Source organism: Mangifera indica, chromosome 20 (genome assembly GCF_011075055.1).
Source record: "Mangifera indica cultivar Alphonso chromosome 20, CATAS_Mindica_2.1, whole genome shotgun sequence".
Taxonomy (NCBI): domain Eukaryota; kingdom Viridiplantae; phylum Streptophyta; class Magnoliopsida; order Sapindales; family Anacardiaceae; genus Mangifera; species Mangifera indica.
This window is the reverse complement of record NC_058156.1, coordinates 6,195,564-6,267,652: the sequence shown is the minus strand read 5'-3', so window position 1 is coordinate 6,267,652 and position 72,089 is coordinate 6,195,564. Positions and strand designations below refer to the sequence as shown.

The 72,089-nt window shown below is 32.5% G+C and overlaps 3 protein-coding genes across 5 annotated transcripts; 2 read left to right on the top strand and 1 right to left on the bottom strand.

Moving 5' to 3' along the window:
* The first annotated feature begins 18,011 nt into the window (after positions 1-18,011).
* On the top strand, positions 18,012-44,423 carry LOC123204445. Of its 3 annotated transcripts, XM_044621100.1 has the most exons (35): positions 18,015-18,290; positions 18,383-18,476; positions 19,856-19,950; positions 20,066-20,583; positions 20,709-20,919; positions 21,064-21,375; positions 21,570-21,720; positions 21,875-22,012; positions 22,570-22,651; positions 23,309-23,592; positions 23,702-23,815; positions 23,957-24,216; positions 25,493-25,741; positions 25,845-26,000; positions 26,408-26,545; positions 26,673-26,906; positions 27,224-27,342; positions 27,725-27,848; positions 31,777-31,938; positions 32,044-32,191; positions 32,288-32,388; positions 33,902-34,063; positions 34,424-34,471; positions 34,785-34,892; positions 35,721-35,795; positions 36,304-36,354; positions 40,203-40,346; positions 40,465-40,592; positions 40,891-40,978; positions 41,969-42,028; positions 42,155-42,407; positions 42,579-42,730; positions 43,096-43,166; positions 43,753-43,909; positions 44,064-44,423. In XM_044621100.1, the coding sequence occupies exons 1-35, from the start codon at positions 18,138-18,140 to the stop codon at positions 44,226-44,228; spliced, it is 5,505 nt and encodes a 1,834-aa protein (XP_044477035.1). In that variant the 5' UTR covers positions 18,015-18,137; the 3' UTR covers positions 44,229-44,423. The 3 variants fall into 3 exon arrangements, 2 of the variants coding, with proteins under 2 accessions (XP_044477035.1, XP_044477036.1); XM_044621101.1 differs by lacking the exon at positions 18,015-18,290 and having other exon boundaries at positions 19,822-19,950; XR_006499562.1 differs by lacking the exons at positions 42,579-42,730; positions 43,096-43,166; positions 43,753-43,909; positions 44,064-44,423 and having other exon boundaries at positions 18,012-18,290; positions 40,465-40,521; positions 42,155-42,230.
* Positions 44,424-65,077: 20,654 nt separating this feature from the next.
* Positions 65,078-65,770, bottom strand: LOC123204817. Its single transcript, XM_044621620.1, has one exon. The coding sequence runs from the start codon at positions 65,768-65,770 to the stop codon at positions 65,078-65,080; it is 693 nt and encodes a 230-aa protein (XP_044477555.1).
* Positions 65,771-68,933: 3,163 nt separating this feature from the next.
* On the top strand, positions 68,934-70,339 carry LOC123204077 (expansin-like B1). Its single transcript, XM_044620624.1, has 4 exons — positions 68,934-69,189; positions 69,334-69,440; positions 69,565-69,879; positions 69,969-70,339. The coding sequence occupies exons 1-4, from the start codon at positions 69,054-69,056 to the stop codon at positions 70,164-70,166; spliced, it is 756 nt and encodes a 251-aa protein (XP_044476559.1). The 5' UTR covers positions 68,934-69,053; the 3' UTR covers positions 70,167-70,339.
* Positions 70,340-72,089: the final 1,750 nt, after the last annotated feature.

Below are 72,089 nucleotides of genomic sequence, written 5' to 3'. Positions count from 1 at the left end.
TTTAAGGGCTTTTAAATGAGATTCCTTGGGACATGATTGGAATCAAGCACACACTAAACATAATATCGAGTCTACTAGCAGTTAAATATAAAAGAGAGTCAATCATACCTCTATACATTTTAACATCAACATTTGGCCCACTTTCATTTTTGGTGAGCTTGATAGTTGAACTCATTGGTGTGCTTGAAGCTTTTAGTCCTTCCATGCCAAACTTCTTTAATAAGTCATTGATGTATGAAGATTGGTTGATGAAGATACCCTCTTTGCTTTGCTTGATATTAAGTCCGAGAAAATACTTGAGTTCTCCCATCATGCTCATTTCAAATTCTTTGCTCATGAGGTTAGAAAATTCTTCCCACAAAGAGACATTAGTAGATCCAAAGATGATATCATCAACATAAATTTGAACCAAAAGTATATCATTTTCTTTTCTCTTAATAAACAATGTAGTATTTACTTTTCCAATGCAAAAGTCTTTTTCAAGCAAGAATTTACTCAAATGTTCATACCATACTCGAGGTGCTTGTTTTAAACCATAAAGAGCTTTTTGAAGTTTAAAAACATGGTTTGGGAAATCATGACTTTTAAACCTGGGAGGTTGTTCAACATAAACTTCCTCCATGATAAATCCATTTAAGAAAGCACTTTTGACATCCATTTGATATAAAATAAATTTTTTTGAACATGCAAATGCCAAAAGCATTCTAATGGATTCTAGTCTAGCTACCAATGCAAAAGTTTCTTCAAAATTTATTCGCTCTTCTTGGTTGTAGCCTTGAGCCATTAATCTAGCTTTATTTCTAACAAGCACTCCAGACTCATTCATTTTGCTTCTAAAAACCCATTTTGTGTCAATAACGAATTGATGATCCGGTCAAGGGACTAGTTCCCAAACATTATTTCTTTCGAATTGATTTAGTTCCTCTTGCATGGCTAAAATCCAAAATTCATCATTCAATGCATCATGAAATGTTTTTGGTTCAAATTGTGAAAGAAATGCTAAATTATTGCAAAGATTAAAGGATGATCTAGTTTTAACACCTTGATTTTCCTCACCAATAATTAATTCTTTAGGATGAGCATTTGGATACCTCCAAGCCTTAGGAAGATCTTTTTCTTTATCTTCCTCATGTTTTAGTTATTGTTTTGCTTCATCCTTATCATCATTTGGTGAATCATGAATTTCCATTTGGTCTCCATTTTTAACCTGATCATCATCAATATCAACTTGCACACTAGTTGAAAGATTAGATTCATCAAAAATAACATGCATGGATTCCTTAACTACTAGTGTCCTTTTGTTAAACACCCTATATGCTTTGCTAGATGATGAATATCCAAGAAAAATGCCAATGTCCGATTTTGAATCAAATTTTCCCAAATTTTCTTTTGTGTTCAAAATAAAGCATTTGCATCCAAAAACTTTAAAATAACCAATATTTGTTTTTTTGTTTTTCCAAAGTTCATATGGAGTTTTATCTAAAGATGGTCTTATTAAAACACGATTTAGAATATAACATGCGGTGTTTACGGCTTCCGCCCAAAAATATTGAAGTAAAGTTTTTTCATTTAACATAGTTCTAGCCATCTCTTGAATTGTCCTATTCTTTCTTTCAACAACACCATTTTGTTGGGGAGTTCTAGGACAAGAGAATTGATGTTCAATACCATGCTCATCACAAAAGTTTTCGAATAAATAATTTTCAAATTCTCCCCTATGATCACTTCTAATACAAGAAATATGCATTTCTTTTTCTTTTTGTATTTTCTTGACAAATTTTGAAAATGAATGGAGGGCTTCATCTTTTGATGCAAGAAAAAGTACCCAAGTGAATCTTGAAAAATCATCAACAATAACAAAAGCATAATGTTTTCCACTTAGGCTTGCGGTTCTTGAAGGACCAAAAAGATCAATATGAAGAATTTGTAAAGGTCTAGATGTAGAAATATGAGTTTTACTTTTAAAATAATTTTTTATTTGTTTACCAAATTGACATGCATCACAAATTTTATCATTAACAAAATCTATTTTCGGAAGACCTTTTACAAGCTCTTTCTTAGAGATTTTTGAAATCAAGTCTATGCTAGCATGACCTAATCTTCTATGCCACAACCAACTATTTTCATGCAATGCGGAGAAACATAGATTTTCATGAGATGCATTTTCTACATCTATAGTGTAAACATTTCCATCTCTATTTCCTACACAACTTGTTTTTCCATCATTCATATTTTCTATAATACAACTATTTGGCTCAAAAATGACTTTAAATCCTTTATCACATAGTTGACTAATGCTAAGGAGATTTTGCTTAAGACTATCTACCAAAAGAAAATTTTCAATGATAATATGAGAATTGTTACCAATATCTTCAATGCCAATAATTTTATCCTTCGCATTGTCTCCAAAGGTGACATGTCCTCCATCTTTCTTGCTTATTGTCGAGAAAAGTTAAATATCTCCGATCATGTGTCTTGAGCAAGCACTATCGAGGAACCATTTGCTTTTCTTCCTTTTGTTTTTCGGTTCCTAAACACAATGGGAGATTCAAAAATTTGTCTTAGGTACCCAAATCATGTTGGGTCCTTGGTGGTTAGTTTTTGTTCCTTTAGGAACCCACACTTTCTTAGTGCCCGTATGATGTTTCTTTTGAATTGGGCAAGATGATGAGATATGACCTTTATTTCCACAATAATTGCAAGTTATATTTGATTCACTTGAAGTTGATGTTTTAACAAAATAATTTTTTAAGTATTTTGCCTTGATAAAAAGTTTATAACCAAGTCCTCTTTTGTTTAAGACTCTCCTTTGTACACCAAGCATTTTATCAAGAATATCTTTTCCATTTTTAAATTTTAAAACTATTTCACTTAAATCCTTTGCTCCCATTTTTAAGACTTCAATTTCATTTTCTACAATTTCCATAGGTCTTACGACACATAAAGACATGTAATACCTTATTTTGACTCCTGAAAATACATATTGGTGTTTCGAAATACATGTTTCTACTTTATACAAGTTTGTTAACTAAAGACCATCACATTGCATGTTGAGACTATTTATAATATATTGAATTCTTTTAATTGGAAAAAAGATAATATATAGTCTAATAATATTCATGCATAAATATGTGCCTCGTAATCAATTATCTTATTTGGGACAAAATTTGAAACCTTTGGGACTTAGTGGATTCATTACCACTTAATGTATGAGAGAATACCCACTACTTTGATGTTATTCCCAAAATTAACCGAAATCAAGGTATTTAACCTATCACAAATTTCATAGAGATTTTATCATGGATAAAATGACTCAGAGATCAATACGAGTTAATGAAATAGTCCTAGTCAAAATAGATTATGCATTTATTGTATCATATATTTGTTAAATGTAGGAATTCTATTGGTAAAATTTAATGAAATTCTCATCTAGAATTAATATTGGTGCAATTAGATTAAAGTTTAAAATATTAAGTATATGTGTCATGGAAGATGATTGGGAACATAGTAAACTTTTGATTTTGTGTCTTATGTGAGATATTTTAAATTTTAATGCATAATTGCGACAACTAATATGTATTTGATTTTGTTGATAACATTGTGTCTAATATATATATCTCTGTGATCTAGTTAACCATAACATCCTAGGAAATGATGGCTAATTTGAATGAAAATGATACTGAATAAGGATAATTCCAATGTGTGGCATTTAAAATACATAATATCTAGATGAGCAAAAGGTTTTGGAGGCCGTAAATCAGGTTAAGATAAAGTTGTGGCTAACTAAGGGATAAAAACCTAAATAAGTGCCTTACACAAACGTGATATAGACATACATCACGCATGTAAGAAGTAAGACTCACTTAATGTGATATCTTGTTTAGTTTCATGAATAACGATTTAGTATATGAGTATTAGTAATGTTCAACTGCATATGTCATAAGTATAGTTTTGATTGAAGAGTTTGGAGGAATTGCAATCTCCAAATAAAGACAGTTGATTGTTGAATTTGATTGAATGTCAAATCTGATTATAGAACTAAAGTCAGCTAGGCGTAACCTGACATATGAACTATAGGATCATTTTGAAAAGTAATCTCTTCTCGATAGTGGGAGCATATGAAGGTACATATGACTCATAATGAGAATGGAAAGACTTTTGTTAATTGTTCTTGCCACATAGAACTAAAGGACATGCACTCTTAAGGTAGCTAAACTTGGTACTCGTGCATGCATTACAGAATCGAGTTTCAAAAGTAAGTGGCCTAAATCTGAGTAGGGGAAGGAGATAGTATAAAGCTCAAAAAACAAGAACAAGGAATTGAAATAAGAGAGTGGCAAAAGTATTGGAAAAAAAGACGGAAACAAGATAAATAGTTACAATAGACACAACAAGAGATATATTGTTTGTGAATGAACGATGTTGAAAATGATAGTCTTATTCTATATAAAGTGATGAAACTTTATTTTCTAATACTATGATTTTAACTACACATTATCCTACGTGGATTATGGACTTAAAAGCAACTGACCAAATAGTTGATGATAAAAGATAAATAGTAGATTTCTGTTAAATTCTGAATAAAGTGAATTGGATATATGTAGACAATAACACAAGAGTTATAGTGAGAAGAATAGACACGAACAAATGAGTTTTGTGAGGTGGTCAAATCCTATATCTATATGAAATCCAATATACTTCAAAAATTCAACGAATCTTAGTCAAAGTATTTGTTCTTCTTAAACTAAGATATAATTTGAATTTTTCTGCGTGCTTTATCAAAATGTTATAGAATTGATTTCTATAGATTTGGTTTGTTGGTTGAATGGTTATATGGTGTTTGTCATCTTACATTTTGGTAATTTTAAGTTTTTCATTATTTGTTTCTCTTATATGTATAAATTTGACTACAAATATATAACATGCTAGATTATGACACGTTGGACAAGATAGGTTGAATAAATTGGCCTATGAAATTTCATTAAGAATTTTCACATAAATATAGCTGCTCACGTATGAGCATTGCCTAGTTGGAAAAGCTTCTAAAATATCATTCAACAAAGCTGTACAAGTTTGACTTCCTTTGCAATTTATATACTTAGGTATATGTTTTCTTATGAATGTAAAGTTTGAGAAGGTATCTCATATTTCATTACTTATGTTAATGACAATGGTCAATTCGATCTTATCTATTTAATCTCCTATGAGTCAGAAGCAATAAACTGCTTTAGACACTATATATATATAAAATTGAGGTTGAGAATCAATCAGACAAAATGGATAAAAGTTTTAAGAATTGATCGAGGTCTTGAGCATTTGTCCAAAAAGTTTAAGGAAGTGAGTAATGAAAAAGAAATAATATGGCAAATAATAATTTCAAGAACTTCGCAACAAACTAGTGTATTGGAGAAGAGTAATTGAACTCTATTGGAAATGGTTAGGTAAATGAAGGCATAAACAACAACATTATGTCACTTTGTGATAATATGACATTAATTGTTGTTTATGTACTTAACTGAGTGCTTATTAAACCAGTTGCTTTCACTTCCTAGGCGCTATGATTAGGTAGAAAACCTGAGTTAATATATTGCAATCTTAGCGGTTAGCAATGTCTATCCATAGCTTTTCCTATAAGTTTGAACAACCGGGACTGAAAAAAATGAATGTAGCTTTATTAGATATGTTGAACATTCCAAAGGGTATCTGTTCATTACAGAGGATTTCACTGAAAGATTAACTGAAATTGTATTATGAGATACTACATTCATAGAAGATAATTTTTTTAATAAGGATGATGTTGATAAAAGGTTTCATCTAAATGAGATGAGAGAAGAAAGAGGATAGGTATATTTTAGCGACCATTAGTTGAGTCCTAAGAAATAAGACTTATACTTGTTCTAGATAGTGGGAGAAAATGCAATTGAGCTCTAACCTATTTCAGATAGTAGGAGTAATGATCTTCAATTGCTTACTTCATTCATCTCAACCTAGTGAAAGCATTGAGATTACGCTTCAATCTATTTTGGATAGTGGGAGCATTAATTCTCAATTACATAGGAGTAAATGTTCGAAAGTATTTTAAGTGACATCTTATAATGAAAACGAGGTTTTCATAACCACTCTCTAAAATGATGAAGAAAATAAAATTATAAAAAAAGTTGTCTCATCCCTTGATAAGAAAATTTTGAGATGCATTGGAAGAAAAGATAGAATATGTAGAAAACAAACCAATTCTAGGTTTTGGTTGACTTACCATCAAATCAAAAATTCATTGAAAATGAATAGGTTTCCTGAATTAGTCGTAAGATGGATCACTAAATAAATAGATATAATTTTGTTTTATAACCAAAAGTTATACCCAATTAAAGGTGTAGATTGTGAAGAATGATGTTTTCATTATTTATAAGATTTACTTCAATATGTTTAATTCTAGTTAAAGTGACAAATTTGAATTTAGAATTACATCAGAAGAATGTCAAGAAAACTTTCCTTAATGAAAAACTTGACAAATAAATCTATGTAAAACAAGATATAGACCTCATTGTTATAGGTCTGAAGTGCAGAGTGTGCTAGCTTCAAGAAAGTTGAATGACTTAAATCTGTCGTCCAGATACAGGTACTTGAAATTTCATAAGAGCTAATACCTTATTATTTTAAATTGATTAATCAAGACCACTATGTTTATATGACAAAGTCAATGATAAATTTGTAATTCTATCAATGTGTGTAATGATGTGCAGAAAGCTAGAAATGATTTGAAGTAAGTGATGATCATCAAAGGATGGTTGTTTATACTTTTGACTTGTAGGATATATGACAATAGATTACATATTGTAAATTAAAATTCAGAGGAATTATTCAAAAAAACTTTTGACTATATTATAAGAGCATAATATTTAAAAGATTTTAAAACAATCCAATATGGTAAGTTGTGAACCTGTTGATATTCCTATGTTAAAATGATAAATTATTGAGTCAAGAGAGATGTGTCCCAAAACTTAAGATAAAAGCAAAGAAATGTCAATAGTTACCTATTTAAATGTCATCAGATATATTATGTATGTTATGGTGTGTGTATGCCCAAACTTTTATTTTTGTTGTTGGGTTGGTTAGTCGATATAAGTAAATATTGAAAAAAACACTGAAAGTTATTGGTAGAATATTGATAATTTAAAAGATCATGTGGATTATTAATTATGTGATTAAGGATTGAATTTACGTTTGATTGACTATTAAGATGTCAGTTTGGAAAATATTTAGACCAATGTAAATTAAATTAAGGCTATGTCTTGTTACTCCAAAAAGGCCTATATCATAGAGTGATAAGAAACAAAGATGCGTAGCCTTATCCACATCAGAAGTCGAGTATATAGTTTGTTCAATAAATATGCAAGAAACCATTTGGTTAAGACGATTCTCTGTGAATCTAAGTAAACAGGATGATATTGTCGAAGCAATAATTGTTTGTCGAAATAAAAGATCTTGAATTTTTATAGGATAACTAAACATATCGATGCTAGACACAATGTTATAAGAGATTTCATTTCTAAAGGGAAATGACCATACAATGTAATTCTACACATTACATGGTCATTGATCCTTTGACCGAGATTGTCTAAGAAAAGTATATCTTACACATATTGAATTTCTTGGATTTCATAGACGGTGATTGATAAGTTATTGAGCTTATATATTGTATTAGTGACACAACATTGGAAACCATAGATTCAAGTTCATTTTGTATTTGAACTTGCATCCCAAAATTATTGGGTTTTCACTACATATATATTGTTTTGAGCTCAACAAGATTACAATGTCACACAAGTTACAGATTGGCTCACTCACATAAACAATTGCCTTTGATGTTGAGAGAGCGAGCAAAGATAAGACATTATTCTTTAGAAATGTGATGCAAAGAGAGCATACCAATGAGAGACAAATTTCTCGAGAAAAGATTTATCGAAGTTAAAATATCACTTTAATAATCGATCAAGATGAGGTCATGATAGATACATTTGAAAATGATAAATTTGGATTTTCCACGTCCAAATAACTTGTGAATGCTAGAGGTAAGTTCTTAATATGGATAAATACTTGCAAGTGTGAAAATGATTAAAAACTCAAGTTAGGCGCTAGGTGTAACAACTAACCTAAGATTTGTATAGTGTTGTGAATGACATTTGAAAAAATACACACTGTAACACATGATTCATACAATATGTGCATAAGTAGAATGACCAATTAAAGTAGTGAGAGGATGAATCTCTACTCCCTCACTGTATGAGACTTTATGAGGATTACCTTATATTGGTACCTTTCAACTCTTTATTATTATTTGATGTTTACTCTTAGTGTTGTTATCTTAGCTTGGAACCTATGGTCATGCACGATTCGATCTATGGAACATGACTAGAAGAATTTCGAGTAAAAGAGGAAGACTTATATATATTACGTATGTCTGATCATATTATTCATAAAGGAGAATGGACTTGATCACAGATATATAGGAAAATAACACAATGATAATAAGGGATCAAAGGAAACTAGTATTATCGAGTAAGTCTGAGGTGTTGTAAGTCTAACGCTTTATTTTATTTTATTCGGATTGAAATACCTATATTATTCCTAACAAACGCATAATATTTAACCTCTAAGTGTAAGTTGCTTATGAGATCACTTGACTCATTTGCAAGTATAAAACGTACTGCTATATGAGATTTCTATGGCTAAGTATTTGGTTTGGGTCTTCCATCATGTGTAAGTAAGAGATTTTGGGTCCAGGTCGACCTGACCCAGTTTAATTTAACTGCCAAAGATAGTTATTACAGGAGTTGGAGGGCAGTTGGACACTTATAACTTGTCCAAACACTGCTTCCTCCCAGATGAGATTAAACTATTTTTATTAGAAAAGAAACATTCTCTCTTCTTCTCCTGCAAAACCAAATAACACAAATCCTATCTCCCAAAATAGACATGTAGTATGTGAGGCAAATTGGGTCGTGTAAAACGACTAACATCAATACCTCACATCATTTTTGAATTGGTTTTGCTAGAACATGAATCCAAGTACGCAATTTAATGTTTACAGAATTTCACAAAATTAATTTTTGGCATTATTGTTCCCAACAACTTTGAGAACATTAATTAGCAAGGACTTCATTGATCATGTTCTCAATGTCAAATCACCAAGGAAAGTTTAGGAAACTCTTGAGAGGTTATTCTCTAAGAAGAACATAACAAGATTATAGTTCTTGGAAAATGAATTGGTAATGATAACACGAGGTATGTGAATTTCAGAATATTTCTTATAGGTCAAAAACATTTGTGTAAAAATTTCAAAATTAGATGTGGATGAGAAGATTAGTGAAGCTTGTCTACGACAATATCTCATTTGTTGTTTGAAGCAATAGTACATGCCATTTTTGACTTCTATTCAAGGATGGGCAAATCAGCCATCAGTTGAAGAATTAGAGAATTTACTCTATAATCAAGAGGCTTTGACTAAGTAAATGGCCAAAAATTTTAATTATGAATGTGATGATGTTCTTTTCCCAAAAGAAAAGTTTAATGGAATTTCAAAGAAAAGCACAAATGAAAAAAGTCTACTAGGGGCAAACCACAAGGTAACAAATCTTTCAAATGTTATAGATGTGGGAAACCTAGGCATATCAAGAAAAATTGTTGTGTTAAGCTTTCTGAAGTCCATATTGTTTGTAAAGTTGAGCAAGATAATTAGCATAATTAGGAGAAATGTTTTACTACTGAAGTGACTGCAAAAAAAGACAATATTGCTTTCGAATCAACATTAAATCAAGCTTCAATCAACTACATAAGTTACCAAGAGGAATGAATTATTTATTCTAGTTGTTTGCATCATATGACGGGTAATGATTCATTATTTTCAGAGTTGCATCAATATAATGGAGGATGAGTTGTTATTACAGCTGAGAACTCAACTTATCTAGTAGTGAAAGAAGATGTTGTGAAGATTGGTGTTGATGATGCAAGTGTTAAGCTAAATAATGTCTATCATGTCCTAGGTTTGAAGAAAAATTTAGTTTTAGTATCTCAAATTACTAATTCTAGAAAATATGTTTTGTTTGGTCCAAATGATATGAAAATACTTGATAATGTGAAAAATGTTAAGGCTGATGTTTTTCTTATTGGTGAAAAGAAAGGCTCTTTATTTGTCATGTCAGTGAGGGAGGTGTATGTGAAGAAGACAAGCCAAACTAACAATACAACAATATGGCATGCTCGACTGGGTCATGTAGGCTATCAAATGCTACAACAAATTTCATCAAAAAGGTTGTTAAATGGTTTACCAATTCTAAAGAATGTAGATGAAAATGTGATTTGTCAAGGTTGTCAATATGGCAAATCACATCGTCTTCCTTTCAATAGTTCATCAAACCGCATATCAACATTATTCAGATTGGTTCATATAGATCTAATGGAACTAATAAAAATAGCAAGTTACAATGGCTATCACTTTGTTATGGTGTTGTTGGATGATCATTCCAAGTACACTTAGGTTTATTTCTTAAAAGAAAATAGTGAATTTAACACTCGGATTTAGGTATGCTAGTAAACTCTACTTTCAAAATTACCCCTAAAGTTGATTTTATAATTTATTGTTTAAAGAAATTGTAAAAGAATTATTTAAAACTACTAAATAAGCAATAATTTTTATATGAGGTAAAATAATCATTTTAAAAGGATTTAAGAGACAAAGTAGGAATGTAAATTGAATGACACACTTGAAATTAAATAATGGTGCAAGGGTTTTTGGTAATTAGCTAAGGATAAAATAGTCATTTTTGGAGAAGTTTAAGAGTAAATTAATCCAAAATGCTTATAAAACAACCAAACTATTCATTTTCTTCTTCCTTGGTTGAGAATTCTTCATAATTTTACTAAAGTTTTTCTTCAAACAAAATTCACCAAAAAAACCTAGCTAAACTACCTAATTTCCAGAGCTTTCAGTTATAAAAATTGTATATCTATCCATTCTGGTAAGTTTTAAAGTAAAAAGTTTAATTTTTAAGAAATGTCAAGTCTAGAGTTTTGATGGATGATTATGTTTTTGGTTGATTAAGGTTGCTAGGAAGAAGAAAAGAAGAATGATAGACTTAAATCACCTCATCAGCAAAGAAAAGGTAGAAATTTCATACTTTACATACTTGAAATAATTTAAGTTAGGTTATTCAAATAACCTTTACTTGTATAAGTGTGTAAAGTACTAGAATTAAAGTAATTTATGTTTAAAAGAATAAAGAAATTCATTAGGACTCATGATGTAATTTTTGGCCATAAAGGTATTTTAGACATTTCATATCCTGGGGTTAACTTAGTAGATTTTGTGTGTTGAATTTATGAGAAATGATGAATTGATGGAAGAGTTTGCACTAAGGGTAAGCATGTAATTTTTTACCATAAGGGTAAAAGTGTCATTACATATGTTGTAGGTTAATTTTTGCTTAATTAAGTGTGTGATATGTATAATAACCCTTATATTAAGCCTATATTGCATATTTTGGACTTAATTTGATGCATGAGATATATATAAATGCATGAGAAAATAATATGATGTTTGATAAGGAGTGAAAAAGAATGAGAAAAAACAATGAATATGCATATTTCATATTATAGTTACATGAGGAATCATAACATATGCATGTTTTCAGAAAATAAAGAAAGAGGAAAAACATTTCCTAAGTCATGCATGTTTTCAAACCATGGACAACAAGTGTTTTTTTTTTTGTTTTATAATGACTCATATGATACAGAAAAACATAAAACATACTTAAAATCCTTATACACGAATGTGTAGACAATAAAGAAAGATTTTGGTTGTACTGTGTGGACAGCCAACTGTACTGTGTGGATAACAAAGAAAGATATCAACTATATTGTGTAGACAACCAGTTATACTATATAGACAACAAAGAAAGATATTAACTGTACGATGTGGACAGCAAAGAAAGATGTTTGTTGTACTCTGTGGATAACAAAGAAAAATAATGAAATATGCGTGTAAGAGAGGATTATACCTCGTATGGTGATTGTGTGTATTGTCATATGTAGTCCAGACTGATCAATGAAAATATTTGATTTAAAAAAAAATTAGCAAATGTTTTATATTTGTCATTTGCATTAGAATCATACATGAAAGCCTATGTGGCTGATAAAGAGTTGAGAAAGATGTATGATAAAAAAAAAGAAAAGTCATGACACTCATACATACATAAATCATAATGTGAGAATCATACTTGTATAGTAAGAAAAAGAATAAATATATGAATGAAGAGAATTATGATATGTGGTTAATACTTGTTCCATGTAAATTATTGTATATGTGACTAGCCCAAACATGCTAAGCATGGAAGAGATTAGTACTGGTATGAAATGTTTTAAGTATTTAGTATGATTTTCTTTCTGAGCCGTGGTTTCTCACTCCATTTAATTTAATATTTTTACAGGTAAAGTGTTACAGCAGAGGTTCCTGGGAAGCACTAGTGAGATATGAGGCTAAGGGAGGATGACACCATATTTTTGTTGATTTATATGTTTTGGATGTATATGTGAATATATGCATATGTATATACTTGATATAGATATTGGTGAATATGTATATATTTTGGTTCCTATATGTATATATGTGGTTGTTGTTTTGATGTGCATGTACATCTATATAATGGTTAGTATATCCTCATGAGAATGTATGTATATATATATATATATTGTGTTAATTGTTGGAATTAGTTATAAGATTCCTGTAGGTGGCAATTTTTCTAATGGTGACTGATTTATTTATTCCATTAATTGTGATTGAGTTGATGAAAATTCAATCAATTAGTAGGACTGATTTGTGTGAATTGCTAATTAGAAGTGTTACAAGGCATAATAAAAAATTCTTAGGACCCTCTAAAATAAGGAAATTCTTGTCGTTTTTCTATAACACACCTATTGGTTAGGAGAGGTTACAGTGAAAAATTATCCAAGTTTATTGAATTTAATGAAACTATAAAGAAGGAGTTTGGACAAAAAATTAAATGCTTGAAGAGTGACAATGGTAGTGAATTCATGTCCAATAATTTCTTTCAGTACTGTGATAACAATGGCATTCAATGACAAATGACAAAACTTAACACTCCTCAGCAAAATAGGGTTGCAAAAAGGAAATTGGCACATCTCACATCAATAAGTCTTTCATGGCTTTATGATAAAAACCTTTCTTGGGAACTTTGGGCAGAAGCAGTACAATGTGCATGTCACATCATAAATAGGTTGCTTCCTTGGCCAAGTAAAGAAAAATCTTCATTTGAAATTGTGTACAACGTAAAACCAAATGTGAACTATTTTAGGGTCTTTAGTTTTATATGTTATGTTCATATCCCTAAAGCTAATCGAACTAAACTTGATTCGAAAGCAAAGAAGTGTGTCTTTGTTGGCCATGACTCATACAAGAAAGGATAGAGATACATAGATCCAAAGACGAAGAAATTCATCACATCTAGAGATATTGCATTTGATGAGGTGTCATCTTGGCTTTCTACCCAAAATTTGATTGTTAAAAATGCAGCTTATGATGATGATCAATGCAATTTGGAGCTATTCTCTCAAACTAATTCACAGGCATCTTGTATAATGATTATACAAGAATGGATGAATCTTTAGCATCAGAATTGAATGCTTCAAGTTCAAAAGAAGCTAGACAGACAATCTTACCTTAAAGATTATATTTACAACTCAATAACTGCACTATAGCTTCATGCTTCTTTACTCGAACTTTTAATTAAGGAGAACCAACATGTTATGAGTAGGTACAAATTGAGAAGAATAATGTTTTTATCATTTATACGATTTACTTAAATATGTTTGATTATAGTTGTAGTAACACATTTGAATTTCGAATTGTCTGAGATGAATATCAAGACAACTTTTCTCAGTAAAGAACTTAACAAAGAAATCTGTATGAAACGAGATATAGATCTTGCTGTTATAGGTTTAAAATGTAAAATGTGCAAGCTTTAAGAACGTTATATGATGTAAAACTATCATCTAGATACTGGTACTTGAAATTTCATAAATGTTAATACCTTATAACTTTAAAATAATTAAATAAGACCACCATATCTATGTGACAAAGTCTGATAACAAATTTGTAATTCTATTAATGTATATGATGATTTGTAGATAACTAGAAATGATTTGAAGTAAGTAATGATCATGAAAGGATGCTTATTCATACTTTTGACCTATAGGATATGGAAAAACAAATTACATATTAGGAATTAAATCCGGAGAGATTGTTCGAAAAAACTTTTGACTCTATCACAAAAGTATAATATTCAAAAGATTTTAGAATAATCTAATATAATAAACTATGAATTTATTGATTCTCTTGTGTCAAATGACGAATTATTGAGCTGAGAGATATATCCTAAAACTTAAGATGGAAGCAGAGAAATGTCAATAGTTATATATTCAAATGTCATCAAATGTATTATATATATTATGGTGCATACATGCCCAGATCTTTGTTTTTGTTGTTGGGCTGGTTAGTTTATATAAGCCAATATTGGAAATAGCACTGAAAAAGTGTCTATAAAATATTAATTTATTTAAAAGGCTCTATAGTTTTTGGTTTATGTGATTAAGGATTGAATTTACGTTTAATTGGCTATTTAAATGCCAGTTGGGGAAGTAATTTAGACCAATGCAAATAAAATTCTAGTTATGCTTTCTTACTTTAAAAGGGCTTATATCTTGGAGTGATAGGAAACAGACATGCGTAGCTCTATCCACAACAGAGGCCAAGTATATAGCTTATTCAGTGATTGTGCAAGAAACTATCTGGTTAAGAAGGTTCTTCGTGAATTTGAGTAAACATGACGATATTGTCAGGAACAATAATTGTTCATTGAAATAAAAGATCCCAAATTTTTATAGGATAACCAAATATATCAACACTAACATAATGTTTTAAGAGACTTTATTTCTAAGAGGAAAAAAAGCGTATAATATGATTCTATGCATTGCATGGTCACTGATCTTTTGACTAAAATTCTTCCAAGAAAAGGATATCTTACACATGTTAAATCTCTTGGATTACATAGATTGTGACTGATAAGTTGTTAAGCTTATATATTGTACTAGTGACATAATGTCCAAGACCATGAATTCAAGTTCATTTTGTATTTGAACTTGTATCCTAAAATTCTTGTGTTTTTCATTGCATACACATCATTTTTAGCTTAACAAAATTATAATGTCACACAAGTTAGAGATTGATTCGCTTATACGAATAATTGCCTTTGACATTGAGAGAGTGAGTAAAGATGAGACATTATTATTAAGAAAAGTGATGCTGAGAAAACTTGCCAATAAGAAACAAATTTCTGAAAAAAAGATTTATTGAAGTTAAAATGTTGCCTTGATGATCAATCAAAATAAAGTCATAGATAGATATATTTGAAAATAACCGATTTAGATTCCCCATATCCAAACAACTTGTGAATGCTAGATATGAGTTTTTAATATGGATAAGTACCTACAAGTGTGAAGATGGTTAAGAGCTTAGGTTAGGTATTGGGTGTAGCAATTGAACTAAGATTTATACCGTGTTGGAATGACATTTGAGAAAATACATACTGGAGCACATGATTCATATCATGTATGTATAAGTAAGACGATCAGTTCAAGAAGTGAGAGGATAAATCCTTATTCCCTCACTGTGTGAGACTTTATAAGGATTACCTCATGTTGATATTCTTTAACTCTTTGTTATTGTTCGATGTTTACTCTTAATGTTGCTATTATAACTTGACACTTATGACCACATACGATTCAGTCTATGAAACATAAATAGAAAAACAACTAAGTTTACATTGAGAATTTTGAGTAAAAGAGGAAGACTTATATATTACGTGTGTCCATTGGTCGGTTGATTATGTCACTCATATGGGAGAATGAACTTTATCATGGATACATAGGAAAATAAGACAATGATAAATGAGGGATTAAAAATAGCTAATGTTATTGAGTAAGTCTAAGGTGTTACGAGCCTAACACTTTATTTTGCTTTATAAATGCATAATATTTAGCTCCCAAGTACAGGTTGCTCATGAGGTCACATGAGACATTTGTAAGTATGAAATGTATTACCGTATGAGACTTCTGTGGATAAGTTTTTGGTTCAAGTCTTACATCATGTATGAGTGAGAGATATTAGGTCTAGGTCCACTCATAATGGTTCAGTCTAACCGGGGTTACTTTAATTGCCAAGACAATTGGTATAGGAGAGTTATTGGCAGTTGGACATCTATTTAAATGTCCAAACTGCCTCCCCAAAAAGACATGGCACTATTTAATAACATAAGAAAAATTCTTCTTCTTTTGGAATCTAAAACATAGAGAGATCAAGTCTTGCAAAAAAACGAATGCAGTCGTGGGCAAATGGGGTCGTGGAAATGACTCATGTCAATACCTCGCGCCATATCCGAATAGGCTTCATTGCAAACTTGAATCTAGGTACGCCAATTTATATTTACAGTATTCACAAAATGCTATGTTTGGCATGTTAAAATTGTTTCCAACAATTAACGTCATAAAACCCTTATGTGGACGAGTATGATCTTGTTGCTTTGACGAAGGAAACAAAAATGGATGTGAGACAAAATCTACATGGTGGAGCCTCCAAATGCAAGTGTAAAGTTTTTTTTACATATATTATATGTATAATAAACCTCTTGCTCCATAAGGTATGGGATTTTATCTGGAAATTTTAAATTCCATTGCCATAACATGTTGTTTGAATTTTCAAAACTGTTTAAAAAATAAGACAAAATCATCAAATAAAATAAATTAGAGTTAATGTTTTTATAAATGTTGGAATGTAACAAGCTTCCCTCCTTGATTTTGAATTTTTATTTTGGAATTTGAGTGACAGTTTGAAAATGGAAATTTTTATATTTTGTAGGGGTTGGTTGCGATGATGCTTTGTATAAAACATTAGGGTTTAGACAAAAGCATAAGAAGGCATTTTGATATATAAATTTAGGGTTTAGTCTCTTTATGTATCCGAAAAGAGTTGGTTAATCTTTATACACTCCTTAGTTGTGTCATTTTTATAATTACCCTGTTATTTATTGTTTAATTGTTTCTATGTTTCAATGAAACTCTATATATATATATATATATATATATATATATATATATATATATATATATATATATTATTTTGTATACATATGAAATGTTATAATATAATTAAATGATTTTAAATTAACGATAAAATAATACTTAATCATATAATATGCTATTTATATATTTAATTGTATACTCAAATATGTTTATAAATAACATTACTTGATGTTTTATATGTTCACCAACTTAATAAAATCAATTTAGATTGATTACGTTTGTAATTTTGAAACTTTGTAAGTGATTTAGTTATATTACTTTTACACAAATCATTTAAATGGTAAAATTTGAAATAAATTTTCACATAAGTAGCAGTTCTTTTATCAATAAAACTATGTGTACCTAATTTTGGTACATAATTTGTGTACACAAATGAAGTGTCGTCATGCGATTGAATATTTTTTTATCATATAGTGACACATGTTTTAAAATCATCTAATTGATGATGACACATCATTGTGTACATGAATTGTGTACCAAAATTAGGTACACATAGCATTGCTCGTTCTTTTATATTATATACATGTTAGAACTTTTTTGGTTATATTTGTCGGTGTGAAAGGACAGAAGTGCCCTTTTAATATAAAGTGGTAAAATTTGAAAATTGGGGAAAACATTGATGTTCCAAACCAAAGGTATGACACTGTAGTTACCTCAAACCTGGGGTGCAAATTATGTTATGAGCCTGACATAATTGATACGACAAGTCGTTTCTTGGAACCCGCCTGGGGTTTATCACGCACCGGTGGCAGCCCTAACATATTTATTTCTTATTATTCGCAAATTTTATATATATATATATGTGTGTGTATGTATGTATAAATGGCGTAGGGCTTATGGAGCCGTTGTAACGTAAACCGCGAGATTTCAATTGGACTAGGCGAAATAGGGAGCCGCTTTTCTCTGTTCCTCCTACAGAGGCCGACGAAATGGCCTCGCTCACCCTTCCACTCTCTAATAGCTTTAAACAAGTCCCTCCGGTGGCTATTCCTCCCATGTTGGATTGCCTTTTGGCGTCAACCGGTTTATCTGCTGCTACAATTTTCGATTCTCTTCTGGGTGGTTTTACTGATCTTACTAATGTATGCATTTCTTTCAATTCTGTTCAAACAAGAAGCGAAATAAAATCTACTTGTAATTTTCATGTTTGCTTTTGTTTTGCTGATAAACGTAGGATGCTATCAAGGAGGGCGAGATGTTGAGTTCTGAACAGTGCAATAATATTGCATCAATGATGGTTGCACTTTGTCATCTTCTCAAGAAACTTGGTGAGCTGTGGTTTCCAGTCTATAACTAATATTTCTTTAATTTATTTATAAAATGGAGAGGATTGTTTCTGATTTTTCCTAGTTGATTCTCAAAACTAATTCCTCATCATATGAAACCGTTTTACCCTACTTCTTTGTTAAAAAAATTCATGTATTTACTTACTCTAAGTTACTTTTTACGTTTATAAATTAGATGGATAATTAGAATCTGGTGTGGAAATGTGGAGGTTAATATGAATATTACTTGTCTGGTTGGATCAAAAGAATCTGCTTTGGTAGACGGAAAGGAAAATATGATATTGTTTTCTACTTGCTTTCTCTAGAGGAAAGAACGTGACAGAAGGATAAACAGAAGTGCCTTGTGGAGGAAAACTTTTAGTATCATTTCCTTCTTATTCGTTAACATTAGTAATAAATGAAAAGGTCTTGGATTGGGTTGAAAAGTATTGAGTAAATTCTCAGCAGCTCATTTGCACAGCTTCTATACAGCAGCCTAAGTTCAACACCTGCAGCATAGAGGAGTCCCACTCCAACTCAGAGCAGCTTACCTGTAGCTCAGTGTGGAGATCAAACATCAATGCAAAATCTTATAATATGATCAAAGTTAAAGATCAAGAATGAAGCTGATCTGCTGTAGTGTATTAAAGTCTTGCCCAGTTAGCAAGTTTGTTAGGAGTTAGTTTAAGAGTTTGTTTATTCAATTAATTAAACATGTATGAGCTGTGTTTTAATTTTTGTGTGAAACACTTAACATCAATAAACAAGTAGATTGACTCTTTCCACCTCTGTTATCATATTTCTTTCCAAGCAAATGAGGTAATGATTTTCACTCTTATTTTCCTTCAATCCTTTTTCTTTCTGATCAGTGTTCACCTATGTCACCAAATGTGAACATTCACATTGTCAATTGAAGATTATGGTTTGTAACGTTAGAATTCTGTTGCTTTACACTTTTCTATCCGTATCTCTTTCCTTGCCTTGCCTGTCTACTGCTTTGCTGCCCCTTTGAATGGATTGCATCTGCTGCCCCTCATATAAAGGGTGAAGATGCGAGTTTAGGGATTTCACCTTGCTTTGCCTACTTCATGCAGAGGGGCAGAAATGCCCTTCCTATTAGTGGCTCCTGCTGTAATAGTCTTTCCAAGCAAGACACGCTTCTTACCAGTTTTCTTTTTAAGTACCAGATAGAAGATACTGTTAGATAAATAAGCAGTCAATGGTTGCTTTTTTCTCATTATGTAGCCCGATAATTCAAATTCTGATTCATCCTTCCATTCCTTAGGAAAAAATATGAACTAGTTTGTTTTTATGGTAGTGCAGTTATATTTAATCTATTGTTCATCAGGTTTGCTAAGGGGTGGAATTCATTCCCATTGCAGGGGCTCATCATGAGACTTTTCAATCATTTATGTGGAAAAGTTTTATTCCACTAATTAAGATTGTTCCTGCCTTTGACCGTGAAATGTTTAATCAGGTAGGACAGTTAGCCATTTCAAGTTTTACTAAATTAGTTTTGCATATTACCCACATCCAATTTTCTCTTATTACCTTGTTTTTCTTGTTTGGTTTTGGCATTATTTTTATTTTAGATTGCAGAATCATTTTTTGATGTTGTTACCAAGACTGATTCCTGGGGAGTTTTGGAAGAATCCTTGGTGCCTTGTCTTGTTAGTTCAGTTGCCCTTCATTTGGGTATGCTTAAACACAAGGGATCAGATGTTAATGAATGGGGTAGTTGCTTACTTTTCCTGTGTTTAAAGGATCAGATAAGGGCTTCGGGTGCAGATAAAGAGTACATGCTGTCTTTATGTAGGCCAATTTCATTGTCAACAGCGTGCCATATTTTAGCCTTAATACTGGATGCTGCTCTAGGAAGTCTTCAAGCCGCTCAAAACACAGAGTCAATCTTGGAAAATGGATGTTATGCAGAAAAGTTTGCTGTGAATATGCTCTGGATCTTGTGTAGCATGACTGAGCAATTGCTTTTGCAGAGTTTGGAACACCGGTCTTGTGCAATTAGCTTTTTTATCCCTATTATTCTCAAAGCATTTGATTCTCAACGCTCTTTCAAGATTACAGTTCTTGGGCATACTCATATACTCTCTAGGTAGATGCATACAACAAACATATGCAGTCCAATTACAGGATTCTTGCTTTTTCTTTAATCAATGGCACATGTATTTATTATGGTGTCAAACTTCTTATTGTTGACTGCATTTAGTTGGCTTCCAGGAATTGTTTTTTCAAGAAAATTTGGAACTGCTGCGAAACTCTATTCACTCTCAGGCCTTTGGAGAGAAGAGATGCCTATAGTGTACTCTCTCTCTACACATCTTTTTATTCTTGTACAGAAGGTCCTGAGAATCCTGATGGGGGTGTTAGAGTGGAAGGGTTTGACATAAGTGCAGAGAGAGCATTTTGGGATGAACTAAAAAGGGGCTTGGTAATTTCCTTTTCTTTATTTTCCATTTCTCATTTATCCTTATTCTGTTAGTGTTAATCATACCACTTCAGATTCAGTGTGTTGCCTCTACTATTTTTGTCTTATAAAGATGTTTGTCAAAAGATTTTCTGATGGGCTTGCCAGGTTGATGAGGAAGTCTTGGTGAGGAAGCAGTCATTACATATATTGAAGACAGTTCTGCAGATTAGTGGAAAAAGCCAAGCCTGCTCTGGTGGTTCAGAGAGGAAATCACAAGAAAAACATTCAAACCCTCAAGGTATGACCAAAAGGGAGTTGTGGGCAGCCAAGGAAGCCAAGTCGCTGGGGGTTGGAAAACTGTGCAATTCAGTTGATTCTGGTTTGAAGGGTCGGCAGCAGTGGGAGGCATTCATACTGCTGTATGAAATGCTTGAAGAGTATGGTACTCACCTAGTAGAGGCTGCTTGGAATCACCAGGTAACAATACATTTTTTCTGTAGTTCATGTGATCTGTCAGTTTCTCTGGAGATTTCTATCAAGATAAAAGCTGGTTCTAGTAGATATGGAAAATGGTCATTTGAGACTCATTTAATACCGTGCTGGATAAGTAAATATATTTTCACACCTCAATTCTGCACCTCATATCTGCTTAATGCTTAAATCTGTTGTAGGTAACCTTATTGCTTCAGTATTCTGTTTCAACTGATAATTTTCCAAGCTCTGTTACCGAAGCTCAACCTAATAAAATGGAAACTTTGGCTGAAACTTTTATTTGGTTGTTGATTCTGTGGGAACGTGGTTTTCATCATGGCAATCCTCAAGGTATCATGGCTGATCATAGCCATTTATTTAGACCAATCAACTCTCCTTCCTAAAAATTGGATTTATTGCAAGCCATGCAATAATTTCATTCTTCAGACAATTAATTGCTGGTTCCCTTTATAATTCCCTTCTAATGTCGTCTTGGTTTATGCAGTTAGGTGCATCATCATGCAGTCATTTTTGGGTATTGAGTGGAAGAATTATGAGAACTGTGCAAATTTAGTGCCTGAAAGCTTTGTTCTTGGCCCATTCATGGAAGGATTGAATGATCCTGTGCACCACAAAGATTTTGGTTTGTTCTTCATTTGAATGTTCTGGATAATAAATTCGGATTCAATCATAGCAATTCTATTTGATTAGACAAGACAAAAATTTTAGTTGTTTGGTTGGTTTTCCGTATGCACTAGCTGTACTTCTATAAGAATACTGTATTGCTGCCGTGGTATGATTTGAAGCATAAAAAGAAATTATCATGAGATGGTTGAAATCTTGGAGGCATTATGGAAATTAAAATGATAATTATTTAGCATGATCTGGGATTGGTGTATGATTTGAAGTATTGATAACATCCAGGTCCTTATATTCTATTGAAAACACCTGCCTGGTTGGATCTGTCAACCATAGGTATTGTGAGCATGGGTGCTGTCATGCATACTGTTATTATTATTTATTAGTAATTTGTATAGAGTGGTAACATTTCTGAAACTTTTCCTCTTATGCTCAATGGTGTAAAATATTATTTTTTATTCATATTATTTTGGATTAAGTATAAGATTGTTTTTCTATAGTTAAGGACAAACCATTGATATCCATGAAAATTGATCTGAGTCTTTCTGGTGTTTTTATTAGGTTTAAAAGGTGTTTACTCTTCAAGAACTACTGAAGGTGCAGCTAATTTTTTGCAACAATATACACGTTTCCTAAATGTAAGGTACACCATCATGTACTGTATGAACTTTGATTATATAGTGTACTACAAGTTTAAGAATTTAGGAAGTGGGTTTATTGTGATATGAGACCTTTATATCATACTTTTAATAACAGAGAATGATCATGTTGTAAAACATTCTGATATGAACCTTGAGACAACTACATCTCAAAAACTAATTGTTGAAATTGCAGAGCCAAAAGCTGTGTAAACCCCACACCAAAAACCCATGCTTTCTGATGTGGGATCTAAGTCCCATACCTTGCACTTGGGATCTTTAACACATTTAGTTGGGACTATGTTGGTCTGGTTTGTTACTGGTTTCTAGTGAAAAGTGGGAAGCTATGAAAGATGTATTAACACAAAGAACCATACAAAAATAAAAGAACAGCCATAAGCTCCTAACATTTGAAAATAAGTATGAGCCACAACTCCCAAATCCCAGAATATAACAGGATAAGGCTGGATCAGCCATAAGCTCCCAACATTTGAAATTCAGCATGAGCTAGAACTCTCAAATCCCAGAATATTATAGGTAGGATAAAGCTGGACATTAATCCATGGAATCTATTATTTTGGAGGCAGTTGGAGTTATCTATTGACAAACTACTGTTAAGGTGAGGAAGTGTCTGACGTCTGTAAGCTATCATGTGATTACAGGAAGAGGATTGCATTTTTGAGGAAATTAGCATCCACCTCTAAACAGCAATCTTTTGGTAGAGTTGGAATGATGACTCTTGCACGATGCATTGCTTCTGCTGCTTGTGGAGATGGAACACATTACATTAAATCAGAATGTTGCCCAGATGCTTTTACTGAAAATGCCCAACTGAAGTCTTCTCAAGATGGTTCCTCCTGCAATGATAAATCAGATTTGTTAGATGTTTTGAGATTTATTATTGAGAGCAGCAAACAACATTTCAATCCCACTTATCGTCTTCGAGGTCTCTAAACATAATTTGGTTAGCTTGTGATATATATAATACACATTTTTGAAGTTTAATGAAACCATTCTCAATTTAAAATGTGGAACCTTTAATTGTGTTTTTCCAGTTTGTGAGAAAGTCCTTGAGGCTGCTACTTGTTTAATTTGCACATTTGATGTGCCTTTGGAGATACTCTTGCACTTCATTTCAGCACTACCACGAGAATTTACTGATTATGGTGGTAAGTATAATATTCAATATCCCCCACTAAATATTATGGTGGTAATTATAACATTCAATGTTCCCCCTTAAATAAATGGGGGTAAGTATAATATCAATGTCAATGGAAGAATTCTAATATCTTTCTCTATTTCTTTTTTAGGTTCCTTAAGATCACAAGTACAAGAATGGGTTTCAGGGTGTGGTGGGCAGCATTCTGCTGACTGCTGCAAACCTCATATGCTTCTTTTAAGGAGTCTTCATGACTTTCCAAAAATTTTCTCAGGTCATCCCAATTTGGATGATGCTTTTGTCCCTTATGATGATGAAGACTTGGTTTCTTGGGAATCTCAGGCTAAAAGATGGGCAAGAGTGTTATTTCTTGTAATCAAGGAGGAACATCATTTAACCCCTATACTGAAGGTTTGCTTTACCTTCTGTGGCTTTCAGCTTATTTTGACTGTTTTGTTCCTTATTTTGAATTTTATATTTAGGAGTGTAGTTGAAAGCACAGTTATTGAGATTTTAGAACTATTTGTGTGTCCCTTGATGGAAAATATAATTACAAAATAGTGAATAAACTGTCTACTAAAGGTTTTATTTGATGGGTAATATCTATTAAATTCTAGAAAAATTGGCTAAAAAGTCTTCAAGCAGGGGACAATTTGACATATAGCAAATTTCCAACACTTGAAATAACGGATTGCAGATTACTTTATGATAATTTGTTAGACAAAAGGCTATCTAGTCAATGTTGAATGTTGAGTCTTGCTGGACAGCTTGTTCTTTAGTATATCTAGTCTATTTACTGTGTTTATGTTTACAAAGGACATGATATTATAATGCTAGACGAGTTTGTCTAGCTTATGTTGAATCTTGTCTCATAACTATATGACTGCAAACAGCTTTATGTTAATTTCTTGCAGAGACCATGTTGTCTAGCCATGCCTAGTCTATGTAGTCTATTTCATAATTTAAAAATGCTTTTAGGTTTATAGCTAGACACCATATTTTCTGGCCCATGTCAAGTCCATCTAATTTTGCTAGATACCCTATCATTTACTACATGTCTCGGGCAATGGTTACTTTGTAATAGAGGGGTATTTTCACCTCTTCAAATAGTTGAGTGGTTAGACATGTTATGCAAGGTTTAACTCAATTTCAAAAGACCCCTCAAATTGTTATTTTGATGAATTTCACTAAATTATATCAATTAATTGGGTGACATTTTTTTTATTGATGAGATATGTATCAATTGTTTTGTGGGCTTTCTGACATCAAATCTGAGAAATTTATTGGTGCTTGTGAAATTTGAAAGGTTTTGATCATAAAATTGAATCCTACTTTATGATTAACAGAAAGATGAATTATGACAATTAAGATGACCATTTTATTTTCTTTAATGTTTTCTTTCTCTTCATATTGACAGTGGGCATAATGCCTACTTTTATCTTTTATAATTTGATATAAATGTTGGCTTTGCAAGGAGCTCAGTTGCATTGTTGTATCTATTTGGAGAACAACTTAAACATTGTTTACAGTGAAAGTTTCTTTTTCCTGACTTATTGTACTCTGAATTGACAGCCAAAATGACTTAAAATTTTCTTTTCTGCTGCATTTTAATTGGTATAGGAATACTATTCTTATATCATTTTTATTTTAGTTGCTTTTAACACTTGTTTTATACTGGCTTCTACAGTTTATTCAAGATATTGGTATCAATATCTGCAAACAGAACAATTGGAAAGAGTGGAAACCCGTGAAATTTCTCATCCTTACCTTGAGCTTGGTTTCGGAGATTCAAATAATGCAGGAGAGATCTGATGAATGTGGTATAAGATTCAGGACCAAATCAGAACTTGACTCACTCAAGATGGTGGACCAATATACTTATCCAGAAGCTTCCTTTAGTTATGAGAAGTTAGCAAACCTATTCCCTCATGTATTGGTATTGGAGCAGCAACTCTTTTAAGTTTCTTTATATAATGTGGCTTGTGTATAACTTCTTGGTATTGAAACTTTTATTCAGAGCCTTTTTCTGTGGCATGCAGGAGGAGCTGGTCTCTTTTGCCAACTTGTCTTTTTCCATATTTTGGTCCAGTGTGATGATTGATGACACTAGTCTGCCTAGATCCGTGAGTGGAAAACTTGGAGGTCCTAGTCAACGTAGGCTGTCATCTTCTACTACCACAGCTGCATTGCAAGCTGTAGGGTTACTTTTACTCTTTAGTCATCTGCAGTTATCAACTTAATCTGTTCATGAGAATGAAAGTACAAACACATGCTCATATTTGTCTCCCCGATTTGCTGCAAGTTTGTGCTAGCTTTCTGTAGTAAAACTTAAGACAATAACATATATGCTCAACACTATAATGTTTGTCAGTGTTTTCTTTTTCTTAAAAAAACAAATAATCTTTGTGAAGATCTGCCAGTTATTTTTAAGTTTGTTATCTTAACCTTTTCTTTTGATTCTTATGCTTGTCTTTAAACACTAAGACAGATCAGGACCCCCAAAAAAGGCCAGTGGCACTGTAGTTTTTCAGAAAAATAATGTTTTTATTGAAGTTCACTCGACTTTTTTTTTTTAAATAGTTTTTTGTTTATGGAGGAACAGATAATATCCATGAAAGCTGTTGCATCAATCCTGTCATTCTGCGTGCGGGTTAAAACTGATGCTTCACTGAAATATGCTTATGCCTTTTTGTGGAACTTCTTCTGGAAGACTATTTCGACTTGGACTCATGATTCTGAGGTATGTCTAAATTTGAGATTCTCTTTATAGTGATGGTAGAAAGGCACAAGAGGGGGACTTTCTTTCTTCAAAAACATTATTATTTTCTTTTTACCTACATGACTAAAATATCTCAATCTAAATTCAGAGTGGAGCGGAACTCTGTCTTGCAGCATATGAGGCGTTAGCTTCTGTTATGCAAGCTCTAGTCTCTCCTGAAGCTTTGTGTTTTGTCAGAGAAAATGATAAGTCAGTGCTACAAAAATCGGAAGGCAAACCTTGGATGGATTCATGGGTTCTTTCTTTTCTTCAGAATGTCAATAGTCTTCTGGAAGTTGGAGTTCTAGCACGAACTCGAAGGGCTATTTTACTGAACTGGAAGGTGATGAAGCTTTGTTTCTTAAAATGTTACCTTCATTACATTTCTGTTTGAACTTACTTGCCACCTTGCTGTTTACCTTGGCATCTGCAAACTGCAGTTGTTTATATTATTAACTGTCATATGATCTTATGTTTATGCTGGACCAACTTTCTTGGCCCATTAATTTGTTTCTGTGTGATGATGGTTTGAGTATGTCACATTTTTCTTAATGTCACTTTCAGCATCTGCAGCTATGCACAGATCCATGCTTCTTCTTAATTTAATAATTTTGACTTAAAGGAATAAATTTTTATGTACTTTTGTTTTGTTTGATTCAGTGGCTTTGCCTAGAATCTCTATTGTCAATTCCTCTCCGTGCTTGTGAAAATGGAGGGAGTAGTAGTTCTTTCTTTTCAGATGCTGCTGTCAGATGCATTTTTAATGATCTCGTTGATAGGTAAAAAAGTTTATTTGACTGATAATTTAATATTCAGTGATATCTTCTTCAAGTCCTAATTTAATATTCAGTGATATCTTCTTCAAGTCCTCGTGAAAATTTATGATTTTATTTTTCATACATACTTCTAGAATTTTCTGCTGGTGGTTCATTCAATTGACTACAAATACACATTAACAAACGTTGTAATTAATAACACAAAATGAATTCCTCCACCCACCACACCTCACCAACCCCAACCACAACACACCCCCAACCCCACCCCCACCCCCCCCTGTTGCCTAATGCCCAAAACTGAATCTCAGTTAAGTTAATATCAACAATAAATGTATAAAAGTTCTTTTTTTATGGCTTATTAAATTGTCTCATAATTATTTTGCAGCCTCGAGAATGCAGGGGAAGGTTCTATTTTGCCAATGCTAAGATCGGTCAGGTTGACACTGGACCTGTTTGCCTCTGGAATGTTTGGTTCAGTTGTTTCTTCATACAGTGTAGTGGATTCCCAGGTTCACTTCATAGATCCCCGTATGAGTGTGTGCTTACAATTTTGTCCATCATTGTTTGATGGGTAACAATATTTGAAAAACATTAGATTCTCATGTTTTGTGTTTTTTTTTTAGCATATTGTTTTTGTTATGTTGCAGTGCCTTATATAGACTAGCTATAGATAAATAGGTAACAATGGAATAGGTTAAAGCTAAAACATTTTGAAACTTTATAGATAATAGCTAGCTTTATCCTACCAAAAACCTGACTAGATAACTCTTACACTCCCCTCAAATTGATGAATAAATATCCAATTTTTCTAGCTTGGAAATTGGCTGCTTTAACCCTCATTTAGGTAGTCTTTTTGTAAGGATATCAATCATCTGTTGACTTGTAGGAAGGTAGATAATCACTACAATCTTCTCTTATATTTTCTCCTTGATGAAGTGTTCGTCTATTTTAACATTTCTTAGTCTAATTATGAAGCATGTGATTATGTGCAATGCTAATGACTACTTTATTATCACAATAAAGCTTTGTAAGCTCCTCTCTTAATTTTTAGCTCAGTTAGAAGTCTTCTAAGCCATATTACTTCACAAGTTCCTTTTGACATAACTCTAAATTCAGCCACAACATTGCTTCTAGACACCATAGCTTGTTTACTCCTCTAGGTCACCAAATTACCCCACACAATGTACAATAGCCTGAAGTAGACGTCTTATCATTCATATACCTTGCCCAACCTGCATCAGTGAATACTTTATTTTTTCTATCAAAATTGTGTTTTATCAGGAGCCATCTTAAGGTGCCTCAATATTCAAAACACAACCTCCAAGTGCTTTTCTTGGGGATTGTGCATAAGTTGACTTACAACACTCACAACAAAAGTTATGTCCGGTCTTGTATGGGATCGATTAATTAGCTTGCCAACAAATCTTTGATACCTACCTCTCTCCACTGGTGCATTCCCATCAATACTGTTAAACCTTACATTATTCTCAACAAGCTTATCCATAATGTATTATTTTTTGTGACATACAAATACCATTCTTACTCCTAGCCACTTCTATGCCCTAGGTCTTTTCTTTTGAAATCTTTCGCAAACACTTGTTTCACCTTCTCTATTTTATCAAGATCATCTCTTGTAAGAATAATGTCATCCACATAGACTATAAGGATGGTAATCTGTTAGGATTGGGACACTTGTCCCCAATCCAATGGTTAATTTTTATTATAAATATATGTTTTGGGTTTTAAAAGGGGGGAAGAAGAAAAATATTAGGGTTTTGGTTTAAGGGCAACCATTCTTGGCTGATTTAGGGAGGTCTTCGACGTCTCGAATGACCAGAAAATGGGAGGTCCCGAACTCTTCGAAATGTTCGGTTTATCATTGTAATGTTTTGGTTAATGAAATAGTTTAGTTTATTATGTTTTTTTTGTGTTTTAATTTTGTGTTTTGGTTGAATAAGAGTTGGGTTCCTAACAAATGGTATCAGAGCATTCGATCCAGCGGGGAAGATAGATGATGGTCGGAAAAGTGAAGAGTTGCCGGAAAATGTTCATTGAGGAGGCTGACTTGAAGAAAAATCATCACAGGGAGAAATGAGTCCAAAAGTTCAAAAAGAGAAGAAGAGGAAAACGAAAATAGAAGAAGAAGAAGAAGGAGAAGAAAATGAAATGCTGGCGGAAGCGAAAAAAAAAAAACAGAAGATAGAAGGAAGAAAATACAGAGAAGAAAGAAGAGAAAAAGACAAGGAGAAGAAAGGAGAGAGAGAAAAAAAATAATTTAAAAAAAAAGTGAAGGGCAGTAACGGTTGGTTTATTGGGAAAAGGAGAGCTGTGGTTTTCTTGGGAAAATAGAAGGGATGGCAGGAGGTGGGTTTATTGGGAAGAGAAAAAGAAGAGAAGTGGGGCTGTTGGAAAGAAGAAAAAAAAGGTGAAGAAGCAATAGCAGAGATAAAAAAAAAAATTAAAAAACAAAAAAAATTTAAAAATTAGAAAAAATAAATAAATAAAAAAGAAAAAAAAAATCATTATATAAATATCCATCTTGAGGACAAGATGATTTTAAAGGGGAGGGAAATGTTAGGATTGGGACACTTGTCCCCAATCCAATGGTCAATTTCTATTATAAATATATGTTTTGAGTTTTAAAAGAAGGGAAGAAGAAAAATATTAGCGTTTTGGTTTAAGGGCAGCCATTCTTGGCTGATTTAGGGGGGTCTCCAACGTCTCGAATGGCCGGAAAATGGGAGGTCCCGAACTCCTTGAAATGTTCGGTTTATCATTGTAATGTTTTGGTTAATGAAATAGTTTTACTTTATTATGTTTTTTGTGTTTTAATTTTGTGTTTTGGTTGAATAAGAGCTGGGTTCCTAACATAATCTTACGCTCGTTATGTGTGAAGAAGAGGGTGTGATCAATTTGACTTTGAACAAAACCATAACCTGCAATGGCTTTAGTGAATTTCTCAAAATAGGTCATAGGAGACTGTTTTAACCCATATAAAGACTTTCTTAGTCTACACACTTGATTGTTTGTATTCCCTTCAAAACCAGAGGTAGATCCATGTATACTTCCCCTAATAAATCACCATTTAGGAAGACATTCTTTACAGCTAGCTGCTATAATGGCCAGTCTAAGTTTAATGCAAGAGAGATTAAAACTCTAATTGTACTTAGCACAGTCATTAAGGCAAACGCCTCCTCATTGTCTACACCATAGGTTTGTTTGAAACCGTTAGCTACTAGACATGTCTTATATCATTTGATAGATCCATCAACTATATACTTTACTGTGAAAACCCATTTGCATTCTACAATTGTCTTTCCTTTGGGTAACTTGACCAATTCCCATGTTCCATTCTTCTCCCAAGCTCTTATCTCCTCTAATACAACCTCTTGTCAATTCTAATCATTGAATGCTTCCTGTACTAACTTAGGTAGCACTAGTTTTGAAATATTTATAGTAAAAGCATGGTAACATGCTAACTTGTCATAGATCACATAGCTAGACACGGGATGTAATGTACAAGATCTGACCCGGTTTCTAATAGCAATGGGGAATAAATAACTTCATCACTTATTGGTTTTTCATAAGATAAAATAGTACCTAGTGATAGTGTAGGCTAAGTTGATTGTGAAGGCTATACTTCAGATTTTACTCGGTTCAGTTGCCTGGAGATTAGAGTCATTGAGTTGTTTATCACATTGAGCATTGGACCTTTTAGAATAAAGTTTAAGCCCAGTTTGATTCAATCTTGTCAATTCTCCTGTGTCTGACTATTATCCTGTTCAGGTATACTGTGATTTGTATTAGAAGAAGAAATATGATTTTTAGGAATTGGGATACTTGGGCAAGCGATAAAGACATAGGTACATAAAAAAAAGAGTTCTTTTTTGAATCTAAATTCTCTCTCTGAAGAGTAGTCTTGGTAAAATACAGTTGTGAATAAAAAGTGGTCACATCACTAGATACAAATTCTTCTTTGTAAGATTTCTGAGTAGGAGAATATCCACACACTTAATTGCACTAGAGTCTAAAATGCTTATAGTAAGAGGGCAAGAACATTTATACTCCTGAGTAGAAGAATATCCACACACTTAATTGCACTAGACTCTAAAATGCTTCTATTAAGAGAGAGACATGCACAAAACAAATTCAGCTGTCTTGATCGTTTATAGTGTCCATGTTAATTCTCATTTTTTGTTAGGAGTTTTACTAAACTTTAACATTATCAAAAAAAATTTTCTTTATATTTAAACAGTTTAAAATAACCTATATATTATCAAAAAAGAACTTGGTTGTGGTCTATGTAAAATTGGTGCGGTTTGATGACCAACTTGAATGTATTTCATCTGATGTTTTTGTTTTAATTGGCTTATTATGTTTTGTTATTTTAGCTTTAATGAAAGAAATAACACCTCATGAATCAAATTTTTAGTGCAGATGATGTGGCGTTTAGTTCATTCCTCTTGGATATTACATGTCAACTGCAACAAGCGGAGGGTTGCCCCTATTGCTGCGCTTCTTTCTTCTGTATTGCATTCTTCTGTGTTTTGTGATGAGGGAATGCATATAAAAGAGAATTCACCAGGGCCTCTAAAGTGGGTATGTGGGTCTCATATGTTTGTTTGTATTTTCTGCTGATTACCTTCAATATGTTATATCAAGAACATGCTCAATCTCCTTCACCTTTTAATATCATTATTGCAGTTTGTCGAAAAAATTCTTGAGGAAGGCTCTAAAAGTCCACGTACAATTCGTCTAGCAGCATTACATTTGACAGGTCTTTGGCTCTCAAATCCCAGGATCATAAAATACTATCTCAAAGAACTTAAGCTGCTAACACTCTATGGTTCTGGTGCGTCTAAAGATAAAATGCATTTTGCTTTGAGTTGATTATTTTCATTGATTTAAACTATGGAATATCTTAAAATCTGAAGGTTTTCCTTATCAGTTGCCTTTGATGAGGATTTTGAAGCTGAATTGAGTGATAATTATGATTCCAAAATTGAAGTATCGTTATTAGCCAAAAGCCCAGACTCTGAGCTGACAGAAGTAAGCTATCAACGTCATCATTATTATATTTATAACTTACATGATATATTAATTGCCTACTATCTCTATTTAAATTGAATGAATTTTGGTCTTAATATCACTCTGAAGTTTCCATGTTAGATCGTTTGAAGAATTGGGATATCATTTAGTCTAGTGGTTAGGCTCTTAGTTTGCCCACAAGATTTGGAGTTAGATTTCCCAAGGTCTTCCATAGGGTTGTACCCGAGTTGAGCTGACTCAGACTCGAAAGCTGACTTGGTTTGGTTTGATTCGATTCAAATTCATTTAGGTCGAATTCGAGCTATGAGGAACTTTGATTTGGTTTGGCTTGCAAGTTGGAATTGGTTCAAGCTTGGCTTGCGGCTTGATTTAAACTATGTTAAATAATTGTCAAAATGTTGTTTTGACTATTATTGGGTAAAATGATGTTTTGTCTATGAGTCACTAACTCAAGCCACAAATTTGATCTATGAACTTGAGTGGAGCTTCCAATTTCAACTTAGGGACCAAGTTAAACTCGAGTTACCCTTAACTTTAGTTTGATGAACTTGCCAAACTCAAGCCGCCCCATTTTTCATTTTAGCCGAACTCAAACCAAGAGGTGTTGGGACTCAACTTAGTTCATATTTAGGCCTAACCTCCCACCTGGTGAAAAGCCTTTGGAGTTTCTTGTTTCCTAGATTGTATGGTTCTGCAAAGGCCCCATTTTGAACTATAGTTAGTTAATTGGATTTGTAGGTTGGTTATCTAAAAAGGGAATGTCTTGAAAAATCAACTTTTGTCTCCCAATTTTGGACCCAATTGGAAGACATAGAATTAAAAATGATATTTGAGATTAGATGCACAATTGCAGATCACATTAACATTTCCCATTAATTTTAGGTATGTTTCATCATCATCTTTAGGTCCCTACCCTGAATACTTGTCATGTACTAGGGTTGCTTCCATTTTAGCAGGTTGTAAATGAACTGTAATTAGATTGGACAATATAGAAGGAACTAAAATTTTGCTATCATGATTGTAGTTTTCATTAATATTTACTTAGATTAGGGCTGGATTCGATTTGGGCTAAGTCCGAACAAGGTCTAGCTCTCCAAAGTAACCCATTTAAGAGTGACGAGTTAAAGCTTGAACTTGCTTTGAAAACAATTAAATTTTGGATTTGATCCAAGTTAATTCGAACTCGACTTATTCAATTTGAGCTTGAGTCCACTCCTCTCACAAGTCATTTTTATGGATGTTTTTATCATTTATAGAGTTTTGTTGACTAGTTTCTAGTGTTCATTATTATTAAAAAGAATGCAGTATTTTTCAATTTTATAATTCTTTGAATGAATTGAGCAGTATTCCTCCAGTCAGTTCGGTGACTGCAGATTGGGTGATTCAATAACAGATTGTTGGTAAATAAGCTGATCAAAGTTTTATTATTGTACTGCACTGGAGATGTATGGTGATTGAAATGGTTTTCAGAAACTTCAAATGAGTCGTACTAATAGATGCTTTTTCGTTTCAGAGATTTATCAACACTGAGTTATATGCACGTGTGTCCGTTGCTGTTCTGTTTTACAAGCTTGCTAATCTGGCTGAGGTGGTGGGATTAGCAAATGCAAGTGAGGACTGTCAAGCTGCACTTGACTCTGGAAAAATGTTTCTGCTGGAGCTTCTTGATCTTGTGGTATTTCGTTCTGTCCCTGTATGAAAGCATTAAGATTGGCCCAAACTTTGAATTATGTTAATTGGCAACATAGAAAAGAACAAAGGCACTATTCTTAGACAAATTTTGGGGGCTCAAGTTTCTAGATGTGGAAAACTTTGATGGACCTAAATCTGTAATTAGTTAGGGCAACATAAAATGGAACAATGCAGGATATGTTTCACAATGAAGGGTGATAATGATATGACATCTTTATAAATGTTCTAGAAATAAATATGCAATCTATTCACTCTATATTTGCTTGTCACTTGCCTTTTTAACTGAAAAAACAATTCTTTATCACATATGGTCAGATTTTGATTTCATTCACTGTACATGTAGGTAAATGACAAGGATCTTGCAAAGGAGCTATATAAAAAATATAGTGCGGTAAGTAGTTACAAGGAGCTTCATATGTTTGAATTTTTTCATAATTTGAGAATCTAGAGTATCTACTGTAATAGTGAAGTTAAATATCATTTTTGAGGAATATGAAAATGCAACTTCATCTGATTTTTTTAAGGAAAAAATTAGGATTTTCTAATGGAGGTGCTTCATTTAGAATTTGTGTTACATTTAGATATAAGTTATAATTAGTTGGATGGTCAATAATATTTGTATCTTTGAAATAGTTGACCAGTTATTTTCGTTTTCTTCTATTCCAATTTATCATGATGTTTATATGTAACTGTATTTTCAACAGATCCATAGGCGAAAAGCACGTGCCTGGCAAATGATTTGTGTTTTATCATGTTTCGTTGATCATGATATAGTCGGAGATGTCACACATTTCTTGCATATATCTCTCTATGTAAGTGAATGCTGTTCCACATGCTTATATCTTTTTTTCAATCATCTTTGTAATTATGCATTTATTTTCATCAGTCATGGGAAAGCTATAATAGGCACACATTCTAGAAAAAAAGATAAGTTGCACTTCACGGTGATAGAATGCTGTATTTCTAACATGGACAGACCTATTAGGGACCTCTAGGGCTTGGTGACAGTTTTTTGTTTTAACTAGGTTGTACTTGTGTTAATGTTTCTATATTTGACTCCACTCTTCCCATATTTATATATTCAACTGGTTACAATCTCACTTATTTGACTAGGTTGTATGACTTTCTTAGATCTTTAGTGATGAAAGGCTGAGAATGTAGACACAAATGATACCTTGACATAGATGACTATTATTAGATGCTCTTAGATTAAACTATTTGTTAATACATGCAAACACCTATTTAAAGGGCTCTAGCAAAATAAATGGAACATATTTTTTTGGTAAGCGATAAATAACACACTGTTCATTGCCATTGATGAGATGCATAACTTACCACATGCACCAAGTAGTTTCTTTGAATTTTAGATCTTATGGAATTTTAGTGATTGGATTAATCACAATGTGCTTCAATATGGTTTCATAATTTGGATCTGGATCCACCTTTTTTGTGTTAATACTATTGCACAATACATGCCAAAGCCATTACCTTAGAGAGTGAGGAATAGGTAGTTCTATGAACAATGAAGATGCTGTTGGGACTGCATGTTTTGATTTCTAACACTGTATTCCAATATAACTGATTTCCATTTTTTGTTATTTCATGGAACATGATAATTTGTTTCTTGTGCCTTTTTGCAGAGAAATAACTTACCTTCTGTGCGCCAATATATGGAAACATTTGCTATTAATATTTACTTGAAGTTTCCATCATTGGTAAGTAATTTCACTTTATTTTGCAGGGCAGGTCTAGCCTTTTTTTTTTTCTCTAAATTGAATAAAAAAATTGTTCAAGTGTATGAAGGAACACAGGAGGTATATTTGAGGACACAAAACACTAGGATCTAAATATGCTAGATATTAAATAATTATATATGGGGTGTAATTGACATCAAATTTTTAAAGAAATAGAACAATTTTCAAGAAATTGGATCAAAAGTGTTTTGGAAAAGTTTCTTGTCTTTGCTTGAAAAAATTTATGTATTCAAGAAGTAGAGCTCTTGCTAATGAGTATTTCTCCTATTGATATGGGTGTCAATTAGTTTTTGGGACAAAAGTTCAATTTTTAGGTTTTGACATTTCTTCTTGTTGGACTATTTGATTTTGGTTTTGTTATCAAAATTTGAACCAGTGACTTTTCACCTTCTAGTTATCATTATATAATTGGTTTTTTTGTTCTGAATAGATGATTCCAATAATTCTTGTGTTATTGTTGATATCTCAGGTTGGGGAGCAATTAGTTCCTATTTTACGAGATTATGACATGAAGCCTCAGGTAAATCTTGTTTTGGTGTTATTTTATCCCTTATTTCCAACATTCTAATTCTTCATGTTCGATAGATGTTTCAATGGTTTTTATTTTGTTGATTGGTTCATAAGACTTAGTTTGATACAGTATACTTTTATCTAGTATACTTCATGTCAATTTTTTTCTAAACATCATCAATCCACTAAAAATAAGGTATGACTTCATTATCGAAGACTTGGTTCTCATTTCACAGTCTCAAAATGTAGTTTATAAGATTTCATTGAGATGTGTGTGAAATGGGAAAACACAAACACAAACACAAAGCTTTTTCCATTAACAATAAAATAAGCTCAGCTCTTTATCATTTGGTTCATTGTCATAATTGTTTCCTTTACAAATTCCTAATAATTTTAGGGCAAGGTGGTTTCTATCGTTTGTTGATGATTGTATTAAAGTAACTTGGATTTTTCTGCTCAAACAGAAATCTAATGTCAGTATAATCCTTCAAAATTTTCCTACAGTGATACAAACTGAATTGGTGTCAAAATCAAACGGTTTAGATTTGATAATGCAAGGACTACTTCAATCGAGTTTTGATATCATACTTTCAAAAGGAAGGGATAATTCACGAGTCATTATGTGCATATATCCCATAACAACATAGGGTTACTGAAAGAAAAATAGACCACTTGATACAATCCACATCGTTTACTTCCAAAACAATGTGCCTAAATCTTATTAGGGAAGTTGTTTTAACAACCACACATCTCATAAATTGCTCACCATCCAGAGTTTAGGTTTCAAAATTCTTATGGACATGCTTTACAATTTTTATCCTAACCTTTGCACCACAAATAACCTTATTCATAAAATATTTGGTTGTGTGTCCTTTGTTCATGTTTATATTCACAACGAGGGAAAACTTGATCCATGTGCCATCAAGTGTATATTTGTGGGATATTCCTAAGTATAGAAGGGATATAAGTTTTATTATCCCTTGTCTAGGAAATTTTATTTCTTGCCAAATGTTACCTTAAATAAGAATGAATCTTACTTCACCACACCCTTTCTTCAAGAGGGGAATTTAGTCGTTGAAGATGAGGACTGTTAGATTTCCTTCTCCATCCAAACAAGAAAACTAAGTCACTTGTGTCCATGTCAATCTGAGTTACAAACTAAATCATCCAAACAAACTACGTCTGCTAACACTTAAGTCACCTAGGTCCATGTCACCCAAGTCACAAACTGAGTCACAAAACAGTGAGCCCATGCTTGTGAATGCTCGTGATTGCAAAATAGTTGATAAGATGTACTCAAGGAGGCAAGCTTTGGATCTTGAACTTGTGCAAGTCCAAGAATCCGATCCAAATTCTAAAATTGAGTTAACAATTGCTTACTCATCCAAAAATTGAGTTAGAACTTAATATTTTTATTGCCATTAGGAAAGGGACTAGAGAATGTACAAAATGACCATTATACCCATTTTTTCATATTGTATCAATCAAAAAATTCTCACTTCTCACAAGAACTTTTTTGTAAGCTTGAACGATATTTTCATCCTTAGTAATCTATTTGAAACATTATCTAACAAAAATTGGAGACAAGCTATGAATGCAAAAATTGAGGTTTTAGAATAAAATTAAGACATTAGATTTAGTGAATCTGTTGACAAGAAAGAAGCTCGTGTGATTCAAATATGTCTATAATGTAAAATATAAAACATATGGGTCATTGGAGAGATACAAGGCAAGATTAATTGTTAAAGAGTATGCACAAACTTGTGGAGTTGATTGGCTTGAGCTCAAGCTTGGCTCGGTTTACATATAGCTAAGGTCGAGCTCATGAAAGTCATGTTTGAACTCGATTCGACTCGTTTTTCATTATTAAAACGACTTCGTTTTTATGCATATTGGTCAAAACGACATTGTTTTGTGTCAAAATTTTTAATTGAAAAATTTGGCAAGTAGCTTGAGCTCGACCGAGCTCGGCTAGGGTTGGCTAATTTTGGACTCATTCGAGTCGAGCTCGAACAGGTTCGGTTCGAGTCCAGCCCTATTGATTACCATGAGACATTTGCCGAGTTGCCAAAATGAATATTTTAGAATTTTGTTGTCATTAGTAGCCAACTATGACTGGTATTTGTATTAGTTTGATGTAAAAAATTCCTTTCTACATAAAGATCTTAAGGAATAAATTACATGAAGATTTTACCTAGATTTGGGAACAACCTAGCCATTGGACATATTTGTAAGCTCAAGAAAGCCTTGTATGGGTTAAGTAGTCTCCAAGGGCATGATTTAGGAGGTTCGCCAAGGTGATTATGAGTATGGTGTAAAACAAAGTCAAGGAAATCATATGTTGTTTGCCAAACACTCAGATTGAGGAGTTACGATCCTTTTGGTATATGTTGATGATATTATTGTGACAAGAGATGATGAAGGAGAAACAACATCTGAAGCAATGCTTGGCCAAAGAATTTGAGATTAAAGAGTTAGGAAAGTTGAAGTATTTTCTAGGAATTGAGGTTGCATATTCTAGAAAAAGAAGCACTATCTCTTAATAGAAGTATGTTACAAGCCTTCTCAGAGGAATGAAAAAGTTTGCATGTCTACTAGCAAGCACACCAATCGATCCCAACTATAAGTTGGGAGAGGCACAAGAGGATATTGATGTAGATAGAGAGATGTATGAATGTCTAGTAAGGAGACTCATGATGTAGATAGAGAGATGTACCAATGTCTAGTAGGGGGACTCATTTATCTGTCTCATATTAGTCCAAATATAACCTTTGTTGTTGGATTGATTGGTCTGTTTTTGCATAGACCAAAGGAAGTTTATCTGTAAGTAAGGTTGAATTTGAATCGAGTAGAGCTCATTTCAAATGAACTCTAGCTCAACTCATTTAAAAAAACTTAAACTCGAGTTCGGATTGAACTTTCAACTTAACTCGTTATTAAAATAACGTTGTTTTAATGTATATTGGTTAAAATGACGTTGTTTTGTATCAAATTTTTTAAGTTCATGAGCTTGATGAACTGAACACTGTAAAGTTCGAGCTAAAAAATATTGAACTTTCAAGCTTAAACTTAAACTCATTTGAGCTGATCTCAAGCTTGAACAAACTTGATTCGAATCCAATCTTATTTGCAGACTGTTAATCGGGTGTCACAGTGGGGATAGGAATCTCATTCAAGAGAAATGCAAGATTAATGCATGATGTATATACAGATGCAGTTTATGTTGGATTAATGACTGACACGGGGTCAACTTCTCGATATTGCACTTTTCTTGGTAGGAACCTTGTTACATGAAGTAGCAAAAAACTGAATGTAGTAGCAAAATCTAGTGTTGAGGTAGAGTTTCGAGTGATGACTCAAGGTTTTTGTGAACTTTTGTGGTTGAAGATCATTTCAAAAGACTTGAAGATTAAATGGGATGGACTGATGAGACTCTATTGTGATAACAAATCCACAATCAACAATGTACATAATCCAATATAACATGACCAACAAAATACATAGAAGTGGATAGACATTTCATTAAGGAAAAACTAGAAAGCAGGTTGACCAGCATGACGTATATATTATAGAATGTCATTTCGTAGATGTATTTACCAAAGGACTAAATACCACAACATTTCAAAAAATTGTGTCTAAACTAGAAACGGAAATATCTATTCCCAGCTTGAGGGGAGTGTGGGAATTGGGAAAGAATCAATTGTAATAATTTCTAATTTTTTGTTTCCTTTCTATGGAGAAATGTATGTATAAATTGACCCTAAACCAAGACTAATACGCAATGAAATAAAGTTTTCTTCTTCTTACAATTTCTTCAAGTTTTTCTGCTTAACAGAAAGTCTTTGTCATCAAGTGCAGGCACTTTCTTCCTATGTGTTCATTGCTGCTAATATTATCCTCCATGCATCTAAAGCAGTCCAGACTATGCATTTGGATGTTTTACTTCCTCCCATAGTTCCATTATTGACCTCGCATCACCACAGCTTACGTGGCTTTACCCAGGTTAGTTTATTTTGAAGTTGACGAGTAGAAACTTTTTCGAATCCCTTGGTTAATTATGTTATTGTCCAGTGTTACTGGATCTAGTCATATGATTCAACTTTCTGATATCCATTTGCAGTTGTTGGTATACCATGTTCTTTGCAAATTGTTTCCTCCTGAATCTGAAACCTATCAGGTAATGCCTTTAGAGAAAAGGTGCTTTGAAGATTTGAAATTATACCTGGCAAAGAATTCTGATTGCGTGCGGTATGGATCTATATATGCATTCCCCTATATCATAGTTCTGATAGATTTTCTGTTTCAAGATTTTCTTACTGTTGACATCCTTTTGCAGTTCTTTCAATTCTATTGTATTGAATATTGAAAAAAAACATTTCTAAACTTATCATCAGTGAATCTCTTCAGACATAACTTTTCTATCTGTGCTCATTTTAGTCCATGTGTAGGGTTGCTGATGTGCTCTTATGCAGGGTGTGTATGACCAACTTGAAAGCCATTAGATATTAGGTTAATGTTTATTAATTTGGTTTTTTTTTTTTTTCAGCTTGCGAGCATCGATGGAAGGATACCTTGATGCCTATAACCCCAATCTTTCCATTACTCCAGCCGGAATATTTGTCAATCGGGTTGAGGTTAGGGATGCTTAATTAAAGTTGAATAATCTATCTATGAGACTATCTCTTTTGGGGTAGAAGCATAGGTAGCACTGTTATGGACAACCCTAGGCAACATTTGATTATATTTTAGCAATAAATAAATGTTGAGTAGAAGAGACTCAAGCTTATTCTAACATACACAGTTACTCAGGCTGATTACTTATTTACATCCATGCATAGTTTTCTAGGTGTTCCAAACTTTCCAAATTGATTAAAACTGAAGCAGTTGTGCTGGTCAGTTTAAAGTGGTCACTAGTACAGAGAATTTATTTTTGAATGTGATGCACAAGATAACTTTATACATCTATTTTTGTTTATTATCAATAAGATGCAGTGCAAGGGATGATATATAGGGCACCCAAAAGAAAATTAGATGAAAAAGTGCACCCTAGTATGTGTGAAAGGATGAATTAACCCATTCTTAGAATGTACTTCATTGTTTTGGTGGGAAAGCTCACTTAATATAATGGCATTTACATTTTTTCTAGCCTTTTAACAAGAATATACTCTCCAGATGATAATTATTATTATTGTTTTTTGCTTTTAGTGATAATAGTTTATTGTATTTATATTATGATTTTATGATAAGTATAGCTTTGGTCAGCATTACTTTCTTTTTGGTCATGTAAACAACTTGATTATTCCCATTAAATCAATTCTGCTTGTGAAGGTTATTTTTGTTTTTATATTTTACAAGAGTAGTGTTATATATATATATATAAAAGATACAGAGCAGAAGAGTGACATTATTTGGATAATTACTTCTCCACTTGTTTGTTTTATAAAATTCAAATGTTGTCCAAATTTTTGAAGAATATCAACTTAAATCAGTTGAGCTGGTCAATCGTTAAGCCATGTGGTTGCACATTCTACTTGTTAGTATTTGTTCTTCACTCAATGTAAATGAAATTTTTCCTTTCTGAGACTTGTGTCTTTCCTCTCCTATTTTTTTGGGGTTGAATGAAGGAACTCCAGTTTGAATGCATTCCAAGATCCCTTATGGAGCAAGTGCTCAACTTCTTGAATGTAAGACCTGATTGCTTCTTGCTGCTTTTTTTTCTTTTAATTCATTTCTATTTCCTCCTTATTTCTTGTTTGTTTCTTTTCCTTCTTTTTTATCTTATCTTGGAATCATATTTCCACTTTTTGCAGGATGTCAGGGAAGACCTGAGATGTTCAATGGCCAAGGATGTACTGACTATCAAGAATGAGAGCCTAATAATAGGTGAAGATCCTGACTGCACAGAAATATTGTGCAATCCTGGCAAAGAAGAATTACTTTCCTACCAGCATAAAGATTCATCGTTAGATTTTCAGAAAAAATTTACTCTGTCCAAACATGAGAAGCAAGATGCTAGTTCCAGTTCTCTTTTGGGAAGTAGAGAAACATACAAACAACTTTCAGGTACGTATAAAATCTAATAACTAAATGCATAAAAGAGGCAAAGATCAGATGTTTTGGTCCTCTTTTGCAATTACCATTGTTGTATTTCAGTTAGTATCATTTATCATAGAACCATATCTCTATATTTATTTCTAAATGAAAGTCCTCAATGGGTGTTTATTTGAAAAGCAGAAATTGAAAAGGAAGATCGACTTTTTGATCATGCGTTGCAGTCAAGAAGTGTGACTATGGATAAAATAAGGGCTAGTCGACAACAATTTGTCCTTGTTGCTTCATTAATCGATCGCATACCTAACCTTGCCGGTTTGGCACGGACATGTGAGGTATACTGTAGCCAACAGTGCTTATTAAATTTTTATTGATTTATCACAGAGTGATGAAATCAAGATTTTAATCTTTTGCAGTGAGGAGAGTGTATTACATTTCACTAAAGCAAATTTCAATGTGGAAATATAGATCAAATGCAAAAAATTCATCTGCATTATGAATCAGTGTAATTTATTAATATAATAGAGAGAATTCAATTCCTAATATTACTAAAATGATATGTCATAACTTAATCAGTGTGTGCAATGTAACAAAATTTATATGTTTAAGGGGTTATGTGTCTCTCACCCTCTCCACTGTGGCATGTTTTGGCAACTTTACTTGGCATATTGGTTCTTTATGCCCACATTGTTCCTCGCAGGTATTTAAGGCATCTGGATTAGCCATTGCTGATGCAAACATATTACGTGACAAACAATTCCAGCTCATCAGGTATCGATAATCATTTGCGAACTTTTGTATCTGTGCATTTTCCATCTATAGATTGCTACAGCCATTGTAAACAAGCCGAGCTTCTGCAAGCTACTTGTGGCATGGCTTGTCTTGAGCTGGGTTTGGTTTGATTATTGTCAAGTGAAACTCGAGCTTGTTGTTATGTGGCTTGGTGAGCTTGTGGCTCAGTTCGAGTGCAATATCAGTAAATATTAGAAATTTAAAATCTTGAACTTACACACCTGAAATCTCTCTGACTTTGAATATGAGGGTAATAGGTAAATATTTAAGTTATGGTGTTTAATTGTAATTTTTCAGTTTTAGCTTGAGTTAATTGTTCCTATCTCAAACTCGAATTTAAGCTCAAGCCTGCAAATCTATAGATTGTAGAGTCTTTGTATAAACCTCTTCGAACTGAGTTTGAACCAAATAGTACTTGACTCAGCTCAATTGCAACTTTAATTGCTACAGTTCTTTGAACACCATAAACATAGAGTACTAGGCTTTCAGTGGAAAGTCATAAATAGTAATATTCTAACTTAATTTATTTCATAGTCCAAGTCATTCACAAATATTTTTTTTCCAGTGTGACAGCAGAGAAGTGGGTTCCCATTGAAGAAGTCCCGGTTAATAGTGTGAAACATTTCTTGGAGAGAAAGAAACGTGAAGGCTTCTCCATCTTGGGGTTAGAGCAAACTGCAAACAGTATACCTCTTGATCGCTACAACTTCCCAAAAATGACGGTATATTAATAATCTGATTTCTTTTTCTTTTCGCTCTTTGGGGTGTTCTTTGCATTTCAGTTGACATTGAATTCTTAATCTAGGGAAGAAATTTCTTTAATATTTCCAGTTTGCCTCAGGATTTAATAGTCAACTTGTTTTATGTTCTTGTCAGGTCTTGGTCCTTGGGCACGAGAAGGAGGGCATACCTGTGGACATAATTCACATGTTGGATGCTTGCATTGAGATTCCACAACTTGGAGTTGTTAGATCACTGAATGTCCATGTTAGTGGCGCCATTGCTCTCTGGGAGTATACTCGACAGCATAGATTTCAGTAGTTGTTTATCCTTGATAGGGTAATTCTTTAAGATAGATACACATATAGAGGCTTATTCTTGTTTCCAATCTGTAATTTTGTTATGTAGCATTTCTTTGTCCTCATATTACGTTTTTCATTTTTTGGACATTTGGAATGACTAGTTATGTCATTTATCTTTTACCTGTTGAAAGTAGTAAAATAAAATGTCATCGTAGTCCTGAATTTTCACCTATGAACTACAGGTGAGTGTCTAGTTGCCAAACTTTAAACACTGGACACCATTCCTCGATGCAACCCTCATTCTTTCATGCACCTTCATCTCTTGCATTATTATCTGGGACTACTAGCTTTAGAAGCCAGGGTCTTAATGGTTCTAATTTAATGGAGGAAGAACCTGCTATTCTGCTCCAAGCCGACCAATCTTATCTGAGGTTAGCATTTCCTTCACTTCATTTTCTTGTAGATTGGCGTATGGTGTAATTTTGTTCGGTCAATTGGTTATTCACCGCTTCACCACAGGAATTATACTGAAGACGTGCCGGTATACCAAGAGAGGATCACTAGCGGACATGACATATTCTTGGAGTCTCCCTATAAATTTTAATTTTATTGCCTAAATCTGATTTTTTTTTTATTCTTCAGTAACTGAAAATATAAGAAAAAAATTACAGGCCGAAAATCATTGGCAAAGAAACCTTTAAAATTTTAAATTTTAATTTTAAACTTTATTATATCATTTTCTCAAAATTTTAGGGCTTTTGTTCACATTATTTTTCCAAATTCTTGAATAGATTTTTTATTTATACTCTTTTCCACTTTCAAATTTCAAATTTATTTTTTTCTATTTTTAAGTTCAAATTTATTCTATTATGTGATATAAATGAAAAATTATTTAATGATTTAAAAAATTTAGATTTAGGTTTAGGTAGGAATTAAAGTTTGAGAATTACAAAAAAAAGGTAATTATATTTTTTAAACTAAACTGAAAAAAGTTAGTTTGATATAAATTGCGAGTTTTTTAAAATCAAACTAAAAAATTAGTTTAAAAAAATTTCAAATCAAATCATTTTACATTTCGAATTAAACCAAACTAAATTGATTTGAATTATTGTTTAAACCTATTAAAATCATTCACTTATAAATATATATTAATTAATTTTTTAATAAAATTATAGTTTTCTAGTATAATATAAACATATAAAATAAATATGAAATATATATAATATATATATAAAGAAAATAACAAAATAAAAATGAAAAAATCAAGTTGTACTCCTAATTACTTATTTAAAAAGTTTTGTCAAATATAATTAGAAAAATTTATCAATATGTATTTAAAAAAAGGGTTTAAGGTTTAGTTCGCTTTGAAATCCCTAAGCTGCAACCCAAATTGGAAATTATTTTTTAAAAAATTTATTAATCCAAATCAACTCATTTTATAATTTAAATCAAATCAAATCATAATTTTTAAATAGTTTGATATGATTTTATGATTTAAATATAATAATGCACCACCGTAATTATTATTGTCACTAAAATAAAACTTGTTACTATATACTTTATCTCTGCCCCAAGAATAGTAACAATATTTTATCATCAAATGGAAGTAGCCATTGCGTTAACATCAAGCTTCACAATCCATACACGCAATGTTAGCAACACTACTCCCGACCTTTTCACAAAGCATAACTACGACTTATTCTTCTTCTTCTCTTTTGATAACCTCCCTATCCACTAGTTTTATTTCTCCATTTTGCAATGGCAGCATCTCCACCAACTCTTTTGGATGCAAGCTTTGACCCCAGTCCCTTAACATAGACTCCTTCTCACGTTTAAAGAGGCTTGTTTGAATGACAGTGAACAAAAGAGATCAAGATTGCAGAAAGAAAGCAAACGAGAATGAAAAACAAAGAGAAAAAAATGCACAGTGAATCTTCTTTACTTCATATGTAACATCAGGTAATGACAGGTACATTTTTAGTTAGTTTATATTAAGTAACTATATTTTGTAAGCCATATGTATTGTTGAAGGCTACATTTCTACCCTTTGTACAATTTCTTGTTATACTAACATCCCTTTTAAACTAAGCTGTTTGAATTCTTTACAGCAGTTTCTGATGTGGCATCTAAATTCCATTCTCTCTTGCCATTGCACGTTTATATAATAGCTTTACAACTGACTTAAACCATAGTAACCTCTAACTTCAGTAAGTTGTCAAACAAACAATTACAAAGTCATTTATCATATGCAATGCACCATACACCATATTAGTTTAACATTAGCAATTTATTAAAGCAGCATTGTCTAACTTCTTTAGCAACCAAACAACAATTAAGCACTCAACATGATATCTAACTTCTCTAGTAACAAAATTATCAAGTATAAAATTATCAATCTAAAACTACCAAGAACTCTATCACCCAAAAATTCTAGCTTCAACTCACTTTTTAAAAATTATCAGCTTACCTTATATAACTCCTCCAATAATCAAGATATCAAAACTAATTTTATCAAATGTCAAACTGCACCATAACCTGAACACCATATTTAATAGCTATACCAATTTAAACTTCATGATCAACTCATCACACAACAAATTTCTCCTACTCAACTTTGTCTACATAGTTCATTCAACTACAATTACACTACACCTATATCAAGACACACTATTTCAAAGCCAACACAACAGATACTAAAACAACAACCAATAGCTACTTGTCATTGTATCATTAAAAGCAAACTCTTTCACTTTCTAGAGTACTTCAGTAACTTTAGAATTTTTTAACTTCTAGAATACTCTAATTTAGTTTGTGAAGTTTGGCTACTACCGTTTTCTAATCAAGAACTCATCATGACTGCACAAAGTTAAAGCCTCTCTTAGTGTAATAAATTGTCCAACAACTAATGGTTTAGTTAAAACATTAGCCTTATGAAATTCAGTTAGGATGTATTAAATAACAAATTGTTTTCCTGTAACCTATTACTTAATGTAATGAGCATTAATTTCCATATGTTTTGTTCTAGAATGGTACATTGGATTAGATGCCAATGAGCCTTCACTTTGATTGTCACACCATACTACAAGTAGGGCAGAGAATGTTAGTCCTAATTCCCCAAAAAAACTCTTCACCCATGTTTTCTTAGTGGCAGTTTGGGATAAAGGTTTGTATTCTGCTTTAGTAGAGGAGAAAACAACTACCTTTTGCTTCCTTAAGCTCCATTAGATGAGATTAGGTCCAAGGAAGAGGAAATATCCTATTGTTGACCTTCTATCATGAAGGTTGTTGGCCTAATCAGCAATAAAAAAGCAATTTAGCTATAGCACTTGACTTGGAGTGAAGTGTAGACCAAAACCTAAAGTCCTTTTTACATATCTAAGAACTCTCTTACATGTTTGCCAATGTGTGATTAAAGGCTTCTATATAAATTGACTAAGCTTATTGACTGAAAAAACTATGTCAAGTCTTGATAATTTTAGGTATTGTAAAGCTCCCACAACATTTCTATATAATGAAAGGTTTTCAAAGACATTGTTATCATCAAGTAATAACTTTGCCCCCGATACAGATTGTGTAGTGTAGGGTTTTGCATAAGTCATTTTTGCCTTTAGCAACAAGTGTGGTGCATACTTACTTTTATTTAGATGCAACGCAATAGTGGTTCTTGTTACTTCAAAACTCAAAAAGTAATGTAGAGAACCCAAAATTTTTAGTGCAAACTTCTAATTTAAGTGTTGTACCAATGTGTTAACGAACTTCATATCATTCCCAATGAGCAAGATGTCATCTACATACACTAGGAAATAAATCACCTTGCCCTCTTTATTGTATAGAAATAAGTCGGTGTCTATCACAACACTTGTAAATCCCTAAGAAAACACAGTAGATTTTAGCTTGTTAAACTAGGCTCTAGGGGCCTGTTTCAATCCATATAGTGCTTTGTTGAGTTTGCACATTATGTTATTATTGTAAGATTATGGAGATACAACCTATTAGAAGTAAACTTAGGAAAAGTTGGTTGAAAGGAACGTATGGGTACCTGCCAACTTCTTTCATCAAGAGAAATTATAACTTTGGGTTATGCATAGGAATTGAAAGTAGTAAAGTGTGAAAATGTAGAATTACTGATGAAGGGAAATTCATTTTCAAGGAATTTGAGAGTTAGAACAATATATAACCTACCACTTGAATCAATACACATGTAACCTTTATGTGACAAGCTGTAACCTAAAAAGACATATTTGGTCGAATGATAGGAGAACTTATGAGGGTGATATGGTCTCAAATAAAGATACACAGTGCAACCAAAGACTTTTAACTTGGAATAGTTAGGTTGCTTATTAAATAGTCTATGAAAAGGAGTATCAAAGTTCAATATAAAGGGTGACAGTTTATTTATAAGGTAAACAAAGGTCTAGAAAGCATGCCACCAAAACAAGAGAGGAAGACTTGCCTATGCTAGTAAAGTTAGCCATGTTTCCATAATATGTTTGTGTTTTCTTTCTGACTTACCATTTTGTTGATGTGTATATAGACATAGGTGCCTAAATACCATTCCTGGACTGTTAAGAAGAGGGGTTAAACTCATAAACTCACCTCCCTAATTTGTTTAGATGCATTTAATCTTAATTTCAAACTGCTTCTCAACCAACTTATAAATGGACTAAAAAACAAAGTTACTTTCAAATTTGACTTTAAGAGGGAACAATCATGTGAACCTACTATAGTCATCAATGAAATGGACATATTATTTATAACCCTTAGGAATAGTAACAAGAGATGATTCCTAAAGGTTAGAATGGATTAGCTCTAGAGGCCCATTGGTTTAGGAAATTGATTGAGGAAATGTGGTTTGGTTAAGTTTACCCAACTAACATGCAATTAGAATTCAAAATTGAATTCGTTGAGTTAAGAACATGCATAAGAACTTTTTTATTTAGGTGACCTAATCTAGAATGCCACACATCAACATCAAAGACTTGATTTTATTATCAATATTGCAACCATATACCAAGTCATTATTTGGCACAAACTTTAATACTAAAGTTTGGGATACACTTTTATCACTAGCACATATATTATCTTCATCAGTAACTTTATTTATAGAATGATTTACAAAGAAATTGTGCACAATAGGTTGAAAGGCATATAAGCAGACTATAATTGAAGAGGTTAGGTTGATTTTGGAGCAGAACTAAAAGGCTATGTAGAAAGGTATCCTAGCTGATATAGCCATCCTTGAGGTGCCCTTACAATAGTATTACCTGAGATATTGTCTTTAACAACACACTTGTCATCATAAAATTCAACAACTATATGATTATCTTTGGTTATTTTTGAAATACTAAGGAGATTTTTAATTCTATGAGGAACACATAAAAACTTTTTAAGGTAAAAGGCTTTGGAATGAATTTGGCTAGGAACAAAAACATGACCAACATGAGTTATATGTAAAGACTCATCATTGCCAACCTGAAGATGTTCATTCCCTTTATAATTAGTTGTTGCTGTCAATTGAGATATGTTAGGTGTCACATGATTAATGGTACCTAAGCCATGTACCATAAGTAATCTTGCGCAGTTGTTAGAGTGGCATTTTGAGGTGCAAGTGATGACTGAGTAGTATTTTAGGTGTAGTAAGCTTGAAGATTATTGGCAAGTAACTAACGAGAGGTTGAAGCAAGAGAAAGAATTAACTAAGGTATTTAAGAGGGTGACATAATGTTGTTTTATGGGTAAGGTGAAAAACCAGTTGGTGTTGCAGAGTAGAATGACCCAATAGGAAAGTTTGCAAAGTCTGTGTCTTTTGGATAAGTTTTATATGTTTGTCTTGGACCAAGAGTATGTTTAACTGAGTTGGAAAGACCAGTGTAAAATTATGGTACAATGGCTATATTATTGAAGTTGGTATTAAACCTATTGTAGCATTGTATTGCAGTTTGCCCAGTCATGTTACATAATTAGCAGATAACTTTCTCTATTCCTATAAATTTGTCTTTGCCTTGACCTTCATATAAGACAAAGGGATATCCATAGTTGAAATTAGGTTGATGAATGGTTTAAAAATTTTGAGTTTTTGGTTGGTAAGAAGCACTATGTTGTCCTTAGGTTGTATATGTTGTGGGTTCATTGCGATACTTTCCATAAGGATGCTTTCCTAAAAGTTGATTAAACTATTTTTCATGATGTCTATTAGCATGATCACTTGTAGGATGAATATTTGGCTTAACTACACTAGCTGTATTAACAGTTGTACTATGAAAGTTCAAAGCTACATTAGAACTCATGTAAGCATTAATTTTTCCCAATCTAAGCTTATGCTTTTGAAGGATATACATGGCATCTTGCAGGTTGAGAATCTCAAAACTAGACTCTATCTTGGTAATTAAGCTAGCTACCATAACATTAAACTCTAGTCCAAGTCCATCTAAAATGTGATTAATCAGCTCTAAATCAGTAAGAAGATGACCCCTTACTTTTAGTGTCTTAACATAACCTTTCATTTTTAGAAAATAACCTTTTATAGTAAGGTTTTCTTTCTTTGTGTTTTGTAACAAATTCCTAATATGTAGTATACGAGTCTTGGATGCATTTACAGATTCTCTTTCCAACCTGGTCTATATTTCAGAGGTTGAATGACATTTTGAAACTATTGAAAATATTTATTCCAAAATTGAAGCTAAAAGCCAACAAATTAGCATATAACATATTATTAGTCTTTTTCTAAAGAACATAAGGGTTGATTTTTTTACCTTTATAGTAAAGGATACTGGATCTTCAAACCTCATATGTATGAATGGTATAGGTTAGGGCAAGATTCCTATCAGATGCTCTTTAAGATCATGATTGACTACATTTAAGAGTACCTAAGTCTTCCAAAAAGAATAATTTGTCTTGATAGCTTTAGTGAGATAGTCTATAAATTTGTCAAACAACTTGATAAGGAAGAGGACTTTTTCTAAGATTTAAGGTTTGTGTAATTTGTTGTAGAATCACTACTTCTCTTAGGATTAAAGGTCGGATCAAACACTGATACTTGATTATTTTCCATCATCGACATTTGTCTAATGGCTCTGGTACCATGAATGATAGTGAACCGAAGAGATCAAGATTGTAGAAAGAAAGCTAATGAGATATGAAAAATAGAGAGAAAAAGAATGCACAGTGAACCTTTCTTACTTCATATGTAACTTTAATTAATGACAAGAACATTGAGCTAGTTTATATTAACTAACTGTATTTTATAAGCCATATGTATTGTTGAAGGCTATTTACATTTCTACCCTTTGTACAATTTCTTACTAACATGTTACGATGGTACTTTCTCTTTTTAAATCTATTAAATTGATTCTATTTTTGTTATTAGGCCTGATTTGCTTTCATTATACATTTAAATTAGTTTGGTTTGCAAATTTCTTACGATGGAGCTTTTGTCGGTGCCTTATATTGGATTGATAAAGTGTATTTCATACAAGTAAATAGTTTTTAAGCTAATCAACCTAGCTATCAATAAAAAATAGCATTTTTTAACTTTGGAAAAACATGGGATAATGAGTGTACTCCTTGGTTGCATTGTTCAAAATAGTCTTTGTATTTCTTGGTTGCTTTGTTCAAAACAATCTTTCTGTGATTTGCGGGTGCAAAAAATATTTGGAATATGAGAATGTGGAAGTACATGGCTCTATCTCCTTTTAATAAATTATCTTAATTTGGTTTTTCTTGTGAAGTGTTTGGTTGATTTGTTGTAGCCTTTATGTTCATCTTATTTATAGAAATGTATAACTCATTTATTATTTTGCTTGTCATATTTTGTTGGACAGGTTATTCCTTTTTCTATGGGAAGTGCATAGGAACAACCTCCTCTAGACTTAGCATCTTACTTGTATAAGAATAGAATTGTTTACTTGGGCATGTCTTTTGTTCCTTTGGTCATAGAATTGGTACTAGTTGAATTTGTATACCTATAGTCAAAGAAGCATGAAAACGCACAACAATGTGCATTTCCATGAATCTAAAATGTTTCAATTTCCAAAACAAATTGAAATTGAAACGAAACATTTAAGGATCATTTTGGTAATTTTAAATAAAAAGGAAACACATTTCTTTAATAGAAATAGATTTCCTACACATAAAAAGGAAACAAATTTGTTCCTCTTTTATTTTGAAAGTGAAAACCCTAAACCTATTATCTTCTCTTTTTTGCTTCAATCTACCGAGCATCCTCTCCTATTATTTATAGATGAAAGTTTTATTATAAATAAATTAAAAAATAAACAGGTTTGGATGTTATTTATAGATGAAAGTTTTCTTATAAATAAATTGATTTATTTATGGTTTCAATTTGTGATTTTATTTCAGTTGTGTAGTAAGCAGTCAAGAAGAATAGTTGATGAATTATGTGATTTGATTGACTTCTTTGGATGAATTTCGGCAAATTGTTAATGATTTTATTTGACTGAATTTGAGTTAATCATTAATGGATTCTATTACTGGTAAGGAAAATTCTAATTCTAAAAGTAGTAGTAGTAGTAGGGGTTTCACAAAAAAGAATGATGATGAAGAGCAAAATCTATTATAGAAATATGTCACAAAAATTGAGAAACTTGGGAAATCAAGGGGTACATACAAATAGGTTTGTAATTTTTGATATAAAAAGATATAAAAGACTTATACTAGAGTTAAAGTTCACCTATTAAAAATTATGAGGAAAGAAATTGGTGTTTGCTCTAAAATGAAATTTGAAGATTTAGTAGAAATGAGAAAATTAGGTGATGAAACTCACCTATCAATAAGATTTATAATTCTCAACCTAAGCAAATGTCACTGTCTAGTAGTACTACTATTGTAAGTCAATCATTACCTTTATCCCTATTGTCATTGAATAGGTCAAATCATTTTTCAAAGAAAAGAAAAGTTGATGATTCTTCTATTGTTAAGTTTTTCAACATACAAATTAGAGCTCACTTAGATGGGAAAATTGCTAGAATGTTTTACATTGGTGGTCTTCCTTTTAATTTTGCTAGGAATCCAAACTATGTTAGTACTTTTTTATTTGCAGCTAATCATTCATTGGGTGGTTATGTGGCTCTTGGGTACAATAAATTAAGAACTACACTATTTCAACAAGAGAAAATAAATGTGTAAAGGTTATTAGATTTTATTAAAAACACTTGGATGGAAAAAAACGTGTTAGTGTTGTTAGTGATTGATGGAATGACCTACAAAGGAGGCCTTTAATTAACTTCATGGTTGTTTGTGAATTTGACCCGATGTTTATTGAAGTCGTTTATTGTGCAAGTGAAGTTAAAGATAAATATTTCATTGCTAAATTTGTTAAAGGAGATAATTGATGAGATTGGTTATAAAAAAGTTAATTCAAGTAATAATTGACAATGCTAAAAATTGTAAAGGTATTGGGGAAATCATTGAAGACATTTTTCCACATATTTATTGGATTCTATGTAATATGCATACTTTGAAGCTAGCTTTAAAAAATATTTGTGCAGCTAAAAATGTGAAATCCAATTAAGAGACATATGATGAATGTCATTGGGTAACTGACGTTCATGGTGATGTCATGGTAATTAAGAATTTCATAATGAATCATTCAATGCGATTGATTATGTTTAACTGATTTAGTCTTTTGAAATTACTTTCAATTGCGGACACTCATTTTGCTTCTATTATTGTTATGCTCAAAAGATTTAAATTAATTAAGGGTATTCTAGAATCAATGATTGTAAATGAACAATGGGGATAATATAGAGAAGACAATCAAGACAAAGCAAAATTTGTTCGTGATAAGGTGTTGGATGAGGATTGGTGTGTTAAGGTCATTTACATTCTTGCTTTTACTACACGGATTTATGATATAATTAAAAAGGTTAAATCGATTATTTATGAACATGAAGGAAAGTTTCCGACCTAAGATTCTCTTTTCTATTTGATGGTCTATAGTATTTTTTATAATTGTTGGGCAAAGAGTAATACTCCACTCCATTGTCTAGCTCATTCATTGAATGAAGGTAAATATCTAACCGAAATATATATTTTTTTCATATTTATTTTATATATATATTTATTAAATCAGGTAATTATTTGTTAACTATTTGATATATCTATTATTTGTGAATGTTTTATAGTGAACAATAGCTTCAAGGAGGTGAAGGTAGAGTGTTTTCTCATATGGATGAGGAATTATCCATTTAGAGGAACAAATGTTTTAGAAGAATCTTTTCTAAAGATAAACTTGTTGAAACATTAGATGAGTATACTAACTTCTCCCATAAAAGTGGGTCGTTTCAAGATCCTAACCCAATTGGTGTTGGATTTAATACAGAACCAATGAAGCGGTGGGCATGTTTCGGTTTAAATTCTCCATTGCTTCAAAAATTGGCATTTAGAGTACTTGGACAATCTAGTTCCTCTTCTTGTTGTGAAAGAAATTGGAGTATTTATTCCTTCATTAATTCAATTAAGAGGAATAAATTAATTCCAAAACATGCAAAAGACTTTGTTCATAACAATCTTCGTTTGTTGTCAATGGTCAACTTTAAATATTATGATAATAAAGAGAAGATGTGGGATGTTGGAAATGACGTTGGAGTATGAAATATGTAGGAGTTTTTTAGTTAATCAACCTTAATTAGATGAACTGGAATTTGAGTCTGTTTTTTTTATGAAGATGCTAATGACATAATGGATCAGGAAAATGATCAAATAGAGAAAATACAATAAATATTTTATTATTTTTAAAAATTTTTTCATTACATTTTATTTGATGACTTTGATATTGAACCTTGGAAATTATTATTTTGATGAAATAATGTTAAGTTTGTAGATTGGTTTATTTACATTTTGATATAATATATTGATTTATATACATGTTTATTTTTCATTTTACAATATGAATATATAAATATTGATTTAATTTATTCATACATGTTTCAAGAACTTGAGTTTGTAATTTATTTTTTATATGAAATTATTTTGTTATATGTTATTATAAATTAGTTAGAGAAAATCAATTGTTATATATATTTTTTTATAAAAGCACAATTTACTGTATTTTTCATAGAAACTTGATATTTATAAAAAAAACTATATATTTTTCATATTTACACATTTTTGTTCCTACTTTTTGGAGAAAATGTGTTTCGGCATTTCCATTTTGACATTTCAGCTTTTCTGTTTCTGTGCTACTTAATCTATAATATGAGAATACTAAAAAGCCTATTTACTTATACATACATAAATTCTACTGGCACAACCAAGGTAAAAGGTTTCCTCTATTATGGCCGATTTTCTAATAAATCTCATCTAGATATTTGCTTTGAATGTATATCTTGGACCTGTTATCATTGTCTAGTTTTTAAATTATTTGGTTCACTAGGTTTAACGTCTGGTAGATAAACTAAACTCTAGAATCCTGTTTGTAAACTTGAGCAATTGTTGTTTTCTAAAAAGGGAAATTATTAAAAATAGGCAAAAGTAAAGGGGCTTAAGCAAAATTGCCCAAAAAATTCATATTTAAGCAAAAATGCCCAACATTTATGAAATGTCTAAAATACCCCGCTATATAAACAAGCGAAAATTTCATAATTCCCACTGTAAAACGCCCATAATTACTGTGCAAATTCAAAAAAAATAGACTTTTCTCCCACTGTGAAAAGCGTTCCACTGTCGGCCCACTGTCTGCCCACTGTGAAGCCATTTCCGACGATTTTCTTGATCTCCGGCCACCGAAAATGGTCAACAAGGTTAGTATGTCTTCCGTGATCTTGTTTGAATCAAGTTATTGTTCATTTTATTGAGATTTAAGTGAGATATTGCGTTTTGAAATATTAGGGTTTGCGGTTTGAACATTGCTTAATATGTTGTGATTTTTTGCTGTTTTTGTTAAATTTGTTGAGGGGTTTTGTGTTAAAGCATATCTAGATTCGATTTATGTTGAAATTGGAGGCCGAAATGAGCGACTTTTGGCCGAAAATTGCGTCGGAAGTCATCGGCAGTGCGACAGTGGAACAGTGCTTTCCACTGTAAAGATGAACAGCCCACTGTGACAGTGGTTAGGGTGCTTAAGTGGCTTTTTGAAAATAATAGGGATCCGATTGTTATTAGTAGTCCACTGTAGGCGTTTCTGAAATTTGCCATTTCACAGTGGATTAGGGGGAAAATTAACAATTTTGAATCTAAAGGGACGCTAATAATTTCGAGAATTACTGAGGGGCAAAAGAAAATATTGGACCTGTTTGTAATAGACATTTTTTTAGGGGGTAAATTGATATTTTTCACATCTAAGGCTTCTCGACGCGTAGTTTTCGAATTTTCGAATTTCAATTTCCGAAGAATTTCTCGATTGTTACCATTCTAAGGTTTTTCAACTTCTAGAATTCGAATTTCAGTTCCGTTTTTTCGAATTTTATCGTTTTACGATATATCGATTCATATTTTTCAGATTTGCGAAAATTTTTTCGATTGTTGCCATTCTAGGGTTTTTCAACCTCTAGAATTTGAATTTAAGTTCCGTATTTTTGAATTTTACTGTTTTACGATATATCGATTCGTATTTTTCAGATTTCCGAAGAATTTCTATATTGTTGCCGTTCTAGGGTTTTTCAACCTCTAGAATTCGAATTTCAGTTCCGTTTTTTCGAATTTTACCGTTTTACGATATATCGATTCGTATTTTTCAGATTTCCGAAAAATTTCTAGATTGTTGCCGTTCTAGGGTTTTTCAACCTCTAGAATTCGAATTTCAGTTCCGTTTTTTCGAATTTTACCGTTTTACGATATATCGATTCGTATTTTTCAGATTTCCGAAAAATTTCTAGATTGTTGCCGTTCTAGGGTTTTTCAACCTCTAGAATTCGAATTTCAGTTCCGTTTCTTCGAATTTTACCGTTTTACGATATATCGACTCGTATTTTTCAGATTTCCGAAGAATTTCTAGATTGTTGTCGTTCTAGGGTTTTTCAACCTCTAGAATTCGAATTTCAGTTCTGTTTCTTCGAATTTTACCATTTTACGATATATCGACTCGTATTTTTCAGATTTCCGAAGAATTTCTAAATTGTTGCCGTTCTAAGGTTTTTTAACCTCTAGAATTCGAATTTCAGTTTCGTTTCTTCGAATTTTACCGTTTTACGATATATCGACTCGTATTTTTCAGATTTCCAAAAAATTTCTCGATTGTTGCCATTCTAGGGTTTTTCAACCTCTAGAATTCGAATTTCAGTTTCATTTTTTCGAATTTTATCGTTTTTCAGATTTCTGAAGAATTTCTCGATTATTGTCATTCTAGGGTTTTTCAACTTTTAGAATTCGAATTTCAGTTCTGTTTTTTCGAATTTTACCGTTTTATGATATATCCACTCGTATTTTTTAGATTTTCGAAGAATTTCTCGATTGTTGCCGTTCTAGGGTTTTTCAACCTCTAGAATTCGAATTTTAGTTCTGTTTTTTCGAATTTTTTAGATTTTCGAAGAATTTCTCGATTGTTGCCATTCTAGGGTTTTTCAACCTCTAGAATTCGAATTTCAGTTTCGTTTTTTCGAATTTTATCGTTTTACGATATATTGACTCATATTTTTCAGATTTTCGAAGAATTTCTCGATTGTTGCCATTCTAGGGTTTTTCAACCTCTAGAATTTGAATTTCAGTTTCGTTTTTTGAATTTTATCTTTTTACGATATATTGACTCGTATTTTTCAGATTTCTGAAGATTTTCTCGATTGTTGTCATTTTAAGGTTTTCAACCTTAAAATTTTGCAATCACCTTTATTGTTTTGTATTTTTTTTTCTTTTTATGATTTTTTCATGAAGACATTTGTTTATATATTTGCTATTTATGCATAACTAACGAATTTTGTAAATTTTTGCAGGATATTTCTCGCAAAAGAAGACGTGTTGAAAGCGAGCTGCGAATCCCTGATGAGTCCAGACACTTTCGGACAGATCTGATATGTCGTGCACAGCGCACAGCATTATGTAGGGTTATGTCTACACTGACCCCAGAGCAGCTACGACTATTTGAGAGGACATGTTTCGGGTATCTTCTTCGTTTACCCGAGACTAAATTCTCTGGTATATTAGTTCATTCATTTATACTACGACAGCTACATCGATTCTCTGCTAGAGATGAGTTTTGGTTTCGGATTAGCGGGGTTGATGTTCGTTTTAGCTCGTTTGAGTTTGCATTGGTGACGGGTCTTTCATTTAGTCGACACACTGATATTTCTTCATATATTCCACACTCCTCCAGTCATAGGATCAGAGATACGTACTTTCGAGGTTGTCCGAAGGTGCAGTATCATGACCTAGAGCGTGTTTTCTTATCGAGGCCGTGGGGGGATGACGATATCGATGCAGTCAAGATGGCATTATTGTATGTTCTTCACATGGTTTTGTTAGGAAATGATCGGCGAAAGAAGGTGTCTTTAGAGTATTTACAGTTGGTCGATCATCTGGATGGGTTTAATTCTTATCCCTGGGGTGTTCCTGTGTGGCAGATGACATACGAGTCTATGTCACAGGCGAGTGATAGAGTATGCTCCGGACGGATGCCTGAGATGCGTAGATACGACCTCTACGGATTTCCTTTCGCCTTTCAGGTTAGTTAAATTTATTGATTATATATATTAATTTGAAAAAATGTCAAATGATTTATTTAAATTGTAAATGATTATATTGCAGTATTGGATATATGAGACTCTGGACACATTACATGATTGGATTGACCTTGTCGATCTGTATGCGTCCCCACGTATGTTTCGATGGCGTACGCGGGACGTCCCTAGTTGGACTCATATAGGTCGTATTTTCACTAGTGATCCGGTATGTACTAGTAAATTAATAAATCGATTAATTCATTATATGTTACAATTATTTTAACTTATATATCTTCATCACTAGGAGGATGTCACATTCCCTCTTCGTCCATCAGTGATCGAGGAGGGTTTACCGTGGTACGCTGAGATTCGTGAGTACACCGGTTTACCCGATGCTGATTCCTTCTCATCTTCTTCGATTCCGATCGCGACTAGAGATGGGGCGTCTCCAGCGTCAGGACCTTCAGTTGTACCTGTCGAGTCTTCTGAGTCACATGAGGAGCCTATTCAGCCCCCTGTTACGAAGCAGCCTATATGTTCCCCTGTAGTTCAGAGCCCACGGACGACAGAGCATCTGAGTCACATGAGGAGCCTATTCGGATGTATCATATTCGGGGAATATAGGGACTCTTGAGCAGCGTATGCGACCATATATGACATTCATTCCCGCGTTATTAGAGGCGACGAGTTTTTGGACAGCTTCAGGGAGGCCTCCACGACGTGATTCCCTCACTTTGCATCGAGCGACGGATGTCCCTCAGCAGGGATTGGGCTCCGGTGACTGTGGCGTGTTTATGTTACGATTTTTTGAGTGTTTGGCGTTGTCACGGAGCTACGGTTTTCCCCGAGAGTCGTCTACCTCTATGCGTCGACGTTTAGCGACGCAGTTATATTTTCATTGTATCGAGTAGCTCACGGATGTATATTTAGTTGACTCATTGTTTATTTATCGTTCTTTCTATGTTTAGATGTATATATTTATTGTATGTGCGTATATGTATGATATATTTTATCTGTGGTTATATATGGATATGTGATTTTAGTGATATTACTATTATTGTAAAACGATAAAATTCGAAAAAACGGAGTTGAAATTCGAATTCTAGAGATTGAAAAACCCTAGAATGACATTAATCGAGAAATTCTTCGAAAATCTGAAAAATACGAGTCGATATATCGTAAAACGATAAAATTCGAAAAAACGGAACTGAAATTCAAATTCTAGAGGTTGAAAAACCCTAGAATGACATTAATCGAGAAATTCTTCGAAAATCTGAAAAATACGAGTCGATATATCGTAAACTATAAAATTTGAAAAAATGGGACTGAAATTCAAATTCTAGAGGTTGAAAAACCCTAGAATGGCACAAATCGAGAAATTCTTCGAAAATCTGAAAAATACGAGTCGATATATCGTAAAACGATAAAATTCGAAAAAACGGAACTGAAATTCAAATTCTAGAGGTTGAAAAACCCTAGAATGACATTAATCGAGAAATTCTTCGAAAATCTGAAAAATACGAGTCGATATATCGTAAAACTATAAAATTCGAAAAAACGGGACTGAAATTCAAATTCTAGAGGTTGAAAAACCCTAGAGTGGCACAAATCGAGAAATTCTTCGAAAATCTGAAAAATACGAGTCGACATATCGTAAAAAGATAAAATTCAAAAAAACAGAACTGAAATTCGAATTCTAGAGGTTGAAAAACCCTAGAATGACAACAATCGAGAAATTCTTCGAAAATCTAAAAAATACGAGTCGATATATCGTAAAAAGATAAAATTCGAAAAAACGGAACTGAAATTCGAATTCTAGAGGTTGAAAAACCCTAGAATGACAACAATCGAGAAATTCTTTGAAAATCTAAAAATACGAGTCGATATATCGTAAAACGATGAAATTCGAAAAAACGGAACTGAAATTCAAATTCTAGAGGTTGAAAAACCCTAGAATGACATTAATCGAGAAATTCTTCGAAAATCTGAAAAATACGAGTCGATATATCGTAAACTATAAAATTTGAAAAAATGGGACTGAAATTCAAATTCTAGAGGTTGAAAAACCCTAGAATGGCACAAATCGAGAAATTCTTCGAAAATCTGAAAAATACGAGTCGATATATCGTAAAACGATAAAATTCGAAAAAACGGAACTGAAATTCAAATTCTAGAGGTTGAAAAACCCTAGAATGACATTAATCGAGAAATTCTTCGAAAATCTGAAAAATACGAGTCGATATATCGTAAAACTATAAAATTCGAAAAAACGGGACTGAAATTCAAATTCTAGAGGTTGAAAAACCCTAGAGTGGCACAAATCGAGAAATTCTTCGAAAATCTGAAAAATACGAGTCGACATATCGTAAAAAGATAAAATTCAAAAAAACAGAACTGAAATTCGAATTCTAGAGGTTGAAAACCCCTAGAATGACAACAATCGAGAAATTCTTCGAAAATCTAAAAAATACGAGTCGATATATCGTAAAAAGATAAAATTCGAAAAAACGGAACTGAAATTCGAATTCTAGAGGTTGAAAAACCCTAGAATGACAACAATCGAGAAATTCTTTGGAAATCTAAAAAATACGAGTCGATATATCGTAAAAAGATAAAATTCGAAAAAACGGAACTGAAATTCGAATTCTAGAGGTTGAAAAACCCTAGAATGACAACAATCGAGAAATTCTTTGGAAATCTAAAAATACGAGTCGATATATCGTAAAACGATGAAATTCGAAAAAACGGAACTGAAATTCGAATTCTAGAGGTTGAAAAACCCTAGAATGGTAACAATCGAGAAATTCTTCGGAAATCTGAAAAATACGAGTCGATATATCGTAAAACGATGAAATTCGAAAAAATGGAATTGAAATTCGAATTCTAGAGGTTGAAAAACCCTAAAATGACAACAATGGAGAAATTCTTCAGAAATCTGAAAAATACGAGTCGATATATCGTAAAACGATGAAATTCAAAAAAACGGAACTGAAATTCGAATTCTAGAGGTTGAAAAACCCTAGAATAGCAACAATCGAGAAATTCTTCGAAAATATGAAAAATACGAGTCGATATATCGTAAAACGATGAAATTCGAAAAAACGGAATTGAAATTCGAATTCTAGAGGTTGAAAAACCCTAAAATGGCAACAATCGAAAAATTCTTCAAAAATCTGAAAAATACGAGTTGATATATCAAAATACCCCCCAAATTTTAATAACTTTTCATTTGACCCTTCAATTATCTATTCCTAATGTTTAATATCAAAATACCCCCTAATTTTAATAAAATTTCATTTAACCCTTTTTAGTAAGTAAGAAGGTTTATATAAATGAAGAGAGGGGCAATTTTGGCATTTTAAAAAAGGTCATGGGCATTTTTGCTTAGGAATAGTGAATTTGTCTATTTTTGCTTAAAAATAGTGATTTTGTCTATTTTTGCTTAATAGGAGGGCATTTTGGGTATTTTTAATAATTTCCCTTCTAAAAAAGACCTCTGGCCCACAAAACATTAAATATTTAAAAAGAATTTATATTTTTTCTCCTTGTTCATTTCTGTGTTGTATCATCGTATATTCAATAGCATTGGCCTGTCACATAAAGGCTTATGGATATATAAGTTTGGGATAGGATCTACTTATTGTGAAATGTGTCATGCAATGACATAGAATTAATGGTCAATTCTCAAAGAACCTCTTGGATTAACTGAACTGTTATGTATTGAATATAGAGCCAATTGCATGATGAGCATATCTGTTGTGACAAACCGGTAATATAAGTGTTGAGGAAAGTCTTTATGACTTTGCCATCATAGGTATGGTTATTCATTGCAAAATGGTAATGCATAGGAGGTGATGTGAGTTAAACAATAAGTTCACTTCCAATGATACAATGTGATGTATGTTGGATCATTTCCCTTTTTCCCATCTAAACCATGTTTTGCCATTTCATATCATTTTGTTTGTTTTACATTAATTTCCTTTATTTAGTGGGAAAAAGTAATTTGATAGAATGCTAACAACTAGTTTCCTTAGGTTTTTTTTTCTTTTTTTTATATACTTGATCTATACTTATAGAAATTTCACTGTTTCATGGTGGTGAGAAGCTGGGTTATAAAACTGAGGTGCTTGCAATATATGATGTCATGAGGCCAGAAATCTTTATGCTTTTCATCCATAAGCATGTTTTGCCTAATAAAGCTAAACAACCTATGTCCTTTGGTTTGTATTCTGAAAGTTAGAATGATGTTGAGTTTTTATTTTAATTCCCCCCAAGATACTAACTTCAAGTTTTCTTATCTCAACTGCGTTTGGGAAGTTATGGCCTTACCTTCCTACAAATCCTAGCTGAAGCTCCTAAAGATGATGCACCAAAGTTAGTGTTGTCTTTTATTTTCTTTTTACCGAGCTTCATATTGTTGGATCTCTTTTATGCAGTTCAGGCCAATGCTTTAATGACATACAATTGCATGTCTTGTCATTTCCAAGCAATATGCTTTGTCCAAACCTGGATAATCTGGTTGGCTGGTGAAGGATCCAAATTGCTCTAAGGAAGTACCTTCTGGTTATAGGCTTTATAGATAGAAAACCTTAGGCTTGAATTCTAGTTATTAAAGATTATGTTGTTCAATAGTAACTTTCAAGTTCAATTTGTTAGTGTACCTAGTATCAGCCTTATGCATGCTAAAGTCATGTGGCTTTCTATCTCAGTTTCCTTTTTTTCTCATTTAAGTTCCTTTGGCAAGGCTAACGTCATTGTGGTAACTATCAATTGGTATCCTGAGTTGGAATTTTTTTCATTCATCTTTGTGGTATAGTTTAATGTGAAAAATGCTCATTCTTCACCAATCCGAAGCCAATTGCAAGGTTTCAAGGTCAAGCAACTAATATGGACTTGTTGGAGAGGAGAGGTAACTTTATATAAGGGAAAAACATTGTGTGAGAGAATTATTTGAGAGGAAGACTTATAATTTTTTATTCATACTTCAAATACAAGACAACTAGAGTATTTATAGGTATAAAGATGACTTTTAAAATCCTAAATACATGAACCTATAATTGAACTTGTATATTAGCCATTAATACCCTAACATTGAACTTCTGCTACTAATATTGAACTTGTGTATGAACATAAACTTGAACTTGTACATGAATCATGTATGAACATGAACTTATGCTATGAACATTGAACTTTGAGTTGCATAAACATTTAATTTGTATCACATAAGATGCACCTAAAAATATGTTCATGAACTTGTGTCACATGAGATACACCTAAAATTCTTCAAATTAACCTTTAACACTCCTTCTTAATTTGAAATCTTCTTCTTTACTCCAATATATGCTTGTAATCGATGAAACTCTTCAAACTTGAGTGGCTTTGTAAAAATGTCCGTAACTTGATCATGTGTCTTTACATACTTAAGTTCCACTTCATTTATCTCATCTTCTAATTTCACATGTTTCTTTTCCAATTCCATTGTACTTAAAACTAAACCTTTGCCACCTATAATATCCTTGTAAAATGGTTCATTAGTTTACAAGCACTGTGCTCTATATTCAACAAATGCCTTATGCAAGTGTTCTATCATGTTATCACGCTTTTGCACTTTATTAATTAAAAATTGTTGATTCATATTAGACTCCTCACAAACCTAATCTTTGGCATTATTAGCATCAATAATTTTCAATGATAACTTCTTGTTTAATCTTGTAACCTCATCCTTCTGATGCAAAGCTTTGTCTTTCAGTCTTGCATACTCGTCACGTTGCTTAATTGACTCGTGTGTTATAGCCTTTAACCAATTGAATTTCTGATTCAATTTTGACACTAAATTTTCTGTCGTTTGTCGTGTTTGCCTTTCTTGATTTAACTCCACAAGCAATTCTCTATATCTCTCAGTAGATTCCTTTTCTTTAAACGAATCTGTTACATCTACATTCAAACATTTTGCTTCTTTTATCTTGTCATCTTTGACTATTAGCAACAAAGTGGACTTTTCAACTTCTTGTTTGTCATCAACAACATTAATTTGTTCCTTAACATTAGTTATTGCAAAATAACATTCCCAAGAATAATGACCAAAATTATGACAATTATAACACTTAATTTTAGACTTATCATACATCTTCTCATTTGGTCTAGAATTGTTACCTGTTTCTCTACCTCTTGCTCTTCCTCGACCTCTATATGATTGATGACTCCTTTTATCATTGGTGAAGTTTTTATAATCACCTCTACCACAACCTCGACCACAGTCTCATCCTTTGTGGTTAGTGTCGCCATTATCATCTTTCAAAGAAACTTTTAGAGCTTGCTCCAGTGGTTCATCTTCCCTCCTTTTTATCTTGTCTTTATAGGCTTGTAATGAGTCTTCTAATTGTTCAAGTGACAAAGATTCTACATCTTTGGATTCTTCAATGACACAAACCGCATCATCAAACTTTGGAGTCAAGGAACGAAGAATTTTTTCCACCACACGAATATCTTCAATCTGATCACCATACCTTTTCATTTGACTTACGATGGCCTTTACCCTTGAACAATAATCTGAAATTGACTTAGAATCCTTCATACGCAAAGCTTCAAAATCACCTCGTAATGATTGGAGTCGCACTCTTTTCACTTTGTCAACTCCTTGAAATGAACTTTGCAAAATCTCCCATGCTTCCTTTGAGGTAGTTGCATCGGCCATCTTCACGAACATTGAATCATCCAAACATTGATGGATGAGGGTGAGTGCTTGTTGATCCTTCTTTTTTTTCTTCGCTAAAGCATCCTTCTTATTCTGTGGTAAATTGGCTTCATTTTCAGGTTGTACATAACCTTTCTGAACAATATCCCATGCATCTTGTGAGCCAAGTACGACTTTTATGTTCAGACACCAAGTTCCATAATTTTCTTTTGTGAGGCGAGGAAATTGAAATGAGTAGACTCCATTGTTATTTGCCATCTCTCAAAAAAAAAAAAAACTAGGCTCTGATACCATTTTGTTGGAGAGGAGAGGTAACTTTATATAAGGGAAAAACTTTGTGTGAGAGAATTATTTGAAAGGAAGACTTATAATTTTTTATTCATACTTCAAATACAAAACAACTAGAGTATTTTTAGGTACAAAGATGACTTTTAAAATCCTAAATACATGAACCTATCATTGAACTTGTACATTAGCCATTAATACCCTAACATTGAATTTATGCTACTAACATGGAACTTGTGTATGAACATGAACTTGAACATGTACATGAATCATGTATGAACATGAACTTATGCTATGAACATTGAACTTTGAGTTGCACAAACATTTAACTTATATCACATAAGATGTACCTAGAAATGTGTTCATGAACTTGTATCACATAAGATGTACCTAGAAATATGTTCATGAACTTGTGTCGCATGAGATGCACCTAAAAATCTTCAAATTAATCTTCAACAGGACCTTGCAAGAGAAGAAATAAAGAATGTGAAGGCAGAATTGGTTAAGTTTGATGATCAGTTATATTGTATGGTTCCTCCCAGTTGGTCCGGATTCTGAGCTTGTTAATAATATGACATTAAAATTATCTTGCACAGGATTTGATCATGATTTATCATGACAGTTTGAAGGATAATCAGTAGTTTATGGCATGATAGATAGGAACCTCTCTGGTTCTGTACCTTGTTTGTACTGTACTTCCATCTGAAGATTGAATGAAAGATCAATCAACTTGACTCTGCCAAGTGAGATGATCAAAGCCATAACCTATGCCTCGATTTGTATGTAAATGCTGCTATTGGTGTCTGAAAGAAATCTAGGGGCTAGTGTAGAAGAGTAAAGAAATCTTGTGGGCCTATTCCTAACTACTCCATTTCTCTGCTAGTGTACTCTAGAACTGAAGAGTAATTGCTTGTTATTCTCATGATCAAACTGCTTTTACATTGTTGATCCCTTTTTATGCCCTAAATATTTAGGAAAGAGACACCTGGATGTACACTCATCGCTCGGAATATTGGGTGATTTGACTCTACAGTTTGTTTCTGATTGTGCTGTTAAGATTTCTAGAGCTTCATTGTTCCCTGGTGGTGTTGTGGGTTGGTAGTTTAAGTTTCATCCCAATCACATTACTTTTTGCACTCTTTTCATCCAAAATTTCGCAAGTGCATGATGCTAAAGGCAATATTCTCTAGTTAGATCAAGCGTACACGTAAGTTGGTCCTAAGTCTCAAAAGTGCATCTTCCATTATATAATGGTAAGTGGTTAGGCCCCATTGATGGAGAGGTGATGTCATTATTCAAGTCCATTATAGCGATAGTCACTTTCTGTTCCTCTTTATTTACTTCATCTATTAAACTATTAGCATAAACCAATTAGTTGACGCATGTTTACAGACTTAACTTGTTTTGTGGTTTGTGGTTTGGAAGAGTTTATTGTGGGTATGTATATGTTTAGATATTTTATTCATTTATTTATTATTTTATTAATGGGTTTTTGGAATGGAGAACTGTAGAGTGAATTGCTGGTGTATCTAGAAGCTGAGAAGATGTTTGGACATATAGACAATAGCAAGGTCCATGTATTAGCAGAGAAAATGCAGAGAGCTCTGAATGATTAGAGTGTGGTAGTAATGGAATATGATGCTGGACTCTGTGGATGTAATGTGCATTGGTCACATACATCCATGCATGTTATGTGCATGCTACATTCATCATTCTTATCTTAGCTGTCGTTTGAAGCCAGTTATGCCAAAAATCTTGTGTTATATTTCAGGAAGCAAGCAGTAGCTATGATTTTCATTCACCAATTCCAGTTTCTTTGAATAGCATTTTGTGCATATAATTTTGGAACAAAATTACATGTATTTACGATGAAAATCAATTTGAATACTTTAGATTATGTATTTCTATATTATTAAATAATTTAAAATTAAAGAAAAATTTATATTTGGTCGCAAAGTAACATACTATTTCATCATTGATATTGAATTTGTATTCATTATATATTATAAATAACATCATCCATAGTTTTAGAAAGGTGGCCAAATGGACGACGGAGAGCAAGAGTCACCAAACCCATTTCGAAAATTCCTTTCTACTCAGCCATCTTGCAGAGCCCCTAGGCAAATGAAACATGAATATTGACGTATAATCAAACGTGTCTAAATCCACGAAATAAATATGAATTTTTGTGCAATAGTAGTAACGGAATTGTGAGTGGTGCTGTCCCTAATTTTGAGTATTTTCTAAATCTGGAAATACTTAAAAAACTCAGAGTGCGGTACAACCAAATGGATATGGATGATGTGTCAATTGGGGCAATCCAGTTGTTGACTATATTATATTATAAATCAATACATGTACAAGACCCTAAACCCTAAACAAATAATGATTATACATCCAACCCAAGGAAGGATTTCCCTATTTGCCCTCTGTTTTCAATTTTCATTTGAACGAGGTGCCATCCATTGACTGTCGGGTTATTTTTCTTTTGCATTATGTCTTGAATTTGGCTAAGAGAATTCGGGTGTGGTCCTTTGCTATTTCTTTGAGCTTCCTATTTTGGACCCTCCTCTATAGATGATAAAAAGTAAAAACAATACAAAATTGAAAAAACTAATAAATGGTAATTAATTCTTATACTTAGTTTATGCTTTTTGTATTTTCTTCAATTCACTAAATTTGGTGACAAGAACTTTTAGCTTGGTGTTGGGCTCTGTTTGTAGTTTGTACCAATGAGAAAATAATAATAATAATAAAAGTACTGGTTGAATAATATATGACGAATGTATTAATGAATTAGGTGATACATTATTTTTACTTGTGATAGTTAAGCATGTCGCTAGTAAAATATCTGCAGCTTCAAAGAAAGTGGCCAAATTGTGGAAGTAGGGACAAGTGTTACGGACAGCCTTTCTGTTAATTAATAATAATAATAATAATAATAGCCTCATCTATGCCTTCATAAAAATGGTCTTGAAGAGTCAATAATGGAGTCTAGTTGCACCTACACATCATTTATTAAATCCAACCCTCCAAGTTTAATTTGAACTCTCTAGTCCCTAATGGTAATGGAAGAAAAAAGGTGGCAAATACCTCAATAGCAGCCTCGACGCCTCTGCTATAAATATGGGATTCTGATTTGTTATTTCCCCATCCCATTTCTAAACTTCTTGCTTCGTCTTAACCATTCTCTCTCATTCCCAAAGCAACCTTGTTGCTTCATTAGCTTCTTATAATTTATATCTGATATTCAGAAATGGGGGTTGTTCTTAATTATCATTACTGTCTTTTTTCCTTGATGCTGCTTTTGCCAGCATTGTGTTACTCTCAAGACACATTTACATGTTCTAGAGCAACTTACTATGGTAGCCCTGATTGCTTAGGGACTCCAAGTATGTAAAACCAAGCCTCCATTTTCTGTTATAATTATCTATAAATATATACACACACCCATGCACAAGTTCACGTAAACTCATTCATAATTATATTGGAGCTTTTTCCCTTTTATTACTAAACTGTGTATTTGTTTTATTTAGCTGGGGCTTGTGGGTATGGAGAATTTGGCAGAACTGTAAATGATGCTAACGTGGCTGGTGTTTCAAGGCTGTGGAAAAATGGAACTGGCTGCGGAGGTTGCTATCAGGTATAGTTTCACTCACTGGATCATTTTGCTTATTCTTATTCTTTGTATTAAAAATGATGCTTTGCTTATTCTTTAATTTGCTTTAATAATGACGATTAGCTTTCATAATTAATTAATAATACAGGTTAAGTGCACCGTGCCAAAACTTTGCAGTGATGATGGAGTGAATATAATGGTGACTGACTATGGTGAAGGAGACCACACTGATTTCATCCTCAGCCCACGTGCCTACTTAAGACTCGCACGTGCAGACGCAGCTGCTCAGCTGTTCGCTTATGGCGTCGTTGATGTAGAATTCCGAAGAATCTCCTGCAAATTTGCAGGTTACAACAATCTCATGTTTAAAGTCCATGAGCACAGCAGGTTCCCTCAATACCTGGCTTTAGTTTTTCTCTACCAAACTGGGCAAAATGAAATCCTAGCAGTTGAATTATGGCAGGTAAGTAGAAAATGAACAATTTTATAGACATTTTGAATGATTTTATTTATTTGTTTTTCTCTGAGAATAGTGAAATGGGAAAATTGTAGGACGATTGTAAGGAATGGAGGGGAATGAGAAGGGCATATGGTGCAGTTTGGGACATGCCAAATCCCCCACAAGGCTCAATAACGTTGAGATTTCAAGTGAGTGGAAGCATGGGGATGAAATGGATAGTGGCTAATAATGCTATCCCTGCTGATTGGAAGGCTGGAGTTGCTTATGACTCAGCAATCCAGCTATATTAATTAAACAACGGCTTTTAAGATGAATCCCAATAGATTATGATCATAATAAATAATATAGGAAAACCCATTGTTGTGATGTTTAGCACTATTTTGTCCCAGTATTACTTTGTTTATGATTTAGTATATTATTGTATTAAGTTGGCAAATAATAATTGGGATTTTGTACTTTGGTATGCAAAGCATGTTAATAAAGATCTTACCATACATAAAAACTAAGCAAAATATAAGTTTCAATTGAATTATCTATAAAAAATATAATTCAATAACCTCCTTCATCATTATATATAAAGAACTCAAATTCAAACTCAAATTTTGGTTATCCCACCTAAATGAGATTGGTTGTAAGAACTCAAATCACTTATTATATATAATTTTGTCTTTTTTTCTAATTATAAATCAATTTTTTAATTTATTTTTTTATTAGAAAAATATAATTTAAAAAATTTAATAAAAAAATATTTTTTATTAAAATTAATGAATTAACCCGATAGAGGCCTGTAAAGCCATGCAGTGAGGGACCTTGGGTGCTACACGCGTAAGAGTTTAACAGGTCATTCTGGTCTATAACACCTATTACTATGTGAGTTTAGGCCTAGTATGATCCACAGAGACAATAAACCATGTCAAAAACGACCCAACAGCATGTGGCCTGCTATGCGTCTAGTCAATAATGCCATACGAACCTAAAGAGCGGTTTGTTACCGTACAAAAATCCCACTGGATCCAAATACAATTTGATAGAGAAAGGCCAAAGTCAACAATCGTAGTTGAATCCAAGGCAATAATTAGTGGGATTTTGTACCTTGGTATGATGAGCATATGTTAATAAGGATCCTACTTTACTAAGCAAACTACAAATTTTAACTAAATTACATATAAAAAATATAATTCAATAATTTTCTTTACTCACTGTATATTAAAATTAAACTAAATATAAGTTTTAATCAAATTAAAGTTTTAATTGTCTCATTTAAGTGAGACTGATTATAAAAACTCAACTCACTTAGTATATATAATTTTATCTTTTTTTTAATCATAATTTAATTTTTTAATATGTTTTTTATTAGTAAAACATAATTTAAAAAATTTAATAAAAAATTATTTTTTATTAAAATTAATGAGCTAGCCTAATGAAGGCTCGCAGAGCCACGATCCAAGAGACCTTGGGGTTGTGTTGTAGGCCTAAGAGTTTTAGTGGGTCATCTTGATCCGCAAGACTTGTTACTGTATAGGTCTAAGTTTGATATGATCTATAGACACGATAGATCATCTAAAAAATGATCCAATTTGATATAACCTACTACTGTGTCTAATCAATAATGTTATATGAACCTATAGAATAGTTGTGTTACCGTACAAAAAACCCACAGGAGCCAAATACAATTTGATAGAGAAAAGTCAAAGTCAACAGGGCAATAAAAATAAGCAAATGCTTGTTCACCTAACAAGAAGAAGATAAAATTTGAAGCACATTCATGATGAAGCCAAGGAATCTTTTAAATCTCATTTTGGAATATTATAACCTTTTGAAAACACGTACGAATAAGAATGGAGTTAACTTTTGATATGTTTCTTAAGAAAACAAATATAAACATGAATTTCTTATTAATTTTTACAATAAGGAAGAAAATAACGCCTTGTTGGAAGCTACTGCTTGTTATTCATTATTGTAAACACTTAAAAATTAGCCAGATGCTTGCTTCATTAAGTGGATTCCGGGTGTTATAAGGTCAAAAAAAGTACTTCCCAAAGTCAACTTTTAATGTATGACTAGATATGATGAGTAGCATATAAGAGCTAAGCATTGCTTCAGCCTGCATTCCGTAGTCCACTGTAATTCTATCTGAATTATAGAAATCTTGATAAATGACTAACAACCAGACAATTCCAACTTGCATTCTCCAAGTCAAGGCCACAATAGTG

Excerpts from the sequence above, each read along its gene's own strand:
- LOC123204445 (XM_044621100.1), top strand. The coding sequence starts at position 18,138 with ATGGCCTCGCTCACCCTTCCACTCTCTAATAGCTTTAAACAAGTCCCT. Across the intron at positions 20,584-20,708 it reads CATACTCATATACTCTCTAG|GAATTGTTTTTTCAAGAAAA; the intron begins GTAGATGCATAC and ends GTTGGCTTCCAG. Across the intron at positions 27,849-31,776 it reads ACAGTGTAGTGGATTCCCAG|ATGATGTGGCGTTTAGTTCA; the intron begins GTTCACTTCATA and ends TTTTTAGTGCAG.
- LOC123204817 (XM_044621620.1), bottom strand. The coding sequence starts at position 65,770 with ATGGCAAATAACAATGGAGTCTACTCATTTCAATTTCCTCGCCTCACA.
- LOC123204077 (XM_044620624.1), top strand. The coding sequence starts at position 69,054 with ATGGGGGTTGTTCTTAATTATCATTACTGTCTTTTTTCCTTGATGCTG. Across the intron at positions 69,190-69,333 it reads TGATTGCTTAGGGACTCCAA|CTGGGGCTTGTGGGTATGGA; the intron begins GTATGTAAAACC and ends TGTTTTATTTAG. Across the intron at positions 69,441-69,564 it reads GCTGCGGAGGTTGCTATCAG|GTTAAGTGCACCGTGCCAAA; the intron begins GTATAGTTTCAC and ends TTAATAATACAG.